This window comes from Cnephaeus nilssonii (genome assembly GCF_951640355.1).
Source record: "Cnephaeus nilssonii genome assembly, chromosome: 5".
Lineage (NCBI taxonomy): Eukaryota > Metazoa > Chordata > Mammalia > Chiroptera > Vespertilionidae > Cnephaeus > Cnephaeus nilssonii.
The window spans coordinates 26826367-26898455 of record NC_137076.1 but is presented as its reverse complement, the minus strand read 5'-3'; the positions used below and the strand labels follow the sequence as shown (position 1 = coordinate 26898455).

The following is a 72089-nucleotide window of genomic DNA, read 5'->3' as shown; positions in this document are numbered from 1 at the left end:
ACGAGTTCAAATTAATCCAGTGTTATCTGTTCCCTGCTTGATTCACTAATTCAGTAGTGGTGCCCTGAATAGAACACCCCAAGCTGTGAACCCCTTGAGGTTTGGTAGCAGGAGCAGGCTGAGCAAGGTCTAGGGAGATGGAGTGAACTTGGAATGAACTACTAGCAGAGTGGAGGGATATGGGGTCAGGCAGTAGGCCACTGGAGACCTGTGTAGGGGTGGAGGGAAGAGCCAGTGTCCAGGTGGTGACCCCACTGGGGTATTTGCCCCAGGTCATGGTGGGCTGGGCAGCCCTCAGAATAACACTGCCTATTGTTGTCTCAACTAATGGGATGGGGTCCAAGGACTGGTTCTGGGGTTGGGTTCTGGGGAGTCTGAAACTCCAGGGTGGGGTATCCTGGATGTCCATCTTGGGGCAACCCTGGAGGAGGGTCTTTGGGGGTCAGAACACAGGAGATGGCCTAGGTCAGTGGTCGGCAAACTCATTAGTCAACAGAGCCAAATATCAACAGTACAGCGATTGAAATTTCTTTTGAGAGCCAAATTTTTAAAACTTAAACTATATAGGTAGGTACATTGTTATTAACTTAATTAGGGTACTCCTAAGCTGGCCTTGGCTAAAAACTCAAGCGGCCAAAGAGCTGCATGTGGCTCGAGAGCCGCAGTTTGCCGACCACTGGCCTAGGGCATTAGTGGGGTCACTACCGGATGATTCTGGAGGCCAGAGCCTTCAGGAGGGGCTGAGAAATGGCATTAGGAGGTTCGTTGTGAGATGGGCCATTCGAGTGTATTTCTGGGGCAGACTTAGTGCAAGGGGTTGAGCTGAGAGCAGTGGGGGCCAAACTGGGGCGTTGGGGTCTCAGAACATGGTGTTCTTGAAGATACAGATAGGGAATGGGCTCTGGATGGAAGGAGGAATTCTGGGGGAACAAATCATGCTGGGAGAGGGTGAAACTTGGCGAATGGGCTCTGGACACTGGAGGTCCCTTAGGGAGCCATTGGAGGGGAGACTCTTGAGCATAACATGAATCTTTGTGGTGTATATGGGAGTTTGGCACTTGTGAGGGGGACTTAGTGGGCACTCAGAACATCAGGGTGTTGGATAATGTTGGGTAAGAAGGAGAAATCAACCAGGAGATGGGTTTGGGGTGCTCAGAAGCAGGTATGTCTTGGCAAGTGGATTCTGGAGGGGCTATGTTTGCAGGCATTAGAACTAGGGGGAAGATTATAAGGGTGCACCCAGGGGCTGGAGCACTCATGGAAAGATTCTGGGAGGGGGGTTTGAGCATTCTGGTGCAAGTTCCTTGGAGAGGAACAAGTTATGGAAGTGGGTTTGGAGATCTTTGATGAACATACCAATGGTGTGATTTGGGGGTTGGGGGCTTAAAGCCCAAGGGAATCATGGGGGATTATATAAAAAAAAACAGCAGTTCCTGGGGGTGAGAGATTAAGGTATCCAAATCTGGGAATATCTGGGGATTGCACTTGGGTGGGGTCCTAAACCGAGAGTGCCTGGGGGTGCGCTAATCATGGGAAACGGGTTTGACAGGGTTAGTGGGTCGGCGTCTGGGTGGGGCCAGGAGTGGACCCGACTGACCCTGGGGAAAGGCAGGGCAGAGCTGGCTGGGTAACAAAGCTTTACTGCCCCTCCCCAAGTCCCTGCCACTCTCAGTAGCATTTGCGGTACACGATCTGGGGCCCCTGCTCCTCGTATTGCTCCCTGAGGACCCAGCAGGACTGGAAGGCCCGCAGTGAGGCCAGGATGGAGCCCCCGATCCACACCGAGAAGTTCCGGGAGGGCTGGGCAGCCACCACCACGCGCGCTTCGGGGCGCAGGCTGTGCAGCAGCTCCTTGCGGAAGCGGCCCTCGAGTCCCTCGAAGAGCGAGGAGCCACCGCACAGCAGCACGTTCTGGGCCAGGTGTGCCCGCACCTCCGGGGGCACCTTGTTCAGGCTCCGTTTGGCCATGGCGGGGACGCCCACGGGCGACAGCCCGGGCATCTCCGGGGGGCTGAACAGCAGCTCTGGACACTGGAACAGCTCCTTACCCAGCGTGACCGTCCGGCCGTCGGGCAGCTTCAGGCTCCGCTGACACTCCTGCTCGGGCCGGGCCTGGGCCTTCTGGAAGTCAGGGGCCACGTAGCAATAGCCGTGCTTGATCTTCTCCACCACGTCCAGGTCCTGCTGCCCCAGCGGCAAGCCGGAGCCCAGCAGCATCTCGGCCAGGAAGGTAGTCAGGTGCGTGCCTGCCAGGTCCAGGCGCTCCGTGGCGTGGGGCAGGTGGTAGCCCTGGAAGACGGGCGCCGTGGAGGTGACTCCGTGGCCCATGTCCACCACCAGCCCGCTGACCCGCCCGTGGGCGTAGACGGACAGCACTGACTGGGAAGCCACGTACATGGCGGGGGAGCGCATGGACTCAAAGGCCACCTCCACCAGCTTCTCGCGGTTGGTGGGGGGGCTGAAGGGCTGGTCGGAGAACAGCAGCGGGTGGTCCTGGGTGGCAATGCCCAGGTCGTGCTCCAGCAGGTGGCGCCAGATGAACTCTGCCGCCAGCCAGTCCACCAGGATGCCGTTCCTTATGGGCTTCACCAGCGTCAGCTCTGGGCGCGCGAGGGCGGCCTCGCCAATGAAAGTCTCCAGCACCATCTGCCCCGTGGTGGCCGGCTTCTTGGGCTGGCAGCCCACGATGGTGGCCACGGTGTAGGCGGGCCGGGCCTGCCCCGCGAAGCCCACCTTACAGGTGCCTGTGCCCATGTCGATGACCACCGCGCTCGTCTTTGGTGGCAACCTGTTGCCCACCATGCTGGGGTGTCCTGCTGTAGGGTCTTGGTCACCGGGATTGAGGTGGGGGGTCACCCCGGGCCTGGGGGCCTCTGGGGCTCAGAGAGGTTGGGGTGATTTGTATCCATAGTTTCAGGTGGGTGGGCGGGCTGTTGGGCAAGGCTGACCTCTTTCCTCTGGGGAGAAAGGTTGAGGTTGGGCCAGGGGCAGGCACACGCAGAGACAGGGAGAGGGGCTGGTCTATGACATCAGCCAGCCTGCTGTCCCCCGTCAGAAGACTTCACAATGCAGGGCTAGGGGCGGGGTCCTCTCCCGCCCCAGAAAGCTCTCGGGGCCTTGGTACTTAAACAGTAGGGGGCTGATAAGTTTCAGAGGTCCTAGCATAATACAATCAATATGATGGATGGTCAGGCAATCAGATCAGCCTAATGAGTTCAAGTTAATCCAGTGTTATCTGTTTCTGGCCTGATTCACTAATTCAGTAGTGGTTTAATAATAATGATATTCATGTTCTATCATCTTCTTTTCATTTATTGGCTAGAGTAGTCTAGTTTCTTTCTTTTTTTTTTTTTTTGCATGTATCTGTCCAATTTTCCCAACACCATTTATTGAAGAGACTGTCTTTACTTCATTGCATGCTCTTGCCTCCTTTGTCAAATGTTAATTAACCATAACAGCATGGGTTGATTTCTGAGCTCTCTATTCTGTTATATTGGTCAATATGCCTATTCTTGTGCCAGTACCAGGCTGTTTTCATTACAGTGTATTGCAGTATAGTTTGATATCTGGTCTTTCGATCCCTCCAATTTGGTTGTTCTTTCTCAAGATTGCTGAAGCTATTCAGGGTCCTTTTGGGTTCCATATGAATTCTTGGAATATTTGTTCTATATCTGTGAAATATGCCATTGGTATTTTAATAGGGATTGCGTCGAATCTATAGATTGCTTTATGTAGTATGGACATTAATTATGTTAATTCTTTCAATGCATGAATATGGTATATGCTTCCACTTGTTCAGATCTTTCTCTATTTTCTTTTACAATGTCCTATAGTTTTCTGAGTATAAGATTATTATTGAGAGATATTTATTGCCATTTTTTCTTTATACCTATCACTACTCACTCTATTTCTTCTTCTTCTTTAGGCAGACCCTTTAAAAATTTTTCTTGCAATGCTAGTTTGGTGGTAATGAACTTCTTTAGCCTTTTATTTTACCTGGGAAGATCTTTAATTTGCCTTCAATTTTAAATTACAGCCTTGCTGAATAAAGTAGTCCTGGATGCAGGTTCTTGCTTTTCATTACTTTGAATACGTAATTTCAATCTCTTCTGGCCTGAAGTGTTTCTGTTGAGAAATCAGCTGACAGCTTTATTGCAACTCCCTTTTAGGTAACTGTCTCTCTCTTGGTAACTTTAAGATTCTCTCTTTGTCTTTAACCTTTGCCATTTAAATTATGATGTGTCTTATATGGGTCACTTTGGGTTCATCTTGATTGGGACTCTCTGTACTTCCTGAACCTGTGTAACTTTTTCTTTACCAGGTTAGGAAATTTTTCTGTCACTATTTCTTTAAACATGTCCTCTATCCTTGCTCACTTTCTTCTCCTTCTGGTACACCTATATGTGGATGTTGTTAAATTTTATGTTGTCCCCAAATACCCTTAAGCTATCCTCATTCTTTTTAATTTTTGCTGCTCTTATTGGGTGTTTTTTTCTACCTTGTCTTCCAAATTGCTGATTCAGTCCTCTACTTCATCCCACCTACTTTTTACTCAAGTGTATTTTTGATGTTGTGCTTCAATTCTGACTGGTTCTCTTTCAGGATTTCTATGTCCTTTTTCATGTTGCTATAGTTCTCACTAAGTTACTTGAACATCCTTATAACTATTACTTTGAACTCTATATCTGATAAATTGCTTGCCTCCATTTCATGTAGCTCTTTTTCTGGAGATTCCTCCTCTTCTTTCATTTGTGGCCTATTTCTTTGTATCCCCATTTGGCTGTCTCTTTGCGTTTGCTTTCATATATTAGATAGAACTGCTATGACTCCCAATCTTCATGGGATGGCCTTATGTAGTAAGTGTCCTGCAGGTTCCAGTGTTGCAGTCTCCTTGATCTCCTAGCTGGGTGCTCTAAGAATGTCCTTTGTGTGGGTTATGTGAACCCTTCTGTTGTAATTGGGTCTTGATTGCTGTTGGCCCATTTGTGTGTGAGATCAGTCCTCAGGCTGAATGTGATGCTCAACCCTGACAATGGCATGCACGTTGGTGTACAGGTGCAATCTCACGGTGTCTTGTTGGGCTCAGTGGCACAATCTTCCAGATCACTTGAACTCCATGCTCTAGCGATGTCTCTTGTGGGTTATGTGCACCCCCTCTTTTATTTGAGGCTTGACTGCCGTTGGCCCTTTTGTGGTTGGAGTTAAGCCTTCAGGTTAGGTGGCTATAGGGGTAAACCTTGATCGTCATGTATTAGACGCAGTGCAGGGGCTGCCCCCTCAGGAGGGGTTGTTCCCAGGAGGGTCTGGTGCCTGCTGGGATCCCCCTTTGGGTGTGCCGCTTGTGTGGCTAGTTGGGACAAGCTCTGGTGTGGTCTGAAGCCCAACCCTGGTTGTAGGGGTTCTGGGTCCACTGGGGTGGGTTTTAGGTGCAGCTCGCTGCCAGTCACTGTGTCTGTGTCTACTAGACCTTCATGTGCTTGGGAGGAGCCAGTCTTTTCAAAGAAGCAGCTCTTGGTTTCATTGATCTTTTGTATTGTATTTTTAGACTCTATTTTGTTTATTTCTCCTCTGACCTTTGTCATTTCCTTTTTTTCTACTCACTTTGGGCTTTGTTTTTATTATTCTAGTTCCTTTAGGTGAAAGGAACTAGATTGTTTATTTGGTATATTTCTTGTTGTGCTTTTTCTTTTTCTTTTTAGGTGGGCCTCTGTTTTGCTATGCAGTTCTCTCTTAGAATTGCTTTCCTTGTGCCCCATAACTGTTGGGTCATTGTGTTCTTTATTATCATTTGTCTTAAGGTATCTTTTGATTTTTCCCCCCCTTGATCTCATTGTTAACCCATTCATTGTATAGTACTATATTATTTAGCCTCCATGTGCTTATATATTTTTCTCTTTTCTTCTTGTAATTGATCTCTACTTTCATACCACTGTGATTAGAGAGGGTGCTTGTGTGACTTGAATCTTTTCAAATTTATTGAGACTTATTCCGTGATCTATGCTGAATAATGTTCCATGTGTACTTATAAAGAATGTATTATATTCTGCTGCTTTGGGATGAAATGTTCTACCTCTGAGCCTAAAGAGCTTCTCACTCAGCACACCATTTAGCTAGACTTTCTTAATTGGATTTGAAATTTGTCATGAAATGTTTCCAAGTACTAAAACAGTACTCGGAGTAGTGGTGACAGTCTGCATGGAGATAAGGAGTTTCACTGCTTTAAGCCCTTCAATTCACCCCCTTGATATGTCCACGAAGGACCCCAAACCCACCCATAACCTGTTCTTCTCTAAGGAACATGCACCAGGTTCTCCAACTAACTCCCCAGAATCCTTCTATAAGTGTTCCAATCACTAGGTCCACCCTCATACTTTGCCCCCTATTTCCAATGCCCCCAAAATCCACTTGCCAAGACATCCCTGGTTCTGAGCAAAAATCCACCTCCTTGTTGGTTTCCCCCAGCTGATTATCTAATGTTCTCTGACACCCTGATGTTCTTGAGCCCACCCTGAATCCCCCAACAAGGGCTGAAGCCCATATCCACCACAAAGATTCATGTTCTGCTCAAGAGTCTCCCCCACAATAACCCCCTGAAGGATCCCCTCAGTGCCCATAGCCCATCCCCCAAGTTCTATCCTCCCCCCAAATTCTGCCCTCCTGTTTCCCCAGAGTTCCTCCTTCAGTCCAGGTCTCCCAGAACACATATCCCATATCTATCCCCAAAGGATACCATGTTCTGTGACCCCAAACCCTCAGGGTGGTCCCCATTGCTTTCAGCCCAGAAATACTTCTACGTGAACTTTCCCACAGTGCACCTTCTGACCCTGTTCCTCAGCCTCCCAAATCCTCCCAAAGGCTCCACCCCCAGGACCATCCCAGGATGACCCCACTAATGCCCTAGGCCATCTCCTGTGATCTGACCCTCAAGACTCTCTCCCAGGGTTACCCATGATGAACATCCAGAACACCCCACCCTGGAGTTTCAGATTTCCCAGAACCCACATCCCAGGACCTAATCCTAACCCTAATCCTGAACCCTATCCCTTTAGTAAGACACCTTTAACAGTGATGTTCTGGAGGGCTTCTCAGCCCATTGTGGCCTGGGGCAGATAACCCAGGTGGGGGCTCCACCTGAACAGTGGCTCTCTCCCCCAACCCTCATTAGGTCTCCGGGGGCCAACTGTTCTGGGCTGTCTCTCCCTATCTCACCCTATTCCATTAATTCATTCTAAGTTCACTCCATCTCTCCAGACCTCATTAAGCCTGCTCCTGCAACACCAAAGTCCCTGCCTTAAGGACGCCCTTTAAGGCCTCTCCTTCTCCATACTGTCCCTACAAAGGCCTAGAGTGGGAGTCCAGCCTCTCAGGATGGGGAAGTTTGGCATTCTCCCCACAGGGTGCCCTGGTCCCCACTCCTTCCTGCACCCTTGTTCTCAGCCACACTGGACCCCTGCTGGAGGCAGGACTCTCTGCCATTACATCATCCAGCCCATCTAATCTCAGGATTCCCCACCCAGCAGCCTGGACATATCCTCCCAGTTGATCAACAAAATAAGAAGGAGCTGCCAGAGCTTATTGATGTTCATTTGGGTATTCTCTTCCCCCAGTCCAAAGAATCATTCATTCCTTCATTCATTTAACCAGTCAATATTTAGTGAGCATCTCTCACAAGCTTTTTTTTTTTTTCTGTTTCTCTCTCTCTCACTCATCTTCCAGCACTTTCTTTTCCAGAGTGAAAACTCATTTATTTGTGGAGCATGGAGGTCACCCCACCCATCCCCCACATCTACCATCAGAAAATGGGGGTGTGTGAGGGCCCTAGTTATTCCCATGTGCCATGTCCCACTGTGTCCTGAGGACTGACAGGGCTCTAATCCCATTCCTTGACAGAGGGTAGTCCTCAGCTGGGGGGAGGACCCCACAGTCAGGCCAAAATCTGCAGATCACAAATATGCAGGGTTGCCCCCCCCCCCCCCCCCCCCCGCCTCACCTCTCCACCAGGCCAACAGCTTCAATCCGCAGAATCAGCAACAACCCACAGGAGGTTACAAGGTAGTGACGGGAAACATCTCCTTCCTTCCACAAGGGGGCATAATCTCCAAGCTCAAGACAAATAAGGCATGGCATTTAGAACCACAATGACGGCAGCAAACCACACATGCCAGACTTCAAGTGAGACCCACTCCACACTACACTGTCAGCCACACACACACACACACACACACACACACACACACACACAGAAGGGATGTGGGACAGGCTGTCTCAAATGCTACAGGAAGTGAGGAGGATGCACAACCCGTAGGCTGCTGGGTGGACTGTCATTTAGAACAGACTACGGTTCCCCGGACTCCAAACCTTATTAGGGGTAGAAATTTCCTCTACAACCCTCAGGTCTTGTGCCATCATATCTGCATATTCCCATGGATGGGGAGCTCACTACTTCAAGTATGCTGTTAGAAATCACACCTCCTCTACACCCTCTGCCTGTCAAACCCCCACCCTGAGCACTGAGAGCACTAAAGACCCTGATCTTCCTCCCTCATGCCCACACACATCCCTCAAGTCTGCTCTCTTTGTGTGGATTATGGGACCTTCTTGGCCTTGCTGTGTGCCTTTCTGTCCTGCTGGGTCATGAAGCAATGGCAAAAGCGTGGGCCCCACATTTTGTACCACCAAAGTATGGTTTAAGGGGATGTGTGTATGCCGAGGTGATAAGAAGTGGACTTGTGTTGGTTAATTTTATGTGTCTGCTTGGCTATGCCAGGTGCCCAAATGTTTGATAAAAGGCCAGTCTAGGTGTTGCTGTGAAGGTATATTTTTTAGATGAATTAACATTTAAATCAGTAGACTTTGAGTAAAACAAATTATCCTCCACAATGTGGGTGGGCCTCATCTAGTCAGTTGAAGGCCCTAATAAAACAAAAACTGACCTTGTTCAAGGAAAGAGGAGACTTCTGCCAGCAGACTGCCTTTGGATTCCAATTGCAATCCTCCTGAGTCTCAAGCCTGCCAGCCTACCCTGCAGATTTTGGACTTGTCAGCTTCTATAATTTATCTCTTTCTCTCTGCATCTTATTGTTTCTGTTTCTCTGGAGGTCCCTGACTAATATATATGCCAAGCCCCCTGCCTACCTCAGGACCTTTACCCCTGCTATTTCCTCTACTCAGAATGCTTCTTCTCATGTCTTATCTTATCAAAGGTAGCCCCATTCTCAGTATGACACAAACATCTGATTCTATAAAAGGATGATTAAAACAACTGACTTCATGTAAACATCCAGAAAAATCTGCAAGGTAAATATCACCCTAAACAAAGTCAAGCCAAAGGACAAATTAAAAATAAATTCAATAAATCATTAAAAAAATGAAATGACAGAGTATACTATAAATAATAAAAGAAAGGAATAATGTCCATAACATATATAAAAACCTTTGGAAAACAATCAATAAGAAAAATACTACAACAGTCATGAAAAAGTTATCAAAGAATACAAATCTTGAGTTCACAAAGGAAGAACAACAAATGGTTCTTAGTCACAGGAGAAGATTCTCAACCTCATAATGAAAATGAACATTAAAACTATACTGTGATACCATTTTTAACCCATCAGATTGACAAAGATCAAAAGGTTTCATAACACGTCATGTAGGTGAGGCTGTGGGAAAATTGGCAGCATCTTACCATGATGATGAAGAAGGAAATTGGTACAAATCCTATGCAGGACAAGTTGCAATATCTACTTAAATGACAAATTCACACACCTTCTGACACAGCTATCACACCTCCAGGAATTTCTCCTTCAGATACAATCACTCTTATGTGAAATTACTTAAGTGCAGCTATCCAGTGAACACTGAAGCACACACAACAATGTCATGTGTTTTCATGAGAAAGGGTTAAATAAATTTCATTAAGACATAGAGAAGGCTACACATCTGTGAAAAAGAAACCAGAAAGCTGTGTTCATTGACATAGAGTGATCGCCAAGATATATTTTAAGTAAAAAGAAGAAGGAGGAGGAGGAGGAAGAGGAGGAAGAGGAAGAGTAGGAAGAGGAGAAGAAGAAGACTTGGAATGATCTGTTATTATTTATGTAAAAACAGGAACAAATGAATGTGTAGATATTCTTTGAAAAGGCCTAGACCAGTGGTCGGCAAACTCATTAGTCAACAGAGCCAAATATCAACAGTACAATGATTGAAATTTCTTTTGAGAGCCAAATTTCTTAAACTTAAACTTCTTATAACGCCACTTATTCAAAATAGACTCAACCAGGCCGTGGTATTTTGTGGAAGAGCCACACTCAAGGGGCCAAAGAGCCGCATGTGGCTCGCGAGCCGCAGTTTACCAACCATGGGCCTAGACTATTTCTGGAAGATCTCACAAGAAACCTGAATAGTGGCTGCTTCTATAATAGTTTCTAAGATTTATTTCATTATTACAGACGAAGAAGCAATCATTTTTAGACATTTCCTCTAATTGCCTCCCATGAACATTTAATACTGCAGATCTATTGTATACCTTTTTATATATTCTATGTATATCTGCACTTTATACATAAAAACATTTTTTTTGCCCACTACCAGAACAATTCTTTACCCTCTTGGGGGGTGATAACACCCCCATTGAGGACTGGGGGTCACCAGAGGCCTGGGCATGGAGGTGGGCAGGAGATTCTCACTGCCTGCCCTTTTGAATTATTAGAATTTTGAATCATGTGAATGTATTTTTTTAAATATGGATGTTTACTTAAGTTTTTCTGGCATCACTATGGCAGCTCTGTTTTCTTCCCTCTCCCTAGCTGTGCTCATCTGACTTATGTATGTTTGATTCCTTGTCAATGGATGGTGTCTCCTGTCTCAGCCATGAGTTTTGGGAGAGCAGGGGCCCCGTGTATATCATTTACCTGGCACACAGTCACGCCCAATAAATGTTTGCTGAGTGACTGAATGAATGAGCCACAACATTGGCTGAGCTGAGAGGAATCCTCCCAAGTAGGGAGCCCTTTCCCTCTCTTCCTCCTGGCATTGGAGTCAGAGAAGACTGGATTTGAGGCATGCCCGGTCACATGCTGTGCGACCTTGGACAAGTGACCTGACCTCTCTGAGCTTCACTCAACACCTGTAAAATGAGGGCACTGTCAATGCTCACTTCAGGGGGGCTTTATGAAGATTAAGCAAGATCACACAGGCCTCTAGGAAGTGTGGAAGGACACATCTCAAACTGCGGTTGTACTGGGGACTGTGACTGGAAGGAGGGGTGTGGTTCACATTTACCCTGTATATTTATGCATTGTTTGAAAGTTTCACAGTGCAGATGACTACAAGGAAATAAATTTTTTAAAACTATTTTGAGTGATGAACAAAATGGACTTGCTCAGTAGACAGTAAGTGCTGCTATTTTGACTAGAGAGTGCAAAATAGTATCCAAAGTCCACCAGCCAGCCACTGCCACTGAGACCCTCCCCCAAGGGTTTAAGCAGAGAGAGGACCCACTAAGTCACCTCCCAGACCTCGCCCCAGACTCAAATCCCCTGTTCTTTGGGGGACCCAGGAGAGGAACTATTTGGGACAGGCAGGTCATTCCACCAGTCACATCACAGACTGGGTGGAGATTAAGGTTTGCTGAGTGATTTGAGGCCCAAAAGTGCAGTATCAAAGCTTGTCTTCATTTTAATATTTGACAGGTTGTTCATCATGAAATTTTTGTGATTAATTTGGCTTTTTAAAGTATTGCATTGATGCCAGGGACTGGGGGAAGGGACTGTCATGGAATCCTACACTTTCAAAGGGGGAATTGAATGGTATGGAGACAATCTCAATCCAAGTCATCGCACAGAAATATTATTTACTTTATAAGCCCGGAGATCAAGTGCACAACATGGTGAACAAAGACAACAGTATTGTACTGTGGTCATCAAGCTAGCTAAGAGACTAGAACTAAGTCACTAAAAAGAAAAGATAATACGGAATGTGGTAGAGGTGCTAATTATCCCTAACATGACAATCATCTGACAACATATAAATGTGTCAAATTACATGTGGTCCTTCTTAAATTTAAACATGGTTATAGATCAAATATATTTCAACTAAAAAAGGAAAGAAACAAATATTCCCCTTACATTTTTCTCAGGGGAATGCCTCGCTTGCTGGCCCTAATCTAGCCCATGGACACAGACGCATGGAGGCTGGAGGAGCTGAGCCAGTTTGCAGGAGGCGGGCCCAGCGGGGAGAGACCTGAAGATCAGGCTCCTGGAGACTATGGTCCAATGGTTCCTCAAGAGGGGAAGCCACAGGGCGTGGTCTCCATGGAACCCAGGAAATCACTGACACCACTGCCCCCAACTGGGGTGGGGCACCAGCAGCTGCCCCAGGCCTCTGCCCCAGGAGCAAGAGGGACCCGGCCAATGTCTCACCCCAGCACAGCGGATTCAACCCAGCCCAGGGGAGGGCAAGTTTCATTCTGACAGAGAGGGAATTCTGGTCTGAGCAGGATCTTATACACGTACATACACACCCCTACCCCCTCACCCTCAGCTGTCACCTGGGCCTCCTGAAACTTTGTGCGAAACATGTGGCTGCCAGATATGGAAAAGTAAAGGGAAGGGAGGCTGCGCCTGGTGACAGAGTTCAAGATGGGGGCCTAATTGATTTGCCCAGAGCCCCACTGATGACCAAGCCACTGGGCAGTGAGTGAAAAAGCTGGGCCAGCCCACCTGGCTGGCAGTTATCTGCAAGTGGGTCATCTTACCTCCCGGGCCTCAGCTCTTCCATCCCCTTCCCCCAGCCCCATGCCTCCCCCCAGTCCAGGTTGGGACCCCCACCCCTCCATGGGCACCTAGTATTTCCCGCCCCCCTTTCTTGTCTGCCCCACATTTGGGAACCCCGTGAATTTTTTCTGCAAAAAGAGAATCTGACCACACCCCTCCCCTGTTCAGTATCCTTTGATGGCTCCCCATGCCTGGTTCTAAACAGTTTCCCCCAAACCCCATTGACCACTGGCCCAAAGCCTGCTAACTCCATGGCTCCCTTGGCAGTCTGCGAACCATTCCCACATGCCTCTTTCTGTCCCTGGAAGTCAGCACTTTCCCTCTCACCTCAGGGCCTTTGCATGAGCTATTCCCTCCATCTGAATCTAATGCCCCACTTGGGCAGCAAGGAGAGAAATCTGTTTATGGCTCCTAATAGGAATAAACATATTATAAGTCAAATATTCAGGGACTTCCCTTGTTCTTAAAGGATGTAGGTTCTTCCTTGTGGAAATAACAGCCCCTCAGGGCTGTTTTCAGTCTCCCAGCTTCCAGTTCACCCTCATGGGACCCATATCCATTTATAGTGCCCTCCTCGAGGCTCCTAGGCCAGGTCAGGTTCCCCCATCTCACAACTTGGTGACCCTGTTTCATCAGCAATCTCTCATTTATGGGCCTTCCAAACCTCTCTCTTTCTCTCTCTCTCTGCCCATTCTGGCCGCTTCACACACAAATAGCTAAATAGCTAAATAGATAGATATAGATACAGATATAGATATGTAGTATATAACAGATATTATAGATATATCATATATTGATATAATTATATCTCTCTATATCTATAGATTAATAATATAAATATTGTTAAATATAAATATTATTGGATATCTATAAGTCTATAGATAGAGCTGTCTATATACCCTTTTATATCTACACTAGAGGCCCGGTGCACAAAATTCGTGCACTTGGGGGGTGTCCCTCAGCCTGGCCTATGCCCTCTAGCAGTCTGGGAACCCTCAGGGGATGTCCAACTGATGGCTTAGGCCCAACTGGTGGGGAGCAAGCCTAAGCCATCAGTTGGACATCCTTGGCACTGCTGCAGAGGTGGGAGAGGCTCCCACCACTGCGGCTGCACTCACCAGCCATGGGCCCGGCTTCTGGCTGAGCGGCGCTCCCCCTGTGGGAGCACACTGACTACCAGGGGGCAGCTCCTGCATTAAGCATCAGCCCACTGGTGGTCAGGGAACGTCATAGCAACCAGTTGTTCTGCCATTTGGTCGATTTGCATATTAGTCTTTTATTATATAGAGTGAGATAGAGAGATAGAACTATAAATTTATAATTGATGGTCCTGGCTTGTTTGGTTAAGTGGATAGAGCATTGGCTTGCAGACTGAAGTGTCCCAAGTTCAATTCTGGTCAAGGGCACATGCCTGGGTTGTGGGCTCAATCCCCAGTGGGGGGCGTGCAGGAGGCAGCCGATCAATATTCTCAGCATTGATGTTTCTCTCCCTCTCTCTCTCTCTCTCTCTCTCTCTCTCCCTCACTCTTTTCCTCTCTGAAATCAATAAAAAAAATATATTTTTTTAAAATTATAATTGATAGATAAATAGGTAGGTAATAGAGTGATAGGTAATAGAGTGATATAGAGGTAAATTAGATAGATAGATAGGTAGATAGATAGATAGATAGATAGATAGATAGCTGGATAGATAAGAGATAAATAATTAAATAGTTAGATTCATTCATCCATGGTTTACCTGTGACAAGACCAGCTCAAAATTCCCATTCTTTGCCTCATAACTGATTAGCTGAACTGCTTGTCCCCACTGACCAATCAGAACAAAATGCTTGCTAACTGAGCTTTGGTTAAGCTCCTCTCCTTCCTCCAGACTTCTGAACTTAGAACCCCCACCCGCCACCCCAGCCAGCAGACAGCCCCTCCTGAGGACAGGCAGTCCAGGGGTGAACATCCTCTGATGGCTGTGCCGTCCCCATCCCCCACCCCCATCCTTTCACCCCACCTTCCACACCTGGTTCTTTCCAGCCTTGTCCCCTCCTCTCTATTAAAATAAACAAATAAAAAAGGCTTTTGGCCCTAACTCTGGAGAGGCCTGCAGGCCTCCTGTCAGAGCTCTGGCTGTGGCACAGCCCTCTCCTCTGCCCTGGCAGAAACCCTCTGACTGAGGCTCTCCTGACTAAGTCCACTTGGTACTTTATTCACAGCCACAGGGAGTATTTTGCACTTTTTCAAGAAGCAAGAGGGAGCCAGGGGAGGGCTGAGAGCAGGGAAAGGGCCTGGTGAGGGCAACCCAATGGATTGGGAGTGGGGTGGGGGGGAGGCTGAGGAGAGAGCTGGCAGCCCAGGTGGGAAGTGGGTGGATTCAAACTGCATTTTGGAGGGCAAGGGGGCAGAAGCATGAGAGTTAGTGGTGGGTCTCTGGAGATCCCCAAACCTTGGGCACAATCAGTTCCAAGAATTTTGTAGTTTGTGGCAAGAACAGCCAAGGAAGGAGGCTCAGATGAGGAGGGGAGAGTAAGATTGGGGCACGGTGTATGTGTGGTGAGGACCCCAGGATACTCATCCATCAGGGAGGCTTAGAACCATAGAACATCAGACCCTGACTGGGGAAACTGAGGCACAGAGCCTCCCAGTGCCCTGTCTGAGGCTGTCCAGTGTGTCCAGGCCAGAGCTGGAATTTGAACCCAGGTTCCCTGCCTCTCACACCAGCTGGTCCCACTGCTCTCCCCTGCTTCCTGAGGAAATGGGATTTGAGTGACTCCTGAGGTTGACAGGGGACAGGAGTGAGGGCATTCTGGGTGGAGGCACGGAAAGGGTAAAAGTGTGGAGGCTGGAGCAAGGGAAAGCAAGAGGCAGGAAGTGGGTAAAAATAGCAGCAGCATGAATCAGGGCCTCCTACCTGCCAGAGGCTACACTAAGTGCCTGGCAGGAACTATTATCTTTATTCTGTAGGAGGGACACTGAGGCCCAGATAAGTGATACAAAGGCCTCAGAAGCAGTGCAGAGCTCTCTCCCCTGTGTCTGGGGACCCAGGCTTGGAGGGGGGCAGGTGTATCCTTGGTCCCTTTCGCACCTCCCACCCAGGCCCCAAGACAGGAAGACAGTGGCCAGGACAGCCCAGCCAGAGAGTGGAGGAGGGGCCAGGCCAAACCACAGATGGGGTTTCTCAGAATTTACAGTATGATGGGGGAGGGGAGGCTGGGCTGCCCCCGGCACCTGCACAGCAGCAGGGAGAGAGCGGGCAATGAGGGACTCCGGCTCTGAGCTTGGACTCCACACCTGTAGGCTTATGAGAGGGGACTCCCTTCTTTCCCATTTGCCAACTCCCTTGAGCCTACAGCCCCCAGGACAGGGCATTGCGGGCCACATATGGGGAGATATGAAGGGGCCCTTTGCACACCCAGGCTCTATCATATGTGTGCATGTGTGTGTTTCATGCTTCCACTCGGGCCCCAAGCACACATGTGTACATGCATGTGTCATTTCACACATGCACAGGTGGGAGTGTGTGTGTGTGTGTATGTGTGTGTGTGTGTGTGTGTGTGAGTGAAACCCCCCCCAGGCAGGCCCAGGCACATCACCTCCAGCCACCCCCATTCCCTTAAGGTCCTGCGTCCACTCTGGGACCCGGCAGGGGCTCATCTCCTTCCACCTCTCCTCTGCACCCTGCGCCTAGTCCCCTCATCTCTCTCTCAGATGGCCACCTGTCCTCGGTGCATGGCAGACTCATTTTTTAACATTTAAATCATATATCAAAGTTTACATTTTAAAGTGCACAATTCAGTGGCATTTCGTGCATTGACAAGGTTGTTCAGCCACCACCTATATCTAGCTCCAAAACATCTCACCCCAAAAGGAAACTCAGGACCGAGTTAGCAATCATGCCCCTTCCCCCAGCCCCCACAACCACCGACCTGCTTTCTCTCTGTGTGGATTTGTCTCTTCTGAATAGTTCATAGAAGTGGAATCAGGCATCATATGGCCTTTTATCACTGGCTTCTTTTACTCATGTTTGCCAGGTTTGGTTCAAATGTTTCTGCCTCCGAGGGACCTTCCTTGACCTCCCCCGTCCCTGAATGCCCCAGCCCAGTGGTCGGCAAACTCATTAGTCAACAGAGCCAAATATCAACAGTACCACGATTGAAATTTCTTTTGAGAGCCAAATTTCTTAAACTTAAACTTCTTCTAACGCCACTCTTTTCAAAATAGACTCGCCCAGGCCGTGGTATTTTGTGGAAGAGCCACACTCAAAGGGCCAAAGAGCCGCATGTGGCTCAAGAGCCGCGGTTTGCCGACCACTGCCCCAGCCCTCTGCTTCATAAACTCATGTCTCTCAGCAGCATATGGCATAACCCTGACATATCTGTCCACTCAGTGGTTATCCATCTCTGTCTTAAAGCATAGGCTCAGGAGGGCAGGGAATTGGTTTCATTCTCTCGGAAAGTTGTGAATAAATGAAAGAATAAATGAGGAATGAATGAAGGACCCATGTGACACCCTCCTTCTTCCTTGTCTCCCTCTGTCCCATCATGTGGTCTCGGGTTCTTTGTCGAATCTCAGATACAATTCAACAACATTTAGGGCACACCTACTGTGTGACGGGTCCTGTACCGATCACCAGGGCTCCTGCACCGGAGGGACAGGCTCCCTCATCCTGTGATGTCTTCATCCTCGAGGTGGAGACAGACTACCGATCCTGGGGACACAGGATTTAACTGCTGTCAAAGTCGTTACTCGGAAGACCAACGGTTCATACCCAACTCGTTTATTTATTCAACAAATATTTATTGAACAACTACTATGTGTAGCACCAGCATAAATAACCCACAAGTATTTTAGAGCGGATGTTCATGGAAAGCCTTTCCTTAGGAAGTAGCATGTGAGCCAAGACCTGAATATGGAAAAGGAGACTCATGTAAAGGCTGAGGATGTTGACACAGGATTACTAGACAGAGGATTACTAAGACTTAGTGGGGTGATCACATGGTAAGGTATAAAAATATCTAATCTCTAATTGCACCTGAAACTAATATAACTTATAGTCCATTGTATACCAACTATACTTAAATAAAAATAATTTTTAAAAATTAAAATAAAAAAGATGGGAGGAAAAGCGCTGCAGAGAGGGAACAGCAAGCAAGAAAATGAGGCCGAGAAGCAGTTCAAGGAAGAGAACGTTGGCCATGATGCCAGTGCAGTAATGAGGAAGGAAAGAGCTCATTTGCCGCTGGCTCTGTGATGTTAGGCAAGGTATGTAACTGCTCTGAGCCTCAGTTTACCCACCTATTAGTGAGGATAATTATAATGAACCCTTTTGCAGAGGATGAAACAAAATCCAAGGCACAGGCACTGGCCCAGACCAGGTGGCGGGAAAGGAGGCCACTTGTCCCGGGTGACAGACAGACCTTGTGTTCACGGTAACTGTGTGGCAGGCATAATTCTCTACCTCCTTCTCACCCTGTGGTCTTTCAGGCTGTCCTCCCCACTGCCACAGGCTGGAGCCGCCTTATCTCCAGCTCATCTCCAGCTCTTCCTGTTTAGCTGAACCCACCCTCCCACGCTTGTCCAAAATGGCTGTTCAGTGGAAGGGGGCTTTATAAAGAAGAAAAGAGAAACATCTGCCTTTTCCTTCCATGATTCCACTTCATGGAGCAGCTTTACCTGCCCCTCCCTCATATCTCAGACAGAGTCAGAGGCAGGGACTGGATGAGCATTTTGCTCAGGGGCCTGCGGGTAGCCTGTGGGGAGAGAGTTACAGCAACACTGTGGTCAGTCACCCCCTTCCTCAGATGATGAGCCAACTCTCTGTGCTTGTGGGGTGCGTGTACTTATTTTTCACTCAGTCTCACACACACAGGATAGAGTGTGGGGGAAGGGGAAGGGACAGTTACAGGAGAAATATGCTCAGAAACTCCCCGGCACCCCCATCTCACTCAAACAGGGAGACAGAGTCCTCACCTGGACCCACAGGCCCTGCATGACCTGCCCCCCATCACCTCCCTGTCTTTACCTCCTCCCTCTCTCCCCAGCCAGAAGGGCCTCCTCCATGTTTCTCCAACTCGTCGGGCACTTTACAGAGACTGTTCTCTCTGCCTACTGAGTCCTCTTCCTCCAGCACATTCTTCACTCCCTCAAGTCTCTGCTCAAATGTCACCTTCTCAGCAAGGCCCTTCCTGACCTCTTTATTTTAATTCTTATAACCCACCCACCATTACCTCTCCCTTGTCCCCTACTTCTTTATTCTCCGTGACACTTACCACCACAGATTCTATTATGCTTTTTTTCTATCTGTCTCCTCCACTTGGCTGTAAGCACCACAGAGGCAGGAGTCACATCTATTTAGTTCACTGTTCTTTCCTCGGTGTCTGAGACACAATATATGATCAATAAATATTTGCTAAGTGAATAAAGGAATTTTTAGAATAAATGAATGAATTGCTATTACGGTTGAGCCAGAAATGTAGCTCTGAGTCCCCTGGTAGCCAAAGCAAAAAGGGAAATAGGATTACATTTACCATGAGAATAAAGCAACCCAGTTCACAGGGAAAGGCCCTGTGCCAAGCCATTTATGTACTTCTTCTCATTTACTCTTCATAAGAAGTCTCTCAAGGGAGACTCAGTGATGTGTGCAAGACCGTGAAGCCAGGTGGAATGCTGGTCCTGCCCAGCACCTAAACCATCTGCTAAACACTAAGCCAACTTTTACCAACCAGGATGATAAAAATATCCTGGTTGCTAGTAAAAAGTGCATATTTCAAGTCCTAGAAAGTCTGAATTCAGGAGGTCTGTAATTAAACAAGTATCTCTAGGTGATTCTTTTGATCAAGGAAGTTTGAATAATGACACTTCATACAATAGAATACAAGAGAGACGGAAATGTGAAATGCCTAAATGTGAAAAGCAAAACTTTAAAACATTTATAGAAACATTTAGGAGGCTATCTTTATGACTTTGAGACATGGAAGGATTCTTAAGCAAAACAAAACTATACAAATCATAAAAGGTTGATAAATTTGGCTATATCTGATTTTCCAACTTTTGTACAACAAAACACAACAGGAAGGAATAAAATGAAAAGACAAGTAAAAAATGATGTTCATAAGTGACAAAGGATGTATATCTAGAATATATAAAGAGCTCTGAGAAATCAATAAGAAAAAGGTAAATATCCCAGCAGAACAGGCAATTATAGATGAGGAAACTCAAGTGGCCAACCGATTTTGGCAAAGATGTTCAACAGGTTAAAATCATTTTACACACCGGATTGTCAAAAGTCAAACAGTCCATCAAAACCAACTGTTGGCAGAACTTAAACTTCTTTTACGAGGGACTATAAATTGGAAATACCACTGTGTGGAACACTTAGGCAATATCCAGGTTGAGGACAGGTATCTCTTAGGATCTGTGATTCTACTCATGTGTATACACCATCAGCCAACTTTGGCCTACAGGCCAATTCCGGCCACATGTGTTTTGGGAAATAAATTTTATTGAAACACAGCTCCATCCACTTGTTTCCACATTGTCTATGGCTTTCAAGCAACAATGACAGAGTGAAGTCGATACAACAGTGGCTGTCTGTCCCACAGAGCAAAAACATATTCACTTTCTGACCCCCATACAGAAAGTTTGCCAGCCCTGCTCTGAACTGATGCTTCTCAAACTCTACTGTGGATCTCCCAGGGATCTTGGTAAAAGGCAGGTTCTGATTCACCAGTCCCAGGTGGGGCCTGAGATTCTTCACTCCTAACAAGCTCCCAGGTGAGGCTGTGGCTGCTGGTCTGTGGACCATGATTTGAGTAGCAAGAATCCAGGGAACACAGGATTCAGCCAGGATGTCTCTGAATCCTTATAGACAAGACAGAGAATGTGGCCTCATCAGCACTTTCAGCTCATTTTCTGTCTGCCCCTGGCATCACCAGTGATGGTGCAGACTTCCATTCAGGGTTTATTGCACCCTTTACAATGGCTAGACAGACCCGAAGCAGGAAGAAAGGTCATGTATTCACAGCCAAAGAGATCTCACCGGCCTTCAAGGATGGGTGGAAGAGGAACTGGATCACATGGTTGCACAATGTCTTAAAACGTAGTCCCCAAGTCAATCATGATTGTGACGGACATAACCTGAGGGGCCCGTGGATACTGCAGGGTGGGGCATGGCACTAGAGTCCTTTTAGCAGCTGCCAGGCAGCCACATGGAAGGCGGCCAGCAGTCCATTAGCTTTGGGCAGGGGCCACAGAGCCCAACACAGGAGAGTAATCGACATGTCTAGAGGGAATGTTCTAGAAACTCGGACAAGTTTCCTTTTGCAAACTCCTTAGTCTGGAGCACGTCCTTCCTTATCCATTTCCTGTTTGACACGTTCTGGAAGCTCAGAAAATATTTCTTGATGAAATATATGTATTTGATGAATAAGAAATGATTAGTATTCAGTTCCAAGAGTCATCCTATTTAAACACCATTGACAATAATAACAAGAGCAGGCCAGATGAAGGGGATTTTGAAGAATGAGAGTACATTTCCCCTGATGATTGCACTGCTCTGGGGCTGGGCAGCTGAGAGCTTCCTAAGAAGGAAGGGAAGAGAGGGGAGTTGACATTTGTTCGACATTTGCTGGGTCTGAGGTGTTATACACACAGTAAATGAGATTTCATATTCTCAAACCATCTGAGCAAGTGTGCTGATCTCTACTTTGCAAGGAAAAACCAGAGTCTCCTTCCACCACCCCAGCTGCTTCCAAACAGAGGAGGGGTGAGGGAGGGGGTTCTGAGTGACCCCCTGAGGTAAGAGCGGGATTAGAGGTAGAAGTTGGCAAGAAGCAGGTTTTTACTCTAGAAAAGGAAAGGTGTCAGGGTTTTGCAGGCAGTGAGTTCTCCATCCCTAGACTGGGCGGCCACTCATCAATAGACGCTGGGGAAATTCTATGATTTGCTTTAGGCAGACAATTCTCTGGCCTTTTGCAACTGGTGCTGGAAGGTCAAAGGGGGTGAGCGTGACCCCAAGGTGGCCAGCGCTCACTCCCCTGAGTCCATGGGGTGTGAGTGTGCTGTGCCCAGACACCTCAGACACCTTGGACACACTTGGCAGGGTGGCATCACCAAAAGCACCAAGCCACCCACATCTCCCAGCAGCGGATACTACTCCGCTGCACCCGCTCCCTCCTTTCCTCTCCCCTTAGGGTTTAACTCTCCCCTCAGTCAGAAGCAGAGCTGCATTAGAGGCTTCCGAAGGACCAGCCACAGCGGATGTGCAGCATCTTTGTGTTGAGAGTTGGCTCCTAGGCAACCTCAGTCTACCCCTCGCAGCTGTGAGAGCTGGCTGGGGAGAGACAGGCCAGCATTGCCTCGTTCAGGCAGCGCTCCTTCCTGCCTCCCCATGACTCTCTTGGGGGGTGTGAGGCTCTAAGCCAAGCTTAAAGGTGGGGAGAAGGCAGGACACTGGGGACTCCCCACCCACCTGTGTCCAGGGGCAGAGCCTGAGCTGGCAGCATAGGTGTTTGGAAGGGCAGGTGCTGGCTGATCCTCCCCTCCCCCACACCCCCCCCCCCATGTCTGACTGCTGCAGCTGCGACCACTAGGAATCCTTGTCTCTGTGAATCCTCGTAGGCAAAACAGAAATGTGGCCTCATCTTCAACGGGAGCTTGTTTTCTGCTCCAGCTGGAGGGCTGAGCACCAGGTGAAGAACCAGAACAAATGGTGAGCTGGCGGAGGGGGGCGGAGCTGTGCTGTGCGGGGCTCCCTGCACTGCCCAGCAGGAGCAGGGCTCCTGGGCTGCACACATTTGTGATTGTGATAAACCCTTGGAGGCCTGCGCTTGGTAGGGGGGCACCTGAGGCCAGCGAGCCAGCTGACCAGGGTGTTCAGGGCTCAGCGAGGGCATCAGCCTAGAGGACCTCCCACATCTCTGCCCATAATGGGAGTTGGGTCTTTTTTAAAATCCAGAATCTAATAAGAGCTTTAAAACTATATGGTTTGTTGCTGTTGTTTTAAATAGAGGGGCCTGAGTGAGAAACTGAGTTGGGATAAGGCTTTGATGAGCTCTGGGTCTTCGGGGTCCCTGGGAAACCTTTCCTGAAGAGTGGGCCCTTCTCCCTCCCAGCGGGAGTGTGTGTGCTGGGCAGTAAGCAGCCGGGAGAGAGGAAACTGGCCCCCTCAGGCACTGCCGACCTCTTCCGGTGACTCCCAGTCCTGACCCAGGACACAGAGGCAGCCACTGGAGTAGGTAAATCGATCCCCAAAGTAGGTGGTAAGCGAACCGCCAAGAGAACGCAAAAATAGGAGCATTGGGACATCTTGAGACATTCCTTCCTCCTTCGGCATGGTCCTCGGTGTATTTGTCCCCAAACCACCATCACCACGCCCATAACACCCACCGCTTCTCCCAGTAAACACCCCAAAGCCAGGAGGGTGTCTTCCTACTTGTCACTATGCTGAGCACAGAGGGAGGAGCACCAAGATCATAAGTGGGTGGGTGTGGGGACAAGTGAATTGTAAATAAATGAGAGAATGAATCAATGAACAAATGATAAACAAATGAGTACAAAAATGAGCAATTAAATGAATACTGGTAAATGAATGAAAGAACAGACGGATGGATGGATAGATGGAAGGGAAGGAGGGAGGAAGGAAGGAAGGAAGGAAGGAAGGAAGGAAGGAAGGAAGGAAGGAAGAGGTAATTACCCAATGCACATATTTTACACAGGACAGGAGCCATGGTATGACCCAAGATAGAACCCCATACCTCCTTCTAGAGGCCTGGTCACTGAGAAGTAGACTCCCCCACCAGCCCCTCACCCCTGCTTCTCACAGGCCTTGCCCAGTACTAGGAGCCGGGTCAAGGCCAAGCCACTCATCCCCCCCATATAACCCATGCTCAAACCGCCCCCCCCCCTTGCAGTCCTGGCCCTGCCCAGGGAAAGCCCTCAGAGGGGTCCCTGCCCCCCCTTGCAGCCTCCAGGTGCTCTGCCACAGGCTCGGGACTTGATGCGCAGTTTATGGGGCAGCGAGGGCTGAGCCAGACGCCCGGGATGGTTCCCTGGGGGAGAGCTGGCCATCCCAGATGGCAACCCCATGGGATCAGCAGTGGGTGTGAGTAACACCTCTGAGGGCCCCGAGGCCTGGCAACCAGTTTGCACAGGAGACCATAGCCCCCAGCAGGGCCAGAGCTCAGGTCTGGGTCCCCCATGCCCACCCAGGATGTGGCAGCTGAAGAAGGTCTTGGCTGGGACAGCAGCTTGCAAGGCCACATCCACATCCATTCTCTTGGGGTCGGTGGGGGCAGGGTCCTGGGGGAACCTGGAGGAAGTGGCCAGGCCAGTCCACCTGTGAGCCACTTGGCAGGCCTGGCATCCTGGAACCCCAGCGTCCAGGCAGCACGGCCTCAAGACGCAGCCATGCGAGCCAGGCAGAGCTGGGAGTGGTCCAGCCCCGGGGAGGGCGTGTTCCGTCCAGGGGGACGTCCACAGCAGAGCCTGCACGGGCAGGCTCCGGGCGGTGCCAGCGGGGGACAGGAGGCCAAGGTGACGCTTGAGCGCCCTCAGCTCAGCCCTGAGCAGAGCGTTCTCCTGGATCACTGCGGCCAGCCTGCCCTCCAGGGCCTGGTCATTGAGGCGCCGCTTCTCCCGGGACCTCTTGGCTGCTTCGTTGTTCTTCCGCCGCTTCTCCCAGTAAACCGTGTCCTTCTTCTCTTCCGGCAGGAACTCCCGCTGCCTGCGCAAGGCCGGGCCCCTGCCCCGCGCTCCCTGCAGGATCTTGCTGCGACCTTGGAGTGCATCTGGCAGGCCCAAGAGACCCAAATCCATGGCTACCTGGGGGACCTGAGGAACAGGGAAGAGGTCTTGGCCTGGCAGCAGGAGGCTGACCTGGAGGACCCCTCCCTCTCATTTACCCTCCACCTTCCCCCGTGCAGGAGGGGTGCAGGTGCAATGGGAATTTGTCCGGAGACCAGTGTGGGGGCAGACAGGGGTGGATTTGAGAGAATGGGAGCTCCTGGGATGGTTTGATGCCTGATGAAGGCGTGGATGAGGCCGCGAGAGAGAAGCCACTCTGCTGGGAAAGGCGACCACAGTCATGGGTGGGGGAGGGCAGTGGGCACTATAACCTTTGGGAGGGTTCCTTCCCCAACGTTCTTACCCCTGAGAAGGTCAGCAGACAAACCAAGGGCACAGTTCAACCTGAGCTCCAGGGTGAGATTCTTAGAGGCTCTGGAGGAAGCAGAAGAAAGCCTGAACCTAGAAAGAGAGAATAATTGTCCACAGAGTTAATCTAAGTCAAGTTGGGGTCAGAAAATAATTCACAATTTATCTGAACTGTGCCCATTTGTATACCAAGATCTCCATCTGTGACCAGTTTAATGCCTGCCCATCCATTCATAAGGTCATCTATTTACTCATCCACTCACTCAACTGTACAACCTCTTCTACCAACCTCCCAACTAACTCCCCATCCACCCATTTGTCCATTTATCCACCCATCCACCATCTTATTTATCTCTCCATACACTCATTCAAATATCCACCTATCCCCCATCCATTCATACAAGCATCTGTTTAGCATACACTCATTCACCCATCCATCTAACTTTCTATTCATTCACTGACAGATTTTTAAAGACATAATATTGTGCCTACAGGTAACAAAGAAAAATACACAAATATGACATCATAAACATTTTTAAATTTCATACATCAAAGATACTATTCACAAAGTAAAAAAGACAACCCACAGAATAGGAGAAAATATTTGCAAATCACATAAGGGATTAATATCCAGAATATATAGAAAACTCCTAAAACTCAACAACAGCAACAAAAACCTGATTCAAAAGTGGGTATAGGACTTGATGAGACATTTTATCAAAGAAGATTTACACATGGCCAGTAAGACAATGAGAAAATGTTAAACACCACTCATCATTAGGCAAATGCAATTCAAAACTACAGTGAGATACCACCTCACAACAAATCTGATGCAACTATCAGAAGACAGCAAGTGTTGGACAGGATGTGGAGAGATTAGAACACTTGTGAACTGTTGGTGGGAATGAAAAATGCTGTCGCCATGTGGGAAACAGTACCCACACCTGGACCTCCACTGAAAACTCCTAGTCCTAGCCAATGCCCTGAACACTCTTCCCCACAAACACACACAGATTGCAACCTTAGAATTCTGGCATAAGCTTATAAAAGTGTGAACTCTTAGATTCCTAAAAGCAGTGCTCAGTTCACACCCATCTTCCCACAGAGGATGAAAATAAACAAGTGAGGAAGATACTACATGAATTTTTTTTTTTTTGGACAAACCAGTGTATGGATGCATGAATGTTTTTTTTAGAATGAACCAATGAATGCATGAATATTTTTGGATGAGCCAATGAATGCATGAATAGTTTTTGCATGAACCAATGAATGCACGAGTATTTGAATAAAAATGTCACCTCAATCATTTTTACCATAATAAATTTAATTTTAAAAAAAGGATGCCCTAACCAGTTTGGCTCAGTGGATAGAGCGTCGGCCTGTGGACTGAGGGGTCCCAGGTTCAATTCCGGTCAAGGGCATGTACGTTGGTTGCGGGCACATCCCCAGCAGGAGGTATGCAGGAGGCAGCTGATCGATGTTTCTCTCTCATCGATGTTTCTAACTCTCTATCCCTCTCCCTTCCTCTCTGTAAAAAATCAATAAAATATATATTTTTTAAAAAAGGATGAGTGAAATGTGAATGAAGGAACAAATGAGCAGATAAAGTAATGCTCAAGGGCAGGACCCTGAGAATGGAATGCCATGAGCCTGAATGGGTTCTCTCTTCCTTAGAGGGCTGCGCCGGGGTCTTTCACCACCCACACAGCTCATCTAAGCCCCAGCCAAAATAAGTCCCCAGACCAGCTCTCACTCAGCATCCTTGCCCCAGTAGCCACAGCATCCTCCTGCCACCCGCCTGGCCATGTCCTGGGGGGCCCTCAGACAGGGTACTGACCACCATTCTAACTTCAAGGATGCTGACCAGAGCCCAGGAGTTGATGTGAATCAGCATGGAGGTCAAAGGCACGTGTCAGAGCCCTGGGGCCAGTGCATGGGAGGCACCAACCTGGCTCTGGAAGACATCATGGGGTGGCAGGCAAGCCCAGAGATGACTGGACCAGGGTCCAGCTGGGCTGGAAAGGGAGGGAGACACAGAACAGGGTTCTGTTACGCCAATTCAAAACCAGCAGTTGCCCAAGGAAGAAGTCCGTGCATGGGGTGATGGTCAGATAGAGGAGGGCCAGGCTGTCTCTCTGCTTGAGGCACGCCTCTCTGTGGCTTGGCCAGAGGTCCTCTAACCACCACCTCCCACACCTCTAGGGAGATGGCGAGGTAGATAGCTCCGCTGCCGGAGTTTATTTAGAGAAGACGCAGTGAGGGTTGGGTTGGGTCGGGTTGGGCTGGGCCTTCCTGTGGTCACAGAAAGGCCGTGCTAATGGGGGGCGGTGAGATAGGGAACGCTCCTTGGGAAACAGCATCCAGTGGGTGAGGAAACAGATAAAGGGTATCCCCCAAAGATGGCCCAGTCAAATTCAGCCCCATCAGCCTCTTCAGCCTCCCTGACCAGTGGCAATCAAAGCTCTGCTTGTTTCCTCTGCATGACAGGGAGCTCATTCACTCTAAAGTCACCCCTGTGAGGCTGGGTCAGCTGTCAAGGTCAAGAAAGCCCTTCTGGAATGGAGCTAATATCCAACCTCACGGAACCTTTCCATGTTGGAATTCATTATCTCTTTGTGCCCATGAAAACCTTCTCCTCCCTCTGGCCCCAAAAACACTTTTGGGACTTGACGCATCAATGCTCATGATTCCCCCATCGCTACTCTAGTCTGCTTTCCTCCAAGGAAGCACCTGCTATGTGTCTGGCACAAGCAATGTCACCATTTGCACTCATCACAAACCGAGGCTCTGAGAGGTCAAGTGACTTGCCTGAGTCAGCACAGCCAGACTCCAGAGCCACACCTTTTCTAACACACTTTTCCCTTCTTACACTGAGGACACAGTCTTGTTGTTGTTGTTGTTGTTGTTAATCCTCACTGAAAGGCATTTTCCCATTGATTTTTGTAGAGAGAGTGGAAGGGAGGGGAGAGGCAGAGAGAGAGAGAAACATCGATGTGAGAGAGACACATTGATTTTTGCCTCCTGCACATGCCCCAACCAGGGCTGGGGATCAAGCCTGCAATTGAGGTACATGCCCTTGACTGGAGTTGAACCCAGGATCCTTTAGTCTGTGAGCTAATGCTCTATCCACTGAGCCAAAGCGGCTAGGACAGGACACAGTCTTTTTTGTTGTTGCTAAAAAAATTTTTTTAAATCCTCACCTGAGTATATGTTTATTGATGAGAGAGAGAGAGAGAGAGAGAGAGAGAGAGAGAGAGAGAGAGAGAGAAACATTGATCGGCTACCTTACATACCAGCAACTTAGGTATGTGCCCTGACTGGGAATGGAACTTGCAACGCTTTTCATCTTTTTGTGTACTGAACAATGCTCCAACCAACTGAGCCACCTGGCTGGCTGGGGCTGGGGACACAGTTTTGAGTTTATTTAGTACCTCTAAATAAACAGAGGGGCAAAGTGTCCAGAAACTGCACTAATAACAATGGATCAGGGCTGTAATGAGTACCCAAGCTGCTGGGATGATGTAATGGGTGAAGAGAGGTAAGAGCTTAATCCTGCTCTAAATGGATTCAAATTCTGCTTTCCAGCTGAGTGTGCTTGGGCTTCCAATGTATCATCCGTAAGACAAGGATAATAGTAGCACCATTGGTTATGTAAAGAACAAATAAGATCAGATATGCGAAGAGACGGTAATAACAATAGAAAATGGCCCACACAGCTATTTTTATATTTGGTGGTGGTATAGAGCCTTCTCCCACTAGACGTCTGTGACCATACCCCTGTGGTTATCTATGTTGAGAATTTCTGTGAGAACCCTCAGAGACCACCCAACACAACAGTGTCCGTTTATAGATGCTAAAACTGGATTTCCTTTGAAGGTGGTAGATCAAATACACATTGAAACTGCCTCCCTCCTCCCCAAACACTTAAAAAAGACAGGAAGATGATAAGGAAGCAGAACCAAAGCAGATGTGCCCAATGGCAAGGGTGCCCCACCCATGGAAGTACAGTGCCACCTAATATGTGAGGTCAAGAGTACACACTCTCAGAAGACTCTCAAAGAGATGAAAAATTCACAACTACTTCATGAAGCTCCCACAAACTCCCCAACTTGAAGAATTTATACCAGAGGAAATAGAGAATACTGTACAATATTAAAATCTAGTACAAAAATAGATTAAGTTACTCAAAAATATAAAGGATGGGATAACAGCCATAAAAGAAGAATAGGAGATTATACAACAAAAACAAGTAGGTATAAATAAGAACCAGCTGGAACTATGAAATGAAAAATATAGTTGCTACAAAACTCAAGTGATGGGTTGACTAGTAGAAGGGAAACCCAAGACCCAGATCTGGAAAGGGACTTACCAAGGTCACATGGGATTTTAGTGGCAGAGATGAACCCAAAACCAGGAAACTAACAGCAGCCTTAAAAGACACATTAGAACAGATGCATTGAATTGATATTTTTCAAGCATTTCACCCTCAAGCATCAGAATATACATTCTTTTCAAGTGCACATAGAACATTTTACTGGATAGATCACATCTTGGGCCACAAAAAATGTCTCAATAAATTTAAAAAGATTGAAATAATATCAATCATTTTCTCTGACCACGTGGTATGAAACTAGAAATCAATGACAAGAAAAAGAACCTGAAAAATGCACAAACACATGCAGGCTAAATAGCATGCTACTAAACAATGAGTGGGTTAAAAATAAATTTCAATACATTAAAATTATCATACACCATGATTGAGTGGGATTTATTCCTGGGATACAAGTCTGGTTCAATATCAAACAAAATTAAGTAACATAAGAAATAAAAAGACACCTTGAGACAAATGAAAATGAAAACACAATGACTTATAGGACACAGTGAAAGCAGTCATGAGTCGGAAAATCATAGCAATATAGGCCTCCCTCAAAAAACAAATCAAAACAAAATCTCAAATAAACTTATAATCTTACAACTGAAGGAACTATAAAAACAAAACAACAAACAAATCCCTCAGTGAGTAGAAGGAAGGAAATAATAACAATCAGAGTGGAAATAACCAAAATAGAATCTAAAATGATACAAAGAACCAATGAAACCAAGAGCTGGTTCTTTGAAAATATCAAAAAAGATTGATAAAGCCTTAGCCAGACTCATCAAGAAAATACGAGAGAGGACCCGGATAAATAAAATAAGAAATGAAAGAGGAGAAGTAACAACTAACACCAGAGAAATACAAAGGGTTGTAAGAAAATATTACAAGCAATTATATGCCAACAAATTGAACAATCTGAAAAGTATAGAGAAATTCCTAGAAATACACAATCTTCCAAAACTGATTCAAGAAGAAACAGAAAATCTGAATAGAACTTATTACAACCAACAAAATTGAAGCAGTAATAAAAAATAAAAAAAACTAACAAAGTCCTGGACCAGATGGCTTATATTTGGTGGTGGTATAGAGCCTTCTCCCACTAGACGTCTGTGACCATACCCAGAGCTCATTTCATTTCATAGTTCCCAGGTAGAGTTTACCAAGCATTCAAAGAATTAGTAACTACTCTTCTCAAACTACTCCAAAAATTTCAAGAGGAGGGAAGACACCAAACTTAGGTTATTAGGCCAGTATTTTGTTAACTCCAAAACTAAATGAAAACATCTTCAAAGAAAGAAAATTATCAGCCAATATCCCTGATGAACATAAATGCAAAACTTCTCAACAAAATATGAGCAAACCGAATTCAGCAATACATTAAAATTATCATACACCATGATTGAGTGGGATTTATATCTGAGATACAAGTCTGGTTCAACATCAAACAAAATTAAGTAACATAATACACTACAAATCAAGTAACATAATGCACTACGTAAAAATAAAAAATCATATGATCATATCAATAGATGCATAAAAAGGTTTTGACAAAACCCAGCATTAATTTATGATGAAAACACTCAGAAAATGGGAATTCAAAGAACATGCTTGAACATAATAAAGACCATATATGACAAACTCACAGCTAACATCGAACTTAACAAGAAATGTTAGCAAGGATGTGGAGAAAAGGGAACCCTCAGCTCGTGCACTGTTGGTGGGATTGAGACTTGGTGTAGCCACTATGGAGAACAGTATGGCGTTTCCTCAAAAAATTAGAAATAGAATTACCCTATGACTCTGCAATTCCACTTCTGGGTATTTATCCGAAAAAAAAATCAAAACACTAATTAGAAAAGACATAAGCATCCCTCTGTTCCTGGCAGGATTATTTACAATAGATATGGAAGAAACCTAAATGTAAATCAATAGATAACTGAATAAAGAAGATGTGGTACACATACAATAGAATATTACTCAGCCATAAAAAAAGGATGAAATCTTACCATTTGGGACAACGTGGATGGACCTAGAGGGTACTATACTAAGTAAAGTAAGTCAGAGAGAGGAAGACAAACATCAAATAATTTCACTAATATGGGGAAACTAAAAAACAAAATAAACAAAATAGAAACAAACTCATAGATACACAGAAAAAACATGGTTGCCAGGTGGGAGCAGGGATGGGGGACTGGGTGAAAGGGTGAATGGATTAAGAAGTACAAATTGATAGTTACAAAACAGTCACGGGGATGTAAAGTACAGCATAGGGAATATAGTCAATAATATTGTAATAACTATTCAGTGTCAGGTGGGTGCTAGACTTCTTGAAGGTGTCTATGCTAGACACCTCAAACTCATATAATATTGCGTGTCAACTGTAATAAAAAAATAAACATTTAAATTTTATAAAAAGAGAGTGCGTTGGCTGCCTCACAGTTCCCCCACCCACTTGGCCAGAGGGCAGCCTACAAGTTTCCATTTGTTTTGTGCGAAGAGGGGAACTAAAATGACCACGAACTCTCCACTGGTTCTAAGACGCGCTAACATTCACAGGCAAGAGGCGGCATTTGGGTGGCCAATGAACATCTAAAAATTTGTTGGCCCCCACCCCCCACCCCTCTCAACCCTTACCAGAGAAATACTCATTTGTTTTCATTTATACAATGAGATACAGTTTTGGGGTTTTTTTCCTGCTGAAATTGGCAAAGATTTTTTAAAAATTATAAAACTCAACACTAACCAAGGATGTGGTGAGATGGGCACTTGTGTACCTAGAAGGTGGAGGTGTGAATTGCTTCCTGGAAAAGCAATTAGGCGATATGAAATAAAGGTGGACTCATAACCTCTGTGAGAAATGAGTTGTCACACTTCCCTCCCAACTGAATCACTGCTCCTGGCACCTCTCTATTCTGGCCTCAGCATGACCAATACCCCTCATCAATCATACCGTTCTAGCACTTAGAACCTCTTCGTTTGCACAAAAGATGTTTTCTCACCACATGCTGTTCCTCCTGCCTGGAACATTCTTCTCTTTCCTCATCTCTTTTTGGGCTGAATCTCACCCATCCTTCACGACTTAGCATAGATGTTACCTCCTACAGGAAGCTCACCAGATTGACCCCTCTCAGCTAGGCCAGGCGCTTCTTCTGGGTTCCCAGCACTCTGCGTTTTCACCTACACTACAGTGACCACTCTAGGTCCGTGTCCCCCGTGTCCACACTTTTCTAGGATAAGCACTTGATAAATATGGGAGGTGTGAAATATTTGGAGCCAGGACCACAGAGAAGGGGATGGAGGTGCAGTGAGGAGCAGCAGCTGAAAGAATTTTAAGAATTTTCTAAGAATTCCAAAAGGAACCCTCGTGCACTGCTGGTGGGAATGCAGACTGGTGCAGCCACTATGGAGAACACTATGGAGTTTCCTCAAAAAACTGAAAATGGAACTCCCATTTGACTCAGTAATCCCACTCCTGGGAATATATCCTAAGAAACTAGAAACACCAATCAGAAAGGATATATGCACCCCTATGTTCATAGCAGCACAATTTACAATAGCTAAGATGTGGAAACAGCCTAGGTGCCCGTCAGCAGATGACTGGATCAGCAAACTATGGTACATCTACACAATGGAATTCTATGCTGCCATAAAAAAGAAGGAATTCTTACCATTTGCAGCAACCTGGATGGAATTGGAGAACATTATGCTAAGTGAAATAAGCCAGTCAATGAAAGAAAATTACCACATGATCTCACTCATTTATGGATAATAAAGAACATTATAAACCGATGAACAAAAAGATAGATACAGAGACAGTAAAGCGTCAAACAGACTGTCAAATTACAGCGGGATGGTTAGGGAGAGGTGGGGGAGATAAGAGATCAACTGAAGGACTTGTATGCATACCTATAAGCATTACCAATGGACGCAAAACTCTGGGGGGGTGAGGGCATGTATGGGAGTGGGGTGGGGGGGGGCAATGGTAAGATATGTACACACATAATACCTTAATTTAAAAAAAAAGTGGAAGAAAAAAAAAGAATTCCAGCTAACTAATAGGGCAAGGCAGCTCGGAGAGGTAATGAGGTGTCCATATCATACAGGATGTGCAAAGGGGTTGGTCAGAAACTGCCTCCCTAAATTCCTCTCTGACTTCCCCGCCCCCTGCCCAGGCTCAGGGGGCCCAGGATGAAGAAGGTGCCCCTCTCCCCAAGCTGCTGCAAGTGCCTCTCCTCTAAGGACGTTCCCAGTGAGGACAGGGACCTGCGGGGTCTGTTCCCAGGGCCCTCGGCAGCCCTTCCTTGGAAGCCCCAAGGAATCTCAAGAGGCTACACTCTCTCGGGGTTCAGGGAGCCCTATGGAGCCTCGGGGCCCTGCACTCTCACTCTGAGTGAACCCCTGCTTCATGGAAGCCCCAGTGAAACCCATCTCTGAAACCGAGAGCCCTCTGAGAGTACTCAGATTTCAAGGGGAAAACGCAAGGCCCCTGGGACTTGGTGGCCCTTCCCCTCCCTGGCTTCCCCCTGGGGCACATGGAGAGGCCAGAAGTCACTGGTGACTCTGAGCCCAGACCACAAGCCCAGCTGGAGTCCCCAGAGCCAGGGACAGGCTGATAATGGGGATGGGGGATGGGGGATGGGGCCTGGGAGCAGGGTGTTTGGAGCCAGCCACACCTGCTGTTTCAATGTCACACTCTGAGTGACACTGTTTTGTGAGCCTCAGTCTTTACAACTGTCAAGTGGGCACAAGGTTGTTGCCTGTTGGCAAACAACCCAGGTACATGCTTAGCCCCAACATGTACTAGGTGTTTCTTTCTGGATTTCCATGAGCTTCAGGGAGGTCCCCGGGTTCACAGGGTCTGACCTGATGGCAGGATGAGGTCATGAGTGAGGGTCAGCTTGACGGAAATTCACCTCTTGAAAGTCACAGTGAACGAAATTCATCTCGGGGAACTTAAGTCCTCAGCCCCTGGCCAGACATGTTCCTACTGTTCTACCCCCTCCCTCCAGCCAAACCAGAACCATCTTCCAAATAAGAGGCGTCTCAGATCCTCGGTGGTCAGGCAGGTTGGGGTCCCGCTGCCTGGCAGAAGCTCCAGGCCCCCTACCCAGCCCAGAGGTGGTGTCACAGGAAGAGCTTTGGACACCTGGCCCCAGTCACGTCACAGACTCAGGGAAGGAAGCTCAGAGGTGCCCCATGTCCAAACAAGGCCAGGACCCCTCCAGCCCCTGCTCCCACTCAGGCCCTGGTTGGGGGGGTCTCTCTTCCAAGCACCTGAGTCTCCAAACACCCCTGCTGGTGGCTAGACCACATCCAGGCCCATGGGACTCCACACAGCCTCATGCTGTGCCTCCTCTCACTCACTCTGTTCCAGCCGCATGGGCCTCCTCGCTGCTCCCCCAACACACCAGGCACGGTGCTACCTCAGGACCTTTGCATGGACTACTTCCTTGGCCAGGAATGTTGTGCCTCCAGATAGTCATGTGGCCCTGTCCTCACCTCCTTCAGGCCTCATCTCACCTCCTCAGCAAGGCCTGCACTGACCCCTAGGCTAAGTCACCACCCACCGCCCCATTCATTTTCTGTCCCTCTCTTCCTGCTTTGTGTTTATTTGGTGCACTCATCACCCGCTTACCTTTTAGTTACGGACTGACTGCGTAGCTTAGGGTCCGTCTCTGCCCCAAGAACACCAGCCCCCGGGGAAGGTGATGGTGCCCATCTGTGTCCCTAGTTCCTAGAACAGCACCTGGCACACGGTAGGTGCTTACTACCTATCTGTCGAGTGAATGAATGAATGTGAAGGAAGCTGTTTAATTCCCACACCTTTCCTGAGAGGCAGATTCTCCCCTTTTCTGCCACAGAGGCTCCGAGGGGCACAGTGTCTGCCCAGGGCCACACAGCTGGTCGTGGAGGGGGATGGAACCTGGGCAGCTGGACCCAGCGCCCACCCTCTCAAGCCCTGAGACAGGGCTGGAAATGTGACAGGTCCCACAGGCACCTTGAGGCCAGGATGCAGCTGCTGGCTCGGGACTTGGTGCCATGCAGGCCAGGGCCTCGGTCTTCCTCCTGTGAAATGGGCCCAGGACTGTGCTGAGAGAAGCAGCTTCTGGCCCCGGGAGCCCTGCCCCCGCCCCCAGGAATGGCTGCCCTCCCCCATCTCCCAAACTGCACTCAAAGCATGTCCACCCCACTTTCCCAGCGCCCACCGCAAACCCTGAGTGTCCCATGGTTCTCAGAGATGTCAAGAAGCAGGGACTGGGCCCTGTAAGTTCTCTGGATCCCCAAAACACCCACTACGTCAAAAGAACCGTTTCTTGGTGCCCAGCCCTGCCTGGCACTATCTGCGGACGGGATCTTTTCACCACAGCTTATATCATTTTCCAGCTTAAAACCCTCAACGGATCAAGACCGCGCTCCCTGGTGCCACCCAGGAGGCCCTGCAGAGTCTACAGGGAGCTGTCCCTTTGCGCCCCAACCACTCTGGCCTTCCGACCGCTCAGACTCACCGCAGAGCCTCGTCGCGCAGTCCTGCTGCCTGGACCGCTCTTCCCGCCTCCCCTGGTTCCCTCGTTCTCCTCCTTTGATTGCCGTTTCTCTAGGAGGCCCTCCCTGACCTCCAGGAGAGATGAGGTGCCCCTACTCTGCGCTGACTGGACACCAGGTGTTTGTGCTTCTCAGCATTTATGACTCCTGTCATTTTCAATTCAGTCCTGTCATTAACTGACTAACATCCCTCTTTCTCCCATGAGGCCAGGCCTGTGTTTCTTCTCCCCAGTGTATCCCCACCCCAGAGCCTGACACAAACTAGGTGCTTGATAAACTATGTAGAATGAATGAGTGAGGCGTCACCCCCAGGTCCCCATTCTAGTGTTGTGGAGACTGAGACTTACTCACCTGATCCTGGATTCCTCTCTTCAGAGCCTCCCTCCCACCTCCAGATTAGGGCCGAGGTTCTCTCCGAGGACATGTCTCAATGTCTGGAGACGTATTTGGTTGCGATGACAAGGGCAGGATGCTACTGGCATCTCCTGGGTCGGGCCAGGGATGGTGCCCAACACTCTCTGCTACACAGGACAAAGGAGTATCCAGCCCCAATGACAATCGCGTGTGGTAGAGACACCTGCTTTAGGGGAAATGCCCACATCCCAGGCTGATTTAGGAAGACCTGCTCCTCAGGTAGACTTGGCCCTTGTAGCCACTTGAATGGAACTGGTGGTGGTTGTTAAGCCTGGATCTACAGGTTAGATCTCACCTTGAGCCAGCTGCCACTGTCCTAGCTGTAAAAAGAGTGATGCTATCAAAAGTCACTATCCACAGGGTAACAAGACGACCCACAGAATGAGAGAAAATGTTTGCAAACTCGATATCTGATAAGGAATTAACATCCAGAATATATATGTGTGTGTGTGTGTGTGTGTGTGTGTGTGTGTGTGTGTATAACTTCTAATACTCAACAACAATATGATGTAAAAATGGGCAAAGGACTTGAATAGACATTTCTGCAAGGAAGATACATGAATGGCCAGTGAGCACATGTAGAGATGCTCAACATCACTAGTCATTAGGGAAATGAAATAAAACCTGTAAAGCAATGCCATCCCACACTCAGAGGATGGCTACTATAAAAAACCAACCACCTCGAAAATAACCAGTGCTGGGGAGGATGTGGAGAAATCATAACCCCCGTGAGCTGCTGGTGGGAATGTAAAACAGTGCAGCCACTGTGGGAAACAGTTTGGAGTACCCACAAAAATAAATGAAAAATAGAGCTACAATATAATCCCCCAATTCCACTTCTGGGTATGTACCCAAAAGAATTGAAAGCAGGCTCTTATACAGCTGTTTGTACACCTTTTTTTCCGTAGCAGCATGATTCATAGTAGATCAAATGCAGACGCTACGCAAGTGTCGATGGACAGTTGACAGATAAACGCAATGTGGTCCATCCACACAATGGCATATCACTCAGCCTTAAGAGGAAGGACATTCTGGCACCTGCTACAAGATGGATGCACCTTGAGGACATTATGCTCAGTGAAATAAGCCAGACACAAAAGGACAAACCCTGTATGGATCCACTTATAGAAGGTCCCTGTGGAAATCAGATTCATAGAAATAGAAAGTTGAACGGTGGGAGCCAGGGGCTGGGGCAGGGGCATAGGGAGTTCGTGTTTAATGGGGACAGCATTTCAGTTGGGGGAGATGAAAACTTCTGGGGATGGATGGAGGTGATGGCTGCACAACAATGTGAATGCGCTTAATACCACGGATCTGCACACTTAAAAGTGGTTAAGCTGGCAAATTTTATGTTGCATGCATTTTACCACAATTTAAACATTGGATAAAACGAAGAGGGGCATGGTGCTGGTAGCCATGTCTGGGGCCGGGGCTGGCTTGTCTAGGAAGCCTCACGAATGTCCAGCCCCAGTGGCTCCCACCTCCCTCAAGGTAAAAGCCCAAGTCCTCCTTGAGGTTCACTGGGCCCTATACAACCTGCCCCATCCCCTGGCTGCCCCACCTGCTGTCACTCACTCTGCTCCAGCCACACGGCCTCCTTGATGTTTCCCCAACACACCAGGCCTGCCCCAGGGCCTTTGCACAGACTGTTCCCTCTACCTGATATGCTCTCTCATTTCAATATCCATTTTGGCTGGTCCCTTCCCTCAATGCCCTTAACCCTCTCTGCTCCTGTAGGAGAGAGTCAGTTCACCTACCAAAGCTCCTCAGCCTTACATCTGACTTATACTTGGAGAATGAACCCTTTCCAGGATGAGGGGAGGTCTCCGAGACACAAACATCCAGCCTGTTTGCTCCACATACACCAGTCATTACCACCCTTGGGGCCCACCTGGGGTGGGTGGGGATGTCCCACCTCCTCTTCCCATCTGACCAGGACCCAGAGCCTCCAGGTACCGCTGCAGCCAGATGGTGAACACAAAATAATTGCTCAGTTAACATTGGAATGAAAGTTCAATATGGAGGCACAAAGAGAGGTAGGTATGGAGAGAGACAGAGAGGAGAGAAGGAAATGGACAGTGAAAGCAGGAAGGGCAGAGAGGGCAGGAGAGAAGGAGAGGGAGCAGGCAGAGAGAGAGGTGATGGCCACTAACCCTGGAACTACAACCCCACACACGACAGGCTCCACAGTGGAGGTCAGTCACACTGTCTGCAACAACTGTTCACTCTTATCAGCACGGCCACTTGAACCTCACAGCAGTTTCGCCGGACCCCAACCACCCCCAAATCTTCACAGGAACTGGACCCCTCAATAGCCAGAGCCCCCACAACAGACGGACCACAGATCTGCACGGCAGCGGGACCCACCTCACCACCAGGTCCCAGAGCACAGTTGGGCTCCTCAGTGACAAACCCGAGAGGCAAACCTAGAGGACCACACAATAGCCAGACCCTCCCCGGTCCCTCAGCACCAGCTTCTGAGACCACGACCCTCCACACACCCACGAACGGGTGTCGTCACCTATTACGGCCGACGTAATTAGGCCTTTTTCAGAATTCATGAAGCCCCGGTTTCTCATTCCATTAGTGTTGACAAGGTGACAGCCGGCTGGAAGTCAGCCAACAGCAGCTGCACCGAGTGAAGAACGGGGACCCAGAGTAGGGACAACGCCCACAGAAGATGCAGGGACCTGAGAGGGGGTCCGAGGCCTGGTGATGAGGAAGGGCGAGGAGAGAAGAGGGAGGTGGGCCGCAGGGGAAGGTGGACCGTGGGGACAAGGTGGGGCGCAGCAGAAGGGGTTGGTGAACTGTGTGGGGAGAGGGTCAGCAAACCCCGTGGGGAGAGGGTGAATCTCGGGGTGAAGCGTGAGGTGAACAGCAGGGAGGAGAAGGTGAACAGTGGGGAGAAGATAGGTGGCAAGGCAGAATGTGGGTGGTGGAGAGGTGGCTCCAGGAGGGTCCCCAAAATGCAAGTCAGCACTGGGGTCTGAAATGTGATGTTCCCAGGAATGACACCATGGAGCCTGGGCCTGGACCCTTTCCTCCCAGCCAGCCCTCCCTGCCCCTTCCCCAGGGCAACAACCCACCCTTCTCCCTCTCACGGCAAAGGTTCAAAGAAGGCAGAACCTAAGGAGAGAGAGGACATGTGCGGGGGGAGGTGGGAAAAGGGGGAGAATCCTATATCCCCGCCCCCACTCACTGCCCAGAGAGTGAATGTTGGATGGGACAACAGGGACAGAGGCAGACAGAGACAAGGAGAGACACACAGGAAGGGAGACAGAGACCCTCACAGCCAGAGACCCAGAGAGGGAGAGAGATAAGGCAGGGAGAGAGAGACAGAGACAGGGTGGGAAGCTGCGATAGTGGGAAAGACGCAGAGACAGCATGGGAGAGGAAAGGGGCATTGTCCAGAGAAACAGAGAGAGGGGCTGAGATGGGCAGGGAGGTGGTCTGGGTGCAGGGTTCCTGAGGGCCCCCAGTTCCCTGAACCTTGGCCAGCTCAGCTGGGCTCTACCTGCATGTGGGGCTCACGGAGCCCTGTGGGAGCCACTGATCAGCCTCCTGGTCTGTCCTCCAACTCCTCTGTGGCAGAGGGAGTTACCGCGTTTTCATAAAGGTGACACCCAGCCCCCAGCCAGTTGCTCGTGGCTTTTCCTGCAGGGCTGTCCCCAGGCTGGTGTCTGCCCAGGGAGCAGGTGCTGTGTCTTGGCCCAGTCTTAGGGACGTCACCAGAGAGCAAACAGCCCCACCAGGAGGGCACATAGGTGGCTGGTCTAGCCACAAGGAGCCCAAAGAGGGGGGTTTGTGCTGGCCAAAGCTATAGCTGCTCATTCTACCCCCATAAGACTCTTTTAGAAAGATCAGAGGTGAGCGGGGGAAGGCAGGGGGATTTTTATCTACATCATGTGAGGACACAGCTGATCACAACCCTCTGTGGCTCAGCACTGCCTCTCATGCCTTGCATGGCTCACCCATCATCCAGCCTGCCCATCAGAGGACTCTGGGGCACAGAGGAATTACGTAACATCCCCCCAGGGGAAGAAAATTCAACTGCAATATGAGTTTTCTGAGTGGACATCAGGAAACTGAAAGGAAAGGCATTCCACACAGAGGGAACAGCACATGTAAAAGCTCTGAGGTAAGGATGGAAGGGATATGTTGGGGTAACCCTGGAAGGAGGTGGAGGGACATTTTCAGAGCTTGTAGGAAAGATACTGCACATGGTGCCGGGGTGAACAGGCTGCAGGAGCTTGATGGGACCTGGAGGTGGGAAAGAGCCTGGAGCCCCATTGCACTTCCTCTGGCCTGGTCCTATTTGAGGAAGATTCACCTGCAGTGGGGTTGTGTCCTTGGTTTGGGGACAGCGGCCCCTACTGGGCACCTTGCAGAACTGCACCCTTCTACATGGTTTTATTCAAAACATACTGCCATCCCATCAGACCTTCCAAGTGAATTAACATATTTTTTAATATGACCATATAAGAAATGCAGGTGGGGATATTTTTATTAATGTCTGATAATATAATAGTTTATATAAATAACTAGAGGCCCGTTAAACGAATTCATACACATTGTAAGGAAATTAATTAGAAGGTGGCCAGCAGGGCAGGACTGGGCAAGATGGGCCAGACACGCCCTGGAGCCAACCTCTGGCAGCCGGTTGCACCTGGGGTGGTGTGGGGGATCGAAGGGCGTCTGCGGAGTGAGCGGGGTCCCTCCAGTAGGTGGGGCCCCTTGGCCTGGCCTGCGAGGATCGGGCCGAAACCGGCAGTGTGACATCCCTCGAAGGGTCCTGGAGTGAGAGAGGGCATTCTGCAAAGTTGCTGTCACTCCACAGCTTCTGCATTGTGTCTTCCCCCTGGTGGTCAGTGCGCATCATACCTACCGGTTGGTCAGCCAGTCACTTAGCCTTTTATATATATAGATTTTTTGGTAACTGTGAATTTTAATAAAAAGGAAATATCTGCAGACAGTACAGTTTAGGAAACCACTAAGTCATACCACTAATGAAACATCTTGTTTTTTATTCTTTCAAAACATATTGCCATCCCATCCGATTAAAGATAAAATTAATATTATCTTTAATTTTAAAACAATTTTAAAAGAATGAATTTCACATACTTTAAATATCTTACAATTTTATTTCCCAATTACAGCTCAACAAACTCAAAAATAAATTAAAATAATGAAAAAATATTTTTATCTTAATGACATTATTTATATTCATTTCATATATGAAGTAATGTTTACATTTGGCAATTAAAATTATTGCACTTCATGGTTTACAATGCTTCACTGTTTAGTAAACACAAATTTCAAGTGATCACAGAAACTACATACCGTAATAATAATAATGACAATAATAATAATTGTTATAATTTGCTGCCCATGTAACTACTAAGTGTCCAGCACTGTTCTTATAACTTTACACATAATAACCTTCTTTATTCCTTACCCAAAGCTGTGAGGCTGGTACTATTATTACCTCATTTCACAGATGAGGAAACTGAGGTGCAGAAGATACAAGATAATGGCCTAAGGTCATACAGCAAGGAAGTGATGGAACTGTCTGAACCAAGATTACTCTACCCTGCAAAGCTATCATTTCGACTCAAAGGACAGGTAAACAGGTTCCCAGATAAGAAAAAGCTAAAGGAGTTCATCATCACCAGTATTATATGAAATGTTTTTTAATTATTTTTAATGTGTTCAATATTATCCTATATTAGTTTCAGGTGTACAGAATTGTGCTTAGATAATCATATACTTTACAAAGTGTTCCCCCTGATATTTAAAGTACTCACCTGGCCCCATACATAGTTATTATAATATCATTGACTATATTTCCTACACTGTAATTCACATCTCCATGGCTATTCTGTAACTACCAATTTGTACTCCTTAATCCCTTCCCTTTTTTTCACTCAGTCCCCAGCCCCCTCCCCTCTGTCAACTGTTGGTCTGTTGTCTGTATCTATGAGTCTATTTCTAGTTTGTTTGTCCTTTAGATTCTACATATAAGTGAAATCATCATTGTATTTGTCTTCCTCTGTCTGGCTTATTTCACTTAGCATAATATCCTCTAAGTCCATCCGTGCCATAGCAAAGGGGAAGATTTCATTCATTTTTATATCTGAGAAGTATTCCTTTGTATACACGTACCATGGCTTTTTTTATCCACTCATCTATTGATGGGCATTTGGTTTGCTTTTATATCTTGGCTATTGTAAATAACGCTGCAATGAACATGGGAGTGCCTATATTAGTGTTTTAGGTTTCTTCAGATATATGCCTACAAATGAAATTGCTGGGCCATAAGGCAATTTTATTTTTAATTTTTTTAAGGAACCTCCACATTGTTTTGCTTAGTGGTTACACCAATCTGCATCCCCACCCACAGCGCACTAGGCTTCCCTTTTCTCCACATCTCCACTAACATTTTATATTTGTTGATTTATTTATGATAGCCATTCTGACAAATAGTATCTCATTGTGGTTTTGATTTGCATTTCTCTGATGTTTAGTGATGATGAATAACTTTTTATATGTCTATTGGCCATCTGTATGTCCTCTTTAGAGAAGTGTCTATTCAGGTCTTCTGTCCACTTTTTGATTGGATTGTTTGTTTTTCTGGTGTTGAGTAGTATGAGTTCTTTATATATTTTGTGTATCTGCCCATTATCAGAGGTATTGTTTGAAATATCTTCTCCCATTTTGTTGGTTGCCGTTTTGTTATATTGACCTTTCTCTTTTGCTGTACTGCTGGTTCTTTTAACCTGAGTTATACATTGGGTTTAAAATGTTTGCAGGATTTTGTTCCAAGATTGAGAAAGGATCAAATCTAAATATACATATTAAAAACATAGACAATTCTTTAAAACGTATTAAATACTGTTCCTGACTTTGCTTGTGCAGTTTCCTTCTTGTCACCTCCTTCCCAGAAATACTTCCTTCTTGGTGTGAATGACTGAATGAGTAAATCAACTCAGAAGTTACCTTAATACAGACTGATTGCCCTCAGAAATCCCCAGATTAAAATACCTTCCATCTGCCTTATCCATTTCAGCTCAGTGGATAGAGCGTCAGCCTGCGGACTGAAGGGTCCCAGGTTTGATTCCGATCAAGGGCACATGCCCAGGTTGCGGGCTCAGTCCCCAGTAGGGGGCGTGCAGAAGGCAGCCAATCAATGATTCTCTCTCATCATTGATGTTTCTATCTCTCTCTCCCTCTCCCTTCCTCTCTGAAATCAATAAAGAAATATTTTTAAAAATAAAAAATAAAATAAAATACCTTCCATCTGTCTCACATCACCCTCCATGATGCCTTTGAAGTCCTTCTCACCATTGGTAATTATTTCCACATTTAAAGGTATTTATATTCATACTTATATTTTATTTATAGCTATTTTTATTATTGATGTTTTTCCTGCTGGACTGGGAATGTTTGCTTTGTTTTCTATTGTTTAATTTTGTTTTAAACTGATATCAGTAAAATTACCTTTCTTATGGTGTACAGTACTTGGAATTCTATTCCATGTATATTTTTATAGGCTATGGGGAGGTAGAACACTACTTAAATTTTTTGGCACCTTCAAAGTCATTGCTCTGATATCAGGATACAGAGTAGTTCTATCTACCCCTACCCCCTCCAAAAAACAAGAAAACAAAAACTTCCTTGTACTAAAACTTTGTAGTTACAGAAAATAACTACTTTTATTCTTTTGCTTACTGCTCTATTGCCAGTGCTTAGAACAATAACTTGCATAGAGTAGACACTGGAAAATATTTGTTGAATGAATGATTGAATGAGTGAGTGAATCAAATATTTGTTGATGCCAACAAATATTGGAAGTTGATATTATAAAGGCTACCAGGACAACCTCTTCTGGAGTCATGGCCTTAACTTCTTAACACTAAACCAGACAGAAATAGTTTGGCTGACAGAATCTTAAGAGATTTTTATTAGCACTAGGCATCTCTCATTGCACAGACGAGGAAGGGAGCTAAATAGTTGGATAAGAGAGAAAAGTTTTCCCAAAATTCTATGAGGCCCCAAATTCTAATAATTTTCCAGGCCTCTGGCCATTCCAACCCTCTCCTGTCAGCACATTAACTACTTGCAGGCATCTGGCAGGAGACCAGGGAACTTACCTGGTCAGCTTTCACCCAATAAAAATCTCTTACCATAACCAGGGGGTGGGTACCCATGGCAAACACTCTTAGATTCTGGATTTTATTCACCAGAATATCCACCAGAAAGCTTCGTGGTTTGTTTGTGTGTTTTTTTTAACCTACAACAGGGCCAGGTCTGGAGTTCTCCTTGTTTAACTGAGAAAGTCTAATTTAATCCTCCCTGGAAGGAAAGTAGCATAAGTAAATTAAATGTATGATTATTCAAAATCTTTCTGCTTAAGATGATGTCACCTCCTTAGCACCATTTGAAAATTTCTGACCCCAGTGAAAGTCACTGCACTTTCCATTTTAGTTGTAAATATCCATATGAGTATGAGGATTACTTCACAATAGGCATAAATATAATTTATTGCCTTGATGGGGACTTTAGGATAAGGAAATGAGATAGTGCAAAGAAACCTAATATGGTGTGTGGCACAAGACGCACTCAAAATGAATAGCTCTCATTTCTGTCCTAAGCAGTGCTACTACTTAAATGCATCCCACACAAATATGCAGTGATTGAGACATGCCTCAGCTGCCTTCTGATTTAGAGAGTCATGACTCAGTAGGTTGGTATCACCCTTCATATCCTTGGCTATGAAGTTACGTGCCATCAGGTGGTGGTTCCTCAGTTTCTTAGTGCACGGTCTGAACCTCTTTTTCCCTGTGCCTTCTATAACTTTTCCCCAGCACACTCCATCTCACCTCCCCAGAAGACAGGATAGGAGTGAGGGGGAGGGAGAACATACATCTCATTCACATCCTCCCTGATTTTTGTTTCTGGAAGTCAAATTAATGGCCTGGTTGTTATTTGGAAAGAGAACTCTTGGGTTGACCCTAAAGCTCTTCTTGATGTGGCGTTTCCCAAGTCAGCCACCATAACTGGATTTTCTATTTCATAAATTCATTCTTCTCTCTTTCTCTTGCTCTTTCACATTTCACATATTGTTTCTTTATCTGAGACTTTTACTCCTTGTATTTGCCTCAATAACACCATCTTATCCTTTGAGATGAGACCCCACCTTTCAGATTCTCTCAAGTGTTCCTGCTGTATTCTATCCTTCCCTTCATGTATATATTCCATTCTATTATAACTAGAGGCCCAGCGCATGACATTCGTGCACTGGGTGGCGGTGGACCCCTCAGCCTGGCCTGCATCCTCTCGCAGTTTGGGACCCCTCGAGGGGATGTCTGCCTGCCTTGGAGGCGGGAGAGGCTCCCGCCACCGCTGCTGCGCTCACCAGCCATGAGCCCAGCTTCTGGCTGAGTGGTGCTCCCCCTGTGGGAGCACACTGACCACCAGGGGGCAGCTCCTGCATTGAGCATCTGCCCCCTAGTGGTCAGTGCTCGATATAGCGACTGGTCGTTCTGCCGTTCGGTCAATTTGCATATTAACCTTTTATTATTTAGGTTTACATCTAATGTCTTCTTCCACACTCAATTATTGGGATCTTCCAAACTATAGGTCATGTGTCTCTCCTGCTCATCACACGATGGCCAGCACCTACATCAAGCTCATAATAGATACTCAATAGCATTTGCTGAGTGCTAAATGGATTCTGAACCATGGTAACTCCAGTCTGGTAGAACTAGACTGATTCTTGTGGAAATATGGCATAAGACATACACAAAAGGAATCTTATTGGTCTCACTAATTGGGAAAATAGTGACAGGGTCATTTGAGGTTTCTTTTTAATCTTCTGCAATTTAAAATTCCAAGTGGTTACTCTCCCAACTCAAAAATTCCAGATTTTTACCCAAGAACCCAGATGTTTGCATCTTATTACCCAGAAACTTCCAGGTGTCCTGGTGGTTAGGAAGATGAGGTAATTTTTCTATTGATGAGCTTCCTCAGTGCCCCATTTATGTCTCTGTTTCTCAGGCTGTAGATAAAGGGGTTCAGCATGGGGGTGACTGCAGTGTACATTACAGCAGAGGCTTTCTCCTTGACAGCTGTGTGGACTGACGAAGGACACAAATAGACCCCGATGGTAGTCCCATAAAAGAGGGCAACCACAGACAGGTGGGAGCTGCAGGTGGAAAAGGCTTTCTTCCTGCCACCTGCCGAGGGAACCTGCATGATGGCCACAAGGATGCGAGCATAGGAAGCCAGGATGCAGATGAAAGGTGTGGCTATCACCATCCCGGCCACAATGAGCACAAAGATCTTGTTCACAGAAGTGTCAGTGCAAGAAAGTCTGAGAAGGGGATTGAGGTCACAAAAGTAGTGAGGAATCTTGTTGCCACAGAAAACCAGGTGCACCATCAGGAGGATGTGTGTGAGAGAGATAAAGTAGGAAAATGCCCATGGACCACCAGCCAGCAGGCCACAAAGGCGCGGGCTCATGATGGTGGTATAGTGTAAGGGGTGACATATAGCCACAAACCTGTCATAAGCCATCACTGCAATTAAGACACTATCAACGATGCCAAAAAAATGGAAAAAGTACATTTGGGTCAGGCAGCACGGATAGGAGATAGATTTGCTCTTAGTTTGAATGTTCACCAGCATCTTGGGGACAGTGTTGGTGGCCAGGCCAAAATCAACCAAGGACAGGTTGGCTAAGAAGAAGTACATGGGAGTGTGGAGGTGGGAGTCTGAGCTGATGGCCAGGATGATCAACAGGTTCCCCACTACCGTGATCACATACATGCAAAGGAACAGAGCAAAGAGGAGAGGCTCCATTTCTGTTTTTTCTGAAAGTCCTAGAAGGATGAATTCGGATATACTGGTTTGGTTCCTTGGTTCCATGGGTATAATTCCTCTGGAAGTATTCAAAGGGGGAAGTTAGGTGAACGCTATAGAGATGATTTTGGAAAATTAGATGAGATTACACCCAATTGCCCATCTTGGTTAATTATGATATCAACTTATACATTTGTTGCTTTGTAGACTATTGATGAAGTGTTTAAAGCAACTCATATGTCAAATATTAAGATGCTTCCCTTAATATTCCTGTTTCAGACAAAGATTGAGAGAGTGTATCATGCAAGAAACCTTGCCGAAGATAAAAACTAGTAAAGATTTACTTTATGATAAAACCAATTAAATCCAGACAAAAGTGATATCCAAGAAGCAATGAGCAGTCAAGAAACTGGTATATATATATATATATATATATATATATATATATATATATATACCATTGAATTTCAAAATAGTTAATAATAATTGTAGTGAAACTGTGCATGTAACAAGATATATAAAAATATGAGGCAGAAATTATATTACGATGAGGAGTGGAATAGAATAAAAGTTGTAAGATTCTTGTATTGAGTTGCAAAATAATAGAAATATTGAATATTTTGCACTTTCTATATAAAACATACATGTTAAAGCTTAGGTGTAACCACTAAAAATAATGAGTACAAAACACATGACTTCTAAATTGTAGTAGGGGCACAACAGAAATAAAGAGATTTTAATCAAATCACTTTCAGAAAAGAAGATATAAGAAGCAAAGAAAAATCACAAATTATAGGAGTAACTACAACAATTGTCTAAATGTTTTAAGTCATTAAAAACAGACACTCTCAGACTGGACAAAAAGAAACAAATCCTAACATCCCACACGTGCAAGAGATACACCTAAACTACAATGACATAAAGGAATGGTAAAGCTATACCAAGAAAGCTAACCAAAGGGAGGTTGGGTATCTTATTCATATCAGATAAAAAATACTTAAGACAAAAGGCATTAAAAGGGAAAAGGAAGTCATTATGTAATAACAAAAGAAAAATTCATTTAAAAGGGGGTAAAAAGAGCGACTAATATGCATTTTACATAGACTTATGTTACAAAAAGAAAAACAAACTAACAAAGTATAGGAAAAAATTATAAACCACACCATATGAAGAGATTTTATCATATCATTTTTAGTAATAGATCAAGAGGACAGAATTTTGGTAAGGGTATTGAACATTTGAATAATACAGTGAACCAGCTTGTTTTGAGCACTACACTAAATTATTAGAGAATCCATGGACAGATGCGGATAGATCATCCAAACAGAAAACCAATAAGAAGTTATTAGCCTTAAGTGATCCATTAGATCAAATGGACATAATCGATATTTGCAGAGCTTTTCATCCCAGAACACCAAATTATATATTCTTCTCCAGTGTACATGGAACCTATCTCAAGAGTAGACCATATGTTGTGACACAAAACCAGCCTCAACAGATTTAAGATTAAAATCATACCAAGCATATTCTCCCACCACGAAGTCAACTGCAAAAATAAAACAGGGAAGCTCTGACCGGGCTGCTCAGCTGGTTGGAGCATCATCCCGTGCACCAAAAGGTTGCAGGTTTGATTCCTAGTCAGGGCACATACCTGGATTGCGGGTTTGATCCCCGGGTGGGGCACGTACAGGAAGCGGCCGATTGATGTTTCTCTCACACACCTTTCTCTCTCTCTTTCAAAATATCCTGAGGATTAGGGGGGGGAAATAAATTTAAAAATATAAAGTGGGGAAAAAATACAAATATGTGGAATTTAACCAACATACTTCAAAACAGTGACTGGGTCAAAGAGATAAAAAGATACATAAAAACAAATGAGAATGACAATATAACATATCTAAAGTAGGGAGATACAACAAAAACAGTAATAAAAGGGAAGTTTATATCAGTAGAGGCCTATCTCAAGAAAGAAGAAAAAATATCAAGTTAACAACCAAATATTTCACCTTAAAGAACTAAAAAGAAAAAAAATCCAAAAATGAGAATAATAAAAATTAGAGAATAATATAAAAAAATAGGGGGAAAAGAGGCAAACAGAAAAAAAGTAATGCAAAAAAAAAAAAAGCTGGTTCTTTAAAATATTGATGAGATTGCCCTGGCCAGTGTGGCTCTATTGATTAGGCATCTTTTAGGGCACTAAGGGTTGCTGGTTCAATTCCCACTCAGGGCACATGCCTGGGTGGCAGGCTCGATCCCGAGTAGGGGATGTGCAGGAGGCAGCCAATCGATATTATGCTCTCACACCAAATGTTTCTCCCTCTCCCTTCCTCTCTTTCTAAAACTCAATAAATTATCCTTTTAAAAAACGATTGATGACATTGACAAACTCTAGCTAAACTAATGAAAGAAAAAAAAAGAAAAGGCAAACAAAATCAGAAGTGAAAGAGGAGAGGTTACAGTAGACATCACAGAAATACCAAGGATGATACAAGAATACTATGAGAGGCTACATGCCGCCAAATTCAATAACCTAGAAGAAATGGAGAAGTTGTTAAGAATAAATTACCTTTCTAAACTGAATCATGAAGAACTGGAAAATCTAAATAGACCAATCAACAGTAAGGAAATTGAAACAGACATTGAAATCCTCCCAAAAAGTAAAAATCAAAGACCAGATTACTTCACTAGTGAATTCTACCAAACAATAAAAGAAGATCTAAAACCTATGCTATCAAATTCTTCCAAAAAAATTAAAGAAGAGACAATAATTCTTAACTAATTTTATGAGGCCAACATTACCCTGTTACCAAAACTTGGCATGGACAACACACCAAAAAGAGAAAATTATAAACCAATATCTCTGAGGAATATAAATGCAAAAATCCTAAACAAATACTAGCAACTCAAATACAATAATACATTAAAAAGATAATACATCATGACCAAGTGGGGTTCATTTCACAAAGAAGGGGGCACAAAGAAGGTTTAACATACGCAAATTGATCAATGTGATACAGTGATCGTATTAATCAATGCAGGAAAAGCATTTGACAAGATATAATGTCCATTTATGATTAAAACATTTATAAAACGGATATAGAAAGAAAATACCTCAATATACGAAAGGCCATAAATGACAAACCCCCAGCTAACAGCATACTCAATAGTGAAAACTGAAAGCTTTTCCTCTAAGATCAGGAATAAGACAAGGATGCTCACTTTCACACTGCTATTCAGCATAGTATTTAAAAGTCCTAGTCAGAGCATTCAGGCAAGAGTAATAAATAAAGGGCATCCAAACTGGGGGTGAAGAAATAAAATTGTCACTTTTGAAGATTACATGATTTTTAAAATATAGAAAACCTTAGAGACTACACACACACACACACACACAACTAAAAACAATAAACACAGTAAAGCTGCAAAGTACAAAATCCTACCTAATAAAATAGTAATATGCAAATTGACCGCACCTTCGCTATGCCCAAGCCACGCCCACCCACCAAAGCCACACCCACCAGCCAATCAGGGTGAGTATGCAAATTACCCAACAAAGATGGTGGTTAATTTGCATACGCTGAGAGAGGGAGGAGTGAAGACTGAAGACAACTTAGAAGGAAGAGGGAGGAAAAGCAGAAAGCAAGGTGGCTGCCAGAGGGAAAGCCCGGGCAGGGCAGAGCGGGGTGGAATGGGGCGGAGTGGGGCGGGCGGCAGTGGCGAGCGGGTGCAGGCACGGTGGCTGTAAAGGTGGCGGCAGCGGCAGCGCATGCGGCCGCAACAGCCGCTTGCAGGATTTTCCTGCAAATGGGCTACTAGTCTATGTATAAAAGTCTATTGGACATCTATATACTAACAATGAAATTTCATTTGAAAAATGAAAAAAATTTCACTTGCAATTGCAACAAAGATAAAATACCTAAGAGTAAACTTAACAAAGAATGTGAAGGACCTATAGATTGAAAACTACAAGACATTATTGAAAGATATTGAAGAAGACACAAATAAGTAGAAAAATGTTCTATGTTCATGGACTAGAAGATTCAACATAGTTTAAATGGCCATATTAAATCAATATACAGATATAATGAAATCCATCATCACAATCCCAATGGTATTTTTAACAGAAATAGAACAAAAAATCCTCAATTTGCATGGAAGCAAAAGAGACCCTAAACAGCCAAATCAATCCTAAAAATAAAGAACAAAACTGGTGGTATCACACTCCCTGACTTCAAATAATACTGCAAAGCTACAATGAGCAAAATAGTAATGATAGAAAAATAGACACGGAGACCAATAGAACAGAATTAAGAGCCACTAATTGTTGACAATGCAGCCAAAACCATACAATGGAGAAAAGAAAGCCTCTTCAATAAACGGAGTTGGGGAAAGTAGAAAGCTACATGCAAAAGAATGAAACTGGACCACTATTTGACATCATACATAAAAATAAACTCTAAGTGGATCAAAGACCTAAATATAAGACCTAAAACAAAATACATAGAAGAAAACATAGGTACTAAACTTATGGACCTTGGTCTCAAGGAAAGTAAAAGTGAAACTATACCAAACTAAAAAGCTTCTGCACACTAAAAGAAACCATCAATAAAACAAAAAGGCAACCAACAGAATAGGAGAGAATATTTCAAACAATACCTCCAATAAGGGGCTAATATCCAAAATCCTATATAATAAAAGATTAATATGCTAAGTGTCCGGTCATCCGTTCAACCAATCAAAGAGTAATATGCTAATGATATGCTAAGGCCACTCAACTGTTTGCTATGACATGCACTGACCACCAGGGGGGCAGATGCTCAATGCAGGAGCTGCCCCCTGGTGGTCAGTGCACTCCCAGAAGCCAGGCTCATGTCTGGAGAGTGCAACAGCGGTGGCAGGAGCCTCTCCCCGCTTCATGGCAGCACTAAGGATGTCTGACTGATGGCTTAGGTCCCCTCCCCTGGACCTAAGCCAACAGTCGGACATCCCCTGAGGGCTCCCAAACTGCGAGAGGGCGCAGGCTGGGCTAAGGGACCCCGCCCCCTGAGTGCATGAATTTCATGCACTGGGCCTCTAGTGTAAATTGATATGGCTACTGTGGAATACAATATGCAAGGTCCTCAGAAAAGTTAAAATAGAACTACCATATACCCAGCAACCCCACTTCTGGGTATATATCTGAAGGAAACCAAATGAATATCTGTTCTCCCAACTTTATTGCAGCATAATTCACAATAGCCCAGAAACAGAAACAACCTAAGAGCTCATCAATGAGGAATGGATAGAAAAGCTGTCAGATTAGATAGATAGATAATAGATAGATGGATACATACATACATTCATACATACTCTCAGAATGTTACATGCGTACATAGACTATTCCTCAGTCATGAGAAAGAAGAATATCTTGTCATTTGTGACAAACTGGATGAACCTAGAGGAGATTATGCTAGTGAAATATGTCAGGCAGAGAAAGAAATATTGTATGACCTCATTCTGTGTGGAATTAGAAAAACAGTTTTTAAGTCAAACTAATAGAAACAGTAGAATGGTGGTTACCAGGGGCTGGGGAAAATGAGGAGGTGCTGGTCAAAGTGTACAAGTTTTCAGTTATATGATGAATAAGATTTGCTCATGTGCAGCATGGTGACTATCTAATCTAATAATAGACAAATATGCAAATTGACCGCACCTTCGCTACACCCAAGCCACGCCCACCAGCCAAGCCACGCCCACCAACCAATCAGGATGAATATGCAAATTATCAAAACAAAGATGGCGGCTAATTTGCATATCACGACAGCATAGAAAGAAGCCAAGAGCTGCAGAAGGGAGCAAAGCTGCAGAGAAGCAAGCAAGCGGGGGGGGAGGAGAAGGGAGGAGCGGAGGCGGGGCCAGGGGAGAAGGGAGGAGCGGAGGCGGGGCCAGGGGAGAAGGGAGGAGCGGAGGCGGGGCCAGGGGAGAAGGGAGGAGCGGAGGCGGGGCCGGGGGAGAAGGAAGTTGAGCAGGCGGGGCCGGGGGAGAAGGGGCGGGGCCGGGGGAGAAGGGAGGAGAGCAGGCTGGCGGAGAAGTTACAAAAGCAGGGGGGCTGGCAGAGATCGCGGGGCGGGGGACAAGGGAGGAGAGCAGGCAGGGTGGGGTAGAGTGCAGCAGGAAACCCTATTGCAGGATTTTTCCTGCAACGGGAACGCTAGTATTTAATAATACTATATTATATATTTTTGAAATTTGCTAAGAGAGTAGATCTTAAGCATTATCATGGTGGCTGTTTTTTCTTTAGCAATTTTTGCCCCATGATTCTTTGAAGCTTCTTCCCATTCCCCACTCCCCCTCCCACACACACAGAAAAAATACACATTTTGGCATTACTTTCAAGGTGTTCATGAACTTTCCTAAATGCCAAGGTAAGGGCTCCTTTCAAAATTGATTCTCAGACTCACAACTCCAGACTCCTAACAACCATACCTGAATTTCTACCTGCAAACTCAGTATTTCCCCTCAGATAATTTGTGGAATGAGGAAGAGCACACAGATAATTAATTGGATTCAGGTCAACCAGGATTCAAATCCTGGTTCCATTACTTAGTGACTATTAACATCTCTAAACTTCATTTTCTGGGAGAAAGAATACCCACCTTCTGGTTTTCTTAGAAGATGAGTTAAAGTAACACATGGAAAGTGACTGCTCCAGTGCTCAGCATCACGTTATGGTCTCAACCAACTTTTGGCAGCGTCACCTCAGATTTTAAGGAAGGGCTGAGAAAAGAAACACCTGAGTATGATTCATGGGCTCAGCACTTACTAGATGGGTGATGTTGAGCAAGTTGCCAAACCACTAAAATCTCACCTTCTTGGTCAAAAGGGAATGATGATAATGGTGTATAACTTATAACAGTGATTTTCAACCATTTACATCTCATGGCATACGTAACTAATTACTAAAATTCTGCAGCACACCAAAAGCATATATTTTGCAATCTAACTAAAAAAAATAGGTATAATTTTTATTCATTCACACCATACGGCTATTGTTGTGTTAGCTGTTGTCATTTTTTTTTTAATTTGACAATTTAAGGGAAAAGAGGTCAGTGCCCCTAACTAAATAGTCAGATATTGCATGTTTTAAAAATTCTTGCAGCACACCAGTATGCCACGGCACCCCAGTTGAAAATCACTGGCTTAATAGCATTGTTTTGAGGCTTAAATAAGATGTTTATGTAAAATTGTCTATACAGTGTCTGACACAGAATAATATAATTAAAAGTCATGATTTCCCATTCTCTTCCTGGTTGGTAAGTTCACCATGTAAAAAAAAAAAAAAAGTTCTATTTTCTCCTGGAGCCCATTTTTCCTCCATAAATGAGATCACCATCCCTCCAAATACCCATGATTGAAACTTTGACTCTCCCTCCCTCATTTCTTCCACTGCCAAAGCCAATCCATCAGTAAGTTGCTACATCTTCCATTTGTGTCTTTGTTCATTTTGTGACCAGCATCTTGACCAGGATACATACAGAAGGACATAAACATAATTGTTTAATATACATAGGGAAAAATGATGATTATTTTTAATTGCTAGTCTCCTGGTTTTACATATAATAAAATGGAGAGTATTGTGCTAAGGGAAATAAATCAGTCAAAGAAAAACAAATATCACATGATTTCACTTATATGTGAAAATTTAATGAACAAAATAAACTGATAAACAAAATAGATTCAGAGACATGAAGGCATGCAAACTGAGGACTTTCAGAGGGAAGGGGGAGGGGTTGTGCAGGAAGAGATTAACCAAAGAATGAATGAACCAGGATATATATATATATATATATATATATATATGTATATATATATATATATATATATATATATATATGTATGTATATATATATTAGAGGCTTGATGCACAAAATTCTCACAAGGGCTTCGGCCCTCGCAGCCCCAGCTTCGTCTGGAAGGTTGTCTGGAAGGAAGTCCGGTCTAATTAGCATATTATGTTTTTATTATTATAGATATAAATATTCCATGGATACAGACAATAGTGCAAAGAAGACCTGGGGAGGGGGCAGGAGTGAGGAAGAGAGGGTCACTGGGGGAACAAAAGGAAGACATCTGTAATACTTTGAACAATAAAGATAAATTAATAAAAAGAAAATGGAGACACACGGAGATTAATAAAATCAAGTGTGATTTCACAGAATTAAGCAAAGCAGTCTGAATCTAGAACTTGTATTCTTTATCTCCATAATTACAGGAATCATGAGTGAATTAATGAATTCACAGTTGAGATTCAAGAAGCATTTATCAAATTAAGGGGGCATTGACAGGAGAAATATTCCCTGAGAATTACGAGTATTCAGGTAACGTAGCTGAATCAGGCATCATTCTTGAAAAGTCTCCTATCTACACAACAAACTTTATGAATCACTATTGGTCACTGAACAAAGTCCAAATTTTTAACTTCAAATTTTAAAAATCTTTTAATTCTATTTACTACTGCCCTTCTAAATGTATGCCAATCTGCCTCACAACCCATCTTTTGTTGCTACTTGTTATCTCTGTGTTTCTTCACATTTATTACTTACTACATACCTAGTCTTAGAACTACAATAGGTGTGTTACATATGATGTATACTCCTAACAACAAGCTATGAGGTACAGGTTATCATCCTCACTTTACAGCTGAGATGACTGAAGCGCAAAGAGCAGGTGTAGCTCCCACAGCTATTACTAGTAAGTGCTGAGCTTGGTCCCAAATACATGTCTGCCTGAGTCCAAAGCTCACAGACTTTCCACCGAGCGACACTGGCCCTCTGCGTTCCTGGAGTTCTTTGGCCCTCTTAACATACTCCACAAAATCCTACTTCTACAGAGCTCCCATGTCAAAGTTGGTTTCTTACTCTGGGTCCTGAAATCAGACTGGAGTTTATGCCACTCTGTGGCACTGACAACATTCTATCTTGTAGTTTCATAATTTTACTGAAAGATTCAGACATTTTTTTTAAATCCAAAGAGGCGTTAGTGAATACCCAATTGATTAAATTACTGAATCAATGAGCTCATCTCACATGCCCCTGTTCTGCACGTCTAAGCTATCACTCATCCTTCCACAGCTCTTGGGAAATGTTCATGTTTCAGGAACCGGGAGACTCATATGTTGACTTCAGCCTGATGAGGCTTCACTCAAAGAAGCACAACTCTTCTCCCACATAAAACCCTAGAAGTTGGTGTCAGGGGTATCCCAGCTGGAAATATCAGGAATCTCCGGGGACTCAGAGATTCAATGATGGAAATAACTCAAACTTATGCCTACAGAAGTTTGGTGGAGAAAAGAGACCTCTTCTTTGTAGGCTTGGAAAAGCAGGTTCAGATATTAATAACTGAGCTACAAATCACGGGCTTTGGAAATTGCTGGCTGGCATCACAGCTGGACTACGTCGAGCTAGGTAGATAAGTGAGGTGATTGGATTCAGGGCTGGGAACTGGGTGCTGAGAAGAATTGAACCAGATAGACTCTCCCAATTCTCCTAGGACACAGAGGCTTCTCTCTCTCTCTCTCTCTCTCTCTCTCTCTCTCTCTGCCACCTGCATTGCATTTTCTCCAGGTGTGCCCCCCTCCCTTATTTTCTCCCTCCCTCCATCTTTGTCCTCCAAGTCCACTTACTGGGCCATTTTTTTCTCTTCTTGACATAATCACTGATACATTATTCAAGCTTGTCTCAGTTTACTCCTTGGTGATGAAGTTAGATGAGTTAGATCTTGGAGACATAAGGATGCCTCATACAGGCACAGGTAGATATCCTCCTGGCCCAAAGAAGAAAAGCTGGGGTGGAAGATAAATTGTAGGAACTGAGGGAATATTTATAATATCTGGGCCAATAAGAAGTCAATTCCCAAGGCTCCTTGTTAGACAAATTGTCCAATTTCACCCCATTCCCTGAATAGTTCGGATTCCTATGGGAGCTGGGACATGGCAGTAAGAAGCTGATATTGATAATTTTGGATCTTTAGGAGGCAACTTGGGGCAAGCTGTATGTTTCCCAACTTGCTCTGCACCCTCTTCCTAGGGAACAAGCACACCTACTCCTAATCTCTGTCTTCCCAAGGTCCAGAGCTTCTCATAGAGAACGTTGTTTGAAACAGTGTTGTTCATCACTTTAATAACCAGGAAACAATTCCCTGCATTCACCCAGAGATGTTCCACCAAGAAGCAAAGCTGTTTCCAACCCCGCTTAACCTCAAGAGGGCAACACTCTGTATAGGCATCATAGCCTCCTTCCAGTTCTGCTAATGAAGCAAGTAGAACCTGACCTGATGGGAAAACACACAGAGAGGCTGGCTGAATGTATGTGCAGCCAGATCTTCATTCTGAGTATTGACCCTAGGGTGGCAGCAGTTAGAGTCTCTGCCTTTGCATTTTTAGCAATTCAGTTTTGTGAGGTCACTGCCAGATTATCGGGTCATGTGTCCACTCAACAAACACCCATGGAACTGATTGATACGTTAAGTTTCAGTCTTTAGAAATGTTCAATTATGGAAACACCTAACCATGGACAAAAGTACAGAAAATGGTACTAGGCTGTGCCATATGAAATTGCCAATGTTTCATCATTTTTGACCAGCATAACTGGCAATTTTCTACATTCCACAGCTTAGTGTAATAAAAGCTCATTTATTCATCACCCAGTTTCAATGACTATTATTCAGGGTCTTTTTTTTTCATCTGTGTTTTACTTTCTTTGACCTCTTACCTAGAAAATTCCATATATTATATCATTTCAATATGTATCTAAAGTAAAACTTTTTATAAAAGCATAAACACAAAACCATTATTTTATTTTAAAATATTAATAATAGGCCACGCGGCTTCCAGGGTGCCCTGAGTGTCACCTCTCCTGCCTGGGAGGACCCTGTCCTGGAGAGGAGGCGGCCACGCACTGGGTTCGCGTCTCTAAGATGCTCAGCACCCTGGGCTTCTCCACCAGCTCGAGGAGGAGGCACCCCCTCCCTCAGAGCACCCCCCTCCCCTGTGCAGTGCAAACAAAAGCCCCGAGAGAGCACATTTGCTTTAAGAACAAGAAAATAAATGAATGAAGAGTGAACCAAGATGGCTGCATAGGTAAATGCCTGTACTTGCAGCCTCCCACAACCACATCAAAATGACAACTAAAATACAGAACCATCATGCAGAACTGCCTGAAAGCTGGCTGAACAGAAGCCCTACAACTAGAGAAATGAAGAAAGCACACTGAGACTGGTAGGAAGCACGGAACAGGCTGCTGGTCCAACAGCCTCCTGTGCCGTTGTGTTATTTTTAATTGGGAGGCAGACGTCTCTACAGAGGCTGCCAGTGAGGAGCAAGGGGTCCCAGCCTAGGGTTCCAGAGTTGGGAAGAGAAGTCCATGCAACTACAGGCTGTAAAAACCAGGGGGATGTGGCTAAGTGACAAGGAGACTGCTGGGATCCCAGCTATTCCCCTTAAAGGACTCAAGCGCACACTTACAGGGTCCTACTTCTTCCAAGCTCCAGCGCTGGGGAACCAGGCTCACATGGGGAGGGACTGGATTGTCTGGCATCATGGCAGGAACTCGGGGGCGGCTTTCTCCCAGACAGGGGTGTTCACAGTGGCCACTGTTCCTGTGCTGGGACCTCCCGTCACAGGGTGACTGGCAGCCATATCTGAGTCTCAATCAGCACACTGTTTGCTCTGCCTTGGGGATTCCCTGAGACCCCAATCCATCCAATATGCAGTCTCACCCAAGCTGTTTGTAGCTGCTTTTCCAAATGAATGGCCTGTCCTGGCTCAGGCTTCAGATTTTGCTAAAATCTTGCAAATGAATCTCTCAAACAAGCAGCAGCTGGTGTCAAACCTATCAACAAAAGGCCCAAGACCCAGCACTAGCACCAGCCGGCCTTGTTTCACAGCTGGGCCTTGCCTGGGCATCTCTAAGCCCAATACAAACAGCAAATAGCAGATCTCTCTGTAGTCCCTGCTGGGTGGCCCCAGGCATTGGCCGACTTTGAACCTCCCTGGAGGCCCTAGAGCCAGTACACCCAGTGGACGGCTTCAGACCATAGTAGATTACAAGGCTACACATCCACATGCTCCACACTCAAGAGGCCGACTCAGTGAGCACCAAAGTCCCACTGAAGCAAGTCCTGCTGCATAGGGGTGTTTCCTGCACAGCAGCTCTCCACTGTAGCTGCAGCTGGTCCTCACAGCCTGGCCTGGGGGTCAACTCCTCCCAGTGACACCAACAGCAATCAAGGCTCAACTACAAGACTGTGTACACACAGGGGTGCACCTAGAGTGCCCCCCAGCTCAGGTGACTGAGCCATAGGACCTCTACACAAGGTCACTCTACCAATTCTAGGAGACATAGCAACAAACACGGGGAAGCAGCCAAAATTCGGGGGAGGAAGGAGGGGAAGGAAGCAGGAAGAAAAAGAGATATCTATTGGTTGCCATTTTATTTTTCATATATTGTATCTATCAACAATCTAATCTAAAAATAAAAATGAATAAGAAATCTAATGAACAGCCAAAACCGGTTTGGCTCAGTGGATAGAGCGTCGGCCTGTGGACTGGAAGGTCCCAGGTTCGATTCCGGTCAAGGGCATATACCTTGGTTGCAGGCGCATCCCCAGTGGGGGGTGTGCAGGAGGCAGCTGGTCGATGTTTCTCTCTCATCGATGTTTCTAGCTCTCTATCCCTCTCCCTTCCTCCCTGTAAAAATCAATAAAATATATTTTTTTTTAAAAAGAAATCTAATGAACAAAAGAAACTGGTGAATAAAATATTAAAAAATAAAATATTAATAATAATTATATATCATCAAATATACAGTTATTATTCAAATTACTCCAATTGCCTCATAAATTTTCATCATTATTTTCAAATTTGAATCCAAAGAATGTCCATATATTTCAATTGGTTAATAGTTGTCTAAAGTCCTTTTAACCCTATAGTATTTTTTCTTTTTTTAAAATCCCTCTTGCAATTTATTTGTTGAAGAAATTGTCTGAATTTTGCTGATTGCATTTGTATGCTATTGTTTCAAATAGGCCTCCCATATATTGTAATTATAAATTGATGTTTAGATCTAGATACTTAATCAGGATCAGGGTTGATTTGGGGGTGGAATGATATTCCAAAGGTGGTAGTGCAAATGTTCCTCAGGAGGCATATATTCTCTCTTTTTTTTTTTTTTTCAGCTCACTGAAATATAATTGACACATATGATTGTAACATAATTAAAATGTATAAAGTAATGGTTTGATATACATATACATTGTGAAAGAATTTCTACAAGCAAGTTAATTAACATGTCCACCACCTCACATATTTACTTTTTTTTTTACACTTAAATTCTACGCTCTTAGCAAATTTCAATTGTACAATACAGTATTGTCAACTATAGTCACCATGTTATACATTATATCCTAAGGCCTTATTCATCTTATAACTGAAAGTTTGTACCCTTTTACCAACTTCTCCCCATTTTCCTCATGCTTAACCCCTTGAAATCACCATTCTACTCTCTGTTTTTAGGAATTCTTTTTTTTTTTTTTCCCAGTTCCACATACAGTGATACTATGCAGCATTTGTCTTTCTCTGCCTGGCTCATTGCACTTAGTATAATGCCCTCCAGTTTCATTCATGTTATTACAAATGGCAGAATTTCCTTCTTTTTAGAGGCTGAATAATATTCCCTTGCATATATACACACCACATTTTCTTTATCCATTTATCTGTCAATGGACCCTTAGGCTGTTTCCATACCTTAATTACTGTCAATAATGCTGTAATGAACATTGGAGTATAGAGGGTTCCTCAAATTAATTTCATTTCCTTTGGTATATACCCAGAAGTGGGATTGCTGGATGGTAGTTCCATTTTTTTTTTTTAATTTCTTGAAAAAGCTTTGCACTATTTTACATAGTGGTTGTACCAGTTTATATTCCCATAACAGTGTAATGCTGAAGGAAGCATATATTTTGAATTATCTCTCTTTTTGTGACATTTGAAGCCATTGAGCTCCATTTTTTAGACACATTATTTCATGAAGGATTGCAAAATGAATATATTCTATCAGTTGGAATACTTCTACAAAAGAAAACTTCCCCTCAGTAAGTCTCTGGTTAGTTGGAGGTACTGTTTGTAAAGCAAGTCAGCAAAAATGCTTGAAATTTTACATTTTTTTCATTTATTCATTGGTTTTCTTTTTTTTATTTTTTTTATTTTTTTTTTTAATGAATCTTTATTGTTCAGATTACAATTGTTTCTCCTTTTTCCCCCCATTATCTCCCACCACCCAATTCCCACCCCCCCTCTGTCCTTACCTTCCCCCCACTGTCCTTATCCATAGGTGTATGATTTTTGTCCAGTCTCTTCCCATACCCCCCACACAGACACCCCTTTCCCCCTGAGAATTATCAATCCATTCCCATTCTATGCCTCTGATTCTATTAAGTTCACCAGTTTATTCTGTTCCTCAGATTTTTAATTCACTTGACTTTTAGATTCACTTGTTGATAGATATGTATTTGTTGTTCATAATTTTTATCTTTCTTCTTCTTTTTCCTCTTTTTAAAGAATACCTTTCAGCATTTCATATAATACTGGTTTGGTGGTTATGAACTCCTTTAGCTTTTTCTTATCTGTGAAGCTCTTTATCTGCCCTTCAATTCTGAATGATAGCTTTGCTGGGTAGAATAGTCTTGGTTGTAGGTTCCTGCTATTCATCACTTTGAATATTTCTTGCCACTCCTGTCTGGCCTGCATGGTTTCTGTTGAGAAATTAGCTGATAATCGTATGGGAGCTCCCTTGTAGGTAACTAACTGTTTTTCTCTTGCTGCTTGTAAGATTCTCTCTCTGTCTTTTGCCCTTGGCATTTTAATTATGATGTGTCTTGGTGTGGTCCTCTTTGGATTCCTCTTGTTTGGGGTTCTGTGTGCTTCCTGGACTTGTAATTCTATTTCTTTCATCAGGTGGGGGAAGTTTTCATTCATTATTTCTTCAAATAGGTTCTCAGCATCTTGCTCTCTCTCTTCTTCTGGCACCCCCATAATTCTGATGTTGGTTCGCTTGAAGTTGTCCCAGAGGCTTCTTACACTATCTTCAACTTTCTGAATTCTCTTCTCTTCATGCTTCTCTGGAGCAGTGTCCTTGGCCTCTTTGTATTCCAAATCTTTGAGTTGATGCTTGCGATCCTCTAGTCTGCTGTTGGGTCTCTGTATAATATTTTTTATCTCAGTCAGTGTATGTTTAATTTCTAGTTGGTCCTTTTTCATATCTTCGAGGGTCTCATTGAATTTATCGGCCTTTTCCATGAAATTCTTGAAAAACCTTATAACCGTGGTTTTGAACTCTATGTCCAGTCGCTTGTTCTCCTCCATTTCTTTGGTTTGTGATCTGTTTCCTTGCCTCCTCATTTCGCTGCTTCCCTGAATTGGTAGGGTAGCTTTGTGTACTAGATGTCCTATTGGTTCAATGGGTCAGCCTCTCAGTTACTTGAGGTGGACACTCTTGGTGTACCCTTGTGTACTGTGTGCCCCCCAGCAGGAGCTACAGCAAGAACTAGTTTTCTCCTCCTTTGCTTGGGCGGTTTTGGAGCAGTCTGACTGGAGCTGCAGTTTATTTGGTTAAGCTGCCACAGAACAGGCCATTTATATGCAAAAGCCGCTGTGTGGAGCCTGGGCAGGTTTGTAGAATGTGCGGGGCGGGCCTCAGGGCGGGGCGGGATCTCAGGGCGTCCCTAGGCTGGGGCGTGGCCAACGGTAATGGCTGGCGTCAGCCATCTCTGCCTTTCTACGTTTCCAAGTCCCTGCGCCCCGTGTTCCAGCGCAGTAAAACAATGATTGCTGGGCGCACCTCTGCAAAAAAGTCACTCTCACTTTCTGACCCGATGGCCGAGAGTCCAGCTTTTCCCCGTAGGTGTCTGGGTCCCCCGCGAATCCCCAGAAACTGGGTTTCAGAGTGATCGGGAGCTTGTCTCCCTGCGGGTTGAAGAAAAACCGCGCGCCCAGTCGCCCGCCGCCAGCCTGATTCGCGCGCCTCCGTACCTCAGCTTTTCAGCGTTTGTGCTCCTTTCTCTCCTTAGTTGTAAATCTTCCACTCAGCCAGCTTTCCCGTGGTTCTGGGTGGTAGACGTTTTGTCTTTTAGTTGTATTTTTGAAATTGTTGTTCGAGGCAGCAGATTAGTTGTTTAACCATGCCGCCATCTTGGTTCCTCCTCTGAGTAGTCTGGTTTTCTTTTTTAACTTTATTTTTATTGTTTACACTATTATAGGTGTCCCCATTAACCCTCCCCCCAACACACACACACACACACACACACACACACACACACACCTCGCTTGCCCACCTCCACTCAGCTCTCACCACACCTTCCCTTTGACCATCACCACACTGTTGTTTGTGTCTATGGGTTATGCATATATGTTCTCTGGCTAATCCTTTAACTTCCTTTCATTCAGTCCACCCACCCCCTTAGCTCCTCTGATAGTAAAATCTCAAACATCTCGCATAGCAATATTTTTGCTGACATACTAGTATCCTCTAGGGCCTTGGTCAGCAAACTGCGGCTCGCGAGCCACATGCAGCTCTTTGGCCCCTTGAGTGTGGCTCTTCCACAAAATACCACGGCCTGGGCGAGTCTATTTTGAAGAAGTGGTGTTAGAAGAAGTTTAAGTTTAAAAAATTTGGCTCTCAAAAGAAATTTCAATCGTTGTACTGTTGATATTTGGCTCTGTTGACTAATGAGTTTGCCGACCACTGCTCTAGGGCAAGGGAAACAAAGAAAAAAATAAACAAATGTGACTACATCAAACTAAAAAGCTTTTTCACAGCAAAATAAACGATCAACAAAATGAAAAGGTAACCCACTGTATGGAAGAACATATTTGCCAATGATACATCTGATAAAGCATTAATTTTCAAAATATATAAAGAACTTATACAACTCAACACCAGGAAGATGAACAATCCAACTAAAAAATGGGCAAAAAGCCTGAACAGATACTTCTCCAAAGAGGACATACAAATGGCCAATAGACATATGAAAAATGTTCAACATCACTAATCATCAGAGAAGTATGTAGTTATTGTCATTTAATTATTCTGGTTTATGTTCTTTTTATTCTTTCTTCTTTTTAAAGAAGTCCCTTTAACATTTATTGTACTACTGGTTTGATGGTAATGAACTCCTTTAGCATTTTTTGTCTGAGAAGCTCTTTATCTATCCTTCAATTTTAAATTATCGCCTTGCTGGGTAGAGTAATCTTAGTTGTAGGTCCTTGCTTGCACTGGAAATTTTGTGCCAATCCATTCTAGCCTGCAAAGTTTCTTTTGAAAAATCAGCTGAAAGTCTTATGGGAGCTCCCTTATAGATAACTAACTGCCTTTCTCTTGCTGCTTTTAATATTCTCTGTTTGTCTTTAACCTTTGGCATTTTAATTATGGTGTACCTTGGTGTGGGCCTCTTTGAGTTCATCTTATTTGGGACTCTGTGCATTTCTTGGACTTATATGTCTATTTTCTTTACCAACCTCAGGGAAGTTTTCAGTCATTATTTCTTCAAATTGTTTCTCAATCCCTTGCTGTGATTCTCCTCTTTTTCTAGTTCCCCTATGATTCGAATGTTGTTACGCTTGATGTTGTCCTAAAGATCCTTTCAACTATTTTCATTTTTTAATTCTTTTTTCTTTTTGCTGAACTGATTGGATGTTTTCTGGCTTCTTGTCTTTCAAATCACTCAGTCTTCTGCTCCATCTAATCTGCTGTTGACTCCTAGTGTATTCTTCATTTCAATTACTGTCTTTTTAATTTCTAACTGGTTCTTTGTAGGGAGCGGTTATAGGGTTAAGCCTCAGACTGACCTGCTGGCAAAGTCGCAAACAAGTCCCAGCTTGGAGGGCACAGCCTTCTAAGCATAATTAAACTTGATCTTGTGACTGCTCCCTAGATCTTTCCTGGATAGCTAATGGGCTGTGGGAGGTGCAGCAAGTGCTACCAAAACAAGTGAAACTTACAAGAACATTGTAAATTACCTTGTTTACCTCTGACTATAAAATAAACCATCAGCTTGCAGTCTGGATCTGTTCTGTGGCCTCAGCCAGGCACAGAAGATCCACCTAGACCCAGCTTATTCTCTTTGTCTGTCTTTTCTTCATCCTTCACCGGCCCTCCCTCAGGCTTGCCGAACCCTTGGCTGTGCTGGCATGGCACAGTTCTTTTTTATGGTTTCTATACCCTTTTTAAAAAAAATCCTCACCTGAAAAAAAATTTTTATTGATTTTTTTTAGAAAAAGAAGAAGGGAGGGAGAGAAAGGTACAGAGAGAAATATTGATGTGAAAGAAACATCAATTGGTTGCCTCCCATACACACTCTTACTGAGGATTGAACCCACAACCTATGCCATGACCGAGAATTGAATCTGCAAACTTTTTGTTACATAGGATGATGTTTCAACCAACTGAGCCACCTGGCCAGGGCACTATTTCCTTTTATATGCTTACTTTTTGAAGTTTTCACTAAGTTTCTTGAGCATTCTTTTAACAATTGTTTTGAATTCTGTATCTGGTAGCTTCCTTACCTCCATTTCATTTAGTTGTTTTTCTAGAGATTTACCCTGTTCTTTCATTTGATATATGTTCCTTTGTCCCATCATTTTGGTTGCCTCTCTGTATTTGTTTCGATGCATTAGATAGATCTCCTTGCCTCCCAGTCTTGGCAAAGTGGCTTTATGTAGTACGTATCCTATAAGGCCCAGTGGTGCAGTCTCTCTGTCCACCTGAGCCAGGTGTTCTTGTAGTGTCCCTTGTGTGGGTTGTGTGAATCTTCCTGTTGCAGTTGAGACTTGATTGCTGTCAGTGGGTGGGATGGGCACTCAGGCTAAATGGCTGTGAAGATTGTTGATGACCACAGCTTATGAGCTGCTGTGCGGGGGCTGACCCCACAGAGTGGGATTCACCCCAGTGAGTTCTGGTGCCTGCCAAGACAACCCTTTGGATATGCGTTATCTAATAGAAGGAAATGAATATGCTTACAAGAAACAATTCTCTCAATGCATAAAGAACAATGTAACTCCAGACATAATGGAGGAGATATGTAAGAAAGCTCATGTTGCTATACAAGAGAATCCAGTCTATGAGAAATAAGTTAAACAGAAGACTGAAACTGTCCCCAAATGTCTCTTGCCCAGAAGAAAGATCAGGTATCTCAGAAGAAGGCAAGTATCTGCAGAGCTCAGGAATGAGCTGCTGAGAGCTAATAAACCAAACCATAATTTTCTATGGAGATTTTTCAGAATGAGACAACAATAAACATACTGACCAGGCCATAAATAAATAAATAAATAAATAAATAAATAAATAAATAAATAAATAAATGTATATACATACAATGGGACATCATTCAACCTTAAAAAGAAAATAAATTCTGATGCATGTTACAACATGGACAAACGTTGAAGACATTATAATAAGTGAAGTAAGACAGTCACAAAAGGACAGATAATGCTTGATTCTACTGACATGAGGTTCCTAGATTAGTCAAATTCATAGTCAAAGAAATTAAAACGAGGTTGCCAGAGTCTGGGGACAAGAAGGAAGAGGGGATTTTTTAAAAAACAGGTTTGGTGCGATGAAGAGTTCTATATATGGTCTAGAGGCCCGGTGCATGAAAATCGTGCACTGGGGGGGGGGTGGTCCCTCAGCCCAGCCTGCCCCCTCTCACAGTCTGGAACCCCTCAGGGATGTCCTACTGATGGCTTAAGCCTGCTCCCTGTGGAGAGCGGGCCTAAGCTGCAGTGTGGCCTCCCTCTGTGGAAGGTGACCGGGCTGATCACCCCAGTACTGCTGCCACTGCCAGCTGCTGCAGCCACCAAGATGTTTTCATCAACACAGACTATAGTCCCTTCACCATGAAAAAATGACAACTTTCTTTAGGCATTTTCAAGATGCCTCTTTCATAGGATATGATGTTTCTTTCTTTTTTTTTATCCTCACCTGAGGATATTTTTCCATTGACTTTTAGAGAGCATGGAAGAGAGAGGGAAAGACAGAGAAAAACATCAATGTGAGAGGGACACTTCGATTGGTTGCCTCCTGCATGAGCCCTGACCTGGGCCCCGGCCAGGGAGGAGCCTACAACCTAGGTACATGCCCTTGATCAGAATCGAACCCAGACCCTGCAGTTGGCAGGCCAAGACTCTCTCTACTGAGCCAAACTGGCTAGGGCAGGATATGACATTTCTTAGCCCCTCCAGCAGTGGACCTTCATTTTTTCTTCCAGGAGTGTAGTGGAAAAACCCTAGTTCACCTTCTTGGATTCTTATTACCCAAGTTACCAAGAACACTGTGAGTGGCATAAGGGAAGCTTAGCCAAATGAGCGGTCACTGCCACGGTGGCAGCTTGGGCAGGCCCCCCTGTCTCCGGGCCTGTGCCATCTATGCCTTGCCTTACGCTGCACGCAGTCTCCTCTCATCCATCTGTGTGTGCAGCCTCCTCCTGAGCTGGTCGTGACTGTTACAGTGTCCCAGCTAATTTGCATATTACCTCTTTATATATATATAAAGAGGTAATATGCAAATTATATATATATATATATAGAGAGAGAGAGAGAGAGAGGTGATGATTGTAGAACATTGTAAATTTACTTAATGCCACTGAACTGTACACTTACAATTGTTCAAATGATAAATTACATATTTTTTGTATTTTACTACAATGTTAAAAAACAAAAATAATCTATCAATCAATAAGACACCAAAATAAGTGACTCAAGAATTAAAATTCTGAATTTTTTCTCCCAGTAAAACAAGAAGTACAGCAGAGTAAATCAACTTGCAATGAAATGCTTTCACATATGACCTAGATTAACCATGCATATTACCTTGATTTTATTTCTCAGTTCAGACACAAAACAATGCTAGAACAAATTGTATTAAGGATATCAGTCATTTGGATTCAGGGCCTATTCTAATCTACTATAAGCTTATCTGTGTGTGTGTGTGTGTGTGTGTGTGTGTGTGTGTGTGTGTGTGTGTGTGTGTGTTTAACAACACAAATTTATTCCCTTACAGGGTGGAAGTCAGAAGTCTGAAATCAATTTCACTGAGCAAGGAGTTGGCAGGGTTGGTTCCTCCTGGAGTCTCCTGGGAGAGAATCTCTCCCTTTACCTTTTTTTTCCTTCTCTTTTTTATTGTCTTCATATGTCTCTTTTTCCCCCAAATGACCCCCCTCAACAATTTCCACCCCGGGAAAGCCCCCTCCCTTTGCCTTTTTCAGCTGCTACTGGCCCACCTGTATTCTGGCCTGTGGTCCTCCCTCCATATTCAAAGCACTTCACACTATTCTCTACTTTCATCATCACATCATCTTCTTTCCTGTAGTCAAATTTCCCTTTGCTTTTTAAAAAAATTTTAAAGTTGTGAGCATTTTGCTGCATGAAAGAAGTAAGACCAAAGAGAACACACACCTTTTAATTCAATTTTTAAATGGTCAAAACCTTGCAAACTTAAGCTATATGTTTTTTTCATTTTTAGGTAAGTTATAAAAATGATCAAGAAAATCCAGGAAATGCTGACTTTAAAAATCAGAATATTGAATTCTTCTTGGGGGAGAAGCAGAACAGTATTGAAATAAAGTATTGCAAAATCTGTAGGGGGTTGGTATTCTTCCCCTCTCCCCTTCATCTTAATTTAGGTATAATTGGCATATAGCATTGTTAAAATTTAAGGTATAAAATGGGATGTTTTATCAGGTAAGAAACTTTCAACTACAAAATACAATATTGTTAACTACAATGGCCATGCTGTACATAGATTCCCAGAACTTACTGATCTTATAACTGAAAGTTTGGACCTTTGGGCCAACATCTGTCCATATCCCCCTTTACTCAGGCTCTGGTAACCACCATACTACTCTCGTTTATGAGTTGGACTTTTTCAGAGTCCACACATAGCTGAGATCTTGCAATATTTGTCTTTCCCTGACTTATGTACAAAATTGCACACCACTGCCATTCAGTGACATTGCATTATCATAATACAATTGAAAGTGAACAACCATAATTCAGTCAAAAGGCCTCAAAGGTGAAGCAAAATATGCATTGAATCTATTGTGTGGACATCGGAAAAGGAAACAGTCAATGACTCTAAAAATAAAACACCCCTAGATGTTTTATTTTATAATATCTTAACTATATGTGTAAATATATCATTTATAGCCAATACACAAACTCTGTTTTCACACTTCAAATTGGAATCAGGCTTCCTAGTATCATTAATTAGAAAGAGATGCCTTTGTTTGTAACTTTTGTAAAAATGTAGAATTTATTAGCAAAGGAGTGTATGTTCATGTGCCCAAGGTATGTGAAATGGAGGTGAGTGTGAACAAGTGGAGAGAACTGGGTGGCGAACACCTAGTCCAACAGAGTCAAGGATTATCCATCAAGAATTTCTCTCTCTTCTTGTACTGGTCTTAAAGGATTTGCAATTCTCAGGGATCCAAATGACGCTAAAATTTGTCTAATGAAGACCTTTGGATATTGGTCCCCAGGGATACAGAGACTTAGAAAGTCAGCCTGCGACAACCTCCCTCAACCACCCTGGTCTAGTCAGCGAGCAGCACATCTGAGGCTCCTTCCAGACATGACCCTTCTTAACCAGGAACCCATCGCCACCCGTGGTCACTCTGCCCATCCTGTGGACAAATCTTCCATCTTAAATACCCAGGTGACACGTCAAGCATCAATCTGCAATGATGCCACTCAGGTAACTTAAGATCCCTTAGTTAATGCGAGGAGGCATTGAGGAGAGTATACGCACATTGTAATCAGAACCAAGTGTCCCAGGGATTCTGCCTAACTGTTTTCTTGTTGACAGGTTCTCACGTATGTTTGTACAGGTAGTCATCTCGTTCTCAACCTGCCATTCTCCTTACCTGTCTAAAAGTGACAGACCTCGTTTTTCTCCTGAGCAGAAACCTGCCCCTTCTCACACAGTGACTGCTGCAACCTTTCTAACATTCACATGAATGCATGTGGTGGTCCTGGGGAGTGGGCATGGTCAGCTTTTCCTTTGATTTCCATTCCTGGGTTATGGAAATAGAGCACAGAGGAGTGTATTGTCTCTGTAGCTGGGCTGTGAAAACGCAGGGGAGAAAGTGGAAACACAGAGAGATTCAGCTGGCTGCCTTCCCAGTACACCCGTTTCTCTCCATAGTATAATAAATGTAGAACTGCATGACCATTCTTTAACCGATTCCAGAATTAACCAATGTTGGCATTCTGCTACATCAGCTTCAGATACTTCATAAAGTAAAAATAATATGCATATAGCAGGCACCCCTTTATATCACCCTTTTTTTCTGTTCTTTTCTTTCCTTTCCATACACAACACCTTCTTGAATGTGATGGTATCCCCATGTACTTTTATCTGCATCTTCACAAACACATAAAGGATAAAAGGCATTAGCCATAATACTATCAGATAGGGAATAGAGAAATAGGTTGTGATGTGAAATAATATAGTATAATACTATCTAGTAATTAAAATAAATAAAGTGGGACAAAACATATCATTAGTCAAAATTAATTTACATAAGGATACCAATTGTAAATGAGGTGTACCATATGGTTCTGCTTATGATAGCTTTTTAAATGTAAAAGAATGCATTTATTTATGGAACAATAATACTAGTTTTAATAGAAATAGTAGGGGAATCATGTTTCTGAAGTTGGTGTGTTGGCTACCCTGGGGAAGGCAAAGAATCAAGATTGTGCAAATTCATGATGGGGAGCTTCATACATACCTGTATTATTTATTGCAATAAATTCACCTTCAATTAGGATAATGTGTGTACCTAGTACTTTGTTATCTCTTTATTTTGTTGTGCTTTAATAAGTTATATCTTTTAAATGTGTGTATATTTATTTTTGTCATATATTACTACCTGAGAATGTTCAATGAATATTTTCAATATTCTCATGCTGTACACTTTTAATCATGCCAAATCTTTTCTTATATAGGTTTTTCTTATTTCTATTGGTCCAATATCTACTCGCTTTATTATTTAATTCATTTCATTTGCTACATATTTCATCATATAGTCATACCAAATGAATATTGATATCATTCATGTTTACTTCATTCCTCTTCACACAGTAATTATTATGAGATGGAGTTTCCTCTCAGAAACTCACACCTGAAATTTGCAGTTTTCATACTAAAGCTATTCTCTCTTTCCATTGTCTCTCCTTTGCTTGCCCACCCATTGCTTCCTTCTGAGGAATAACAAATGCCAGGTGTTGTTGTTCATGGACAAAAAAGGCCGCACACACAAAACAGGAGGAGTCAATACAAGGGTCCTATGGACCAAGTGCTGTGCTGGCTGCTTCCCCTCTGCCCAGTACTCATCACCTCAGCAGCCCATGAGCTTTATGAAACTTCCCATTAGACAAATGAGGGCACCGAGGCTTCCTATACAGTGGAACAAATCCCTTCATTCACAAAGCAAGCACTGGTTTGGGTTAAATTTGAAGTGCTTGAGTCTAAAAGATACACCCAATAATGGAGGCTGTCATGGCAACTTCTGTCTTTGCCAGGAGAGGGAGGACCACTGCTTAGAGAGACAAACCTGTTAGGACACCTGATTATTTTATAAGTTTCTTATAAATTTGCATTATCTTGAAAATCTCTGTCTTCAAGGACCAAAACACTTGTTGCTATTTCTGTCTGTGTTATGAAGAGCCTATGCATTTCATTCCTTGTCTAATTTAGCTATTTTTTTATTTTTCTAAATAATATACCACTTGGCACCTTAGGGGAAGAAATCCCTTAGGATGAGATAGAGAATGTCATCAGCATGGTTGTGCAGCTTCTCTTAGAATAAGTTCATAATGCAGACGAGTAGCGTATCCATGGGGGAGTCTTATGAACTTTATACTTATAGGCAACATTTTAAAATCTAAGCTCAGTGCA

At 44.7% G+C, this 72089-nt stretch overlaps 3 protein-coding genes across 3 annotated transcripts; all 3 read right to left on the bottom strand.

Moving 5' to 3' along the window:
* Positions 1-1668: 1668 nt before the first annotated feature.
* Positions 1669-2816, bottom strand: ACTL9 (actin like 9; the record flags this gene model as incomplete). The annotated part of the gene is made up of 1 exon (XM_079771692.1): positions 1669-2816. The coding sequence occupies exon 1, from the start codon at positions 2800-2802 to the stop codon at positions 1669-1671; it is 1134 nt and encodes a 377-aa protein (XP_079627818.1). The 5' UTR covers positions 2803-2816.
* A 20880-nt stretch (positions 2817-23696) lies between these two features.
* NFILZ (NFIL3 like basic leucine zipper) lies at positions 23697-24575 on the bottom strand (the record flags this gene model as incomplete). Its single annotated transcript, XM_079771030.1, has 1 exon — positions 23697-24575. One exon carries the CDS (start codon positions 24573-24575, stop codon positions 23697-23699), a length of 879 nt encoding a protein of 292 aa, XP_079627156.1.
* A 21655-nt stretch (positions 24576-46230) lies between these two features.
* Positions 46231-47169, bottom strand: OR1M1 (olfactory receptor family 1 subfamily M member 1; the record flags this gene model as incomplete). Its single annotated transcript, XM_079770055.1, has 1 exon — positions 46231-47169. The coding sequence occupies one exon, from the start codon at positions 47167-47169 to the stop codon at positions 46231-46233; it is 939 nt and encodes a 312-aa protein (XP_079626181.1).
* Positions 47170-72089: the final 24920 nt, after the last annotated feature.